This window comes from Prionailurus viverrinus, chromosome A3 (assembly GCF_022837055.1).
Source record: "Prionailurus viverrinus isolate Anna chromosome A3, UM_Priviv_1.0, whole genome shotgun sequence".
Lineage (NCBI taxonomy): Eukaryota > Metazoa > Chordata > Mammalia > Carnivora > Felidae > Prionailurus > Prionailurus viverrinus.
The window spans coordinates 1,605,807-1,668,758 of record NC_062563.1 but is presented as its reverse complement, the minus strand read 5'-3'; the positions used below and the strand labels follow the sequence as shown (position 1 = coordinate 1,668,758).

Genomic DNA, 62,952 nt, shown 5'->3' with positions numbered 1-62,952 from the left:
AAACCTACCACTGTAACCATTTGTAAGCGTGCAGCTCGATGGTATTAAATACTCTAGTAACGCATTAGCATCACCACCATCCAACTCCAGAACTCACTTTGCAAAACTGAAACTCTCCCTATTCAACGCCAGCTCCGGTTCCCTCTCCCACACAATGGTAACTACCATCGTATTCTCTGATTTCCACGACTCTACGTACCTCGTGTGTCATTGTGTAGCATTTGTCTTTGTGTGATTGGCTAATTTCTCTCAGCATAATGTCCTCAAGGTTTAACTATACCCGTTATGTCAGAACGTCCTTCCTTTTTAAGGCCGAATAACATTCCCTTGTACGTGTAGACCATTTTGTTCACCCGTTCATCCACCGACGGACATACGGGTCGCTTCTGCCGTTTGGCTGTTGTAGATAATACGGCTGCAGATGGGTGTGCGAGTATCTGTTGGAGACACTGTTTTCAATTCTTTTGTGTGTACACTCAGGAGTGGAGTTATTGGATACGGGAATTCTATCTTTAATTGAGGAACCACTATACTCTCTCCCACGATGGCTGCACGGTTCAGATTTCTACCAACAATGAGCAAAAGCTCCAATTTCCCACAACCATGCCAACAGTTGCCTCTTTTTAAAGTTTTCTCTTCTTCCTCCTCTTTTCTACTTCTTTCTCTCCCTCTTCTCCTCATTTTTAGTTGATACATTCATCTTGAGAGAAAGAGAGGCACAGAGAGAGAAACTGAGAAGAGAGAGAATCCCAAGCAGGCTCTGTGCTGTCAGCACGGACATCATGACCTGAGCCCAAATCAAGAGTCGGACGCTCAACCAACTGAGCCACCCAGGCGCCCCTGATTTGCATTTCCTTAAGGACTAGCGCTGTTGAGCATCTTTTAAATGTACTTACCGACCATTTATACGTCTTTGGAGAAATGTCTACTGGGGTCCTTTGCCTACTTTTTTTTTTTTTTTTTAATTTTTTTTTCAACGTTTATTTCTTTTTGGGACAGAGCATGAGCGGGGGAGGGGCAGAGAGAGAGGGAGACACAGAATCGGAAACAGGCTCCAGGCTCTGAGCCATCAGCCCAGAGCCCGACGCGGGGCTCGAACTCCCGGACCGCGAGATCGCGACCTGGCTGAAGTCGGACGCTTAACCGACTGCGCCACCCAGGCGCCCCCTCCTTTGCCTACTTTTAAAACAGGTTTTGTTTAGTTTTAGTTCTCTCTATATCCTGATATTGATCCCTCACCAGGTGTATGATTTGCAACATATTCTCCCATTCTGTAGGTTGCTTTTTTACCCTGCTGATGGTGTCTTTTGATGCACAAATCCTAAACATTTTCATGAGGCGCGATTTGTCGTTTTTGTCCATGCCTTTGGTCTCATTTCAAAATCATGGCGGGTCCAGTGTCGTAAAGCCTGTGCCCTAGGTTTTCTTCTAAGAATTTTGTTTTAGGGGCGCCTGGGTGGCTCAGTCGGTTGGGCGGCTCAGTCGGTTGGGCGGCCGACTTCGGCTCAGGTCATGATCTCGCGGTCCGTGAGTTCGAGCCCCGCGTTGGGCTCTGTGCTGACAGCTCAGAGCCTGAGCCTGTTTCGGATTCCGTGTCTCCCTCTCTCTGACCCTCCCCCATTCATGCTCTGTCTCTCTCTATCTCAAAAATAAATAAACGTTAAAAAAAAATTAGAGAAAAAAAAAAAAAGAATTTTGTTTTAGGTCCTTGATCCACATCGTTTTTACATAAGGTGTCGAGGTAAGGGTTCAGCTTCCTTCTTTTGTATGCGGATGTCCCATTTTCCCAGCACCGTTTGTGGAAAAGACAGTCCTTTCCCCCCCCACAGTGGTCTTGGCAGCCTTGTAGAACATCATTTGACCACATATGTGGTTTATTTCCGGGGTCCCTATTCCGCTGAACACTCGAGGAAGACCCCTCTGCAGACCTCTCTCTGCTACTCTCTCCTTCCTGGCACTCTGGTAGTCTAGCTGCCTCTCCCACCTTCCAGCTACAGAATCTTTTGATCACCGGGACTAGCTGGGTTGACCCACACGCAGACACAGGCAGGTCTCAGCGGGTCCTGCCCCGGGAGCTTGGCAGCGTCCCCTCCCTCCCCCGACCTCGATTTCCCGACAGCGGTGTCCCCGCGCCCTAGAAAGGACCCCAAGTCCGCCCGCCGCCTCCCAGCCTGCTCGAGGCTTCCTCCCGCTCGGCCACTGTCGCGGACGAAGTCCCAGGAGGGGTCTGCACGGCCCCCGCCCGCCCACGCGGGGCTAACAGCGAAAGCAGAAGCCGCGGAGGCCCGGGCGCCCCCCAGCCCGGCGACGCCTGCCTGGGCCCGCCACCGGCTCCCGCGAGTCCGCCGGGCGCCGCCACCCGCAGGTCCCGCCCCGTCCGCCGGAAGCGGAAGTGCGTCAGGGCAACCGGCGGCGCCCCGCGTCGCGTCGGGACCCGGAAGCACTCGCCGAGGCCCCGCCCCGTCCTCCAATACCGCCGCCGGCGGAGGAAGTGCTTCCTTTCTGCGCTCGCGCTCGTGGTGGTGGTGGCAGCAGGTGGGTCGCGCGGCCGGGCGGGGGCTCCGGGCGGGGGCTCCGGGCGGGAGCCGACACCCGAGGGCCGGGGCGGCTTGGGGAGACGGCGCGGGGGCCGGCGCGGCTGCAGCGGAGACGCGGCCCGGCCTCACGGCGCCTCGGGGTCTCGCAGGCTTGCCGTCGACATGCAGAACGACGCCGGAGAGTTCGTGGACCTGTACGTGCCGCGGAAATGGTGAGCGAGCCCTTCCACCCGCCCCCGCTCCCCCCTCCACTCCCCTCCCCCGCTCACTGCGCTTACCCCCCCCCCCCCCCCCCCCGGCAGCTCCGCCAGCAACCGCATCATCGGCGCCAAGGACCACGCGTCCATCCAGATGAACGTGGCCGAGGTGAGCCGGGCGGAGGCAACGGGCCCGTCCCGCCCGGGGGAAAGCCTTCCCCAGGGCGGCCGAAGCCAGGTCGGGGTGGCCTAGCGGGCTGAGCACTCCCGGACCCCAGATCTTTATGACTCGTGTTGACGATTTGCAGGTTGACAAGGTGACGGGTAGGTTTAACGGCCAGTTTAAAACCTATGCGATCTGCGGGGCTATCCGGAGGATGGTGAGTTTCCCTGGCTTTGCGCACCGGGTGTGCGGTTGAGTGGGGAAGGGGGTTTTCCTTTTTGGAGGCTCGAGTAGATTTGTGGGCAGAGTGGGTGAACTTGTGGGGCTGTGCTAGCCGCCTGCCCCTTCCTGCTGCGGAATAGGGGTGCTAAGGGGCCCAAGATAGGAACCCCCGAGAAAGCACTCAGGTCCCCCCGCCCCCCCATAATCAGGTATGAGGCCCTGTGCCAGGCCTCTCCACTGGACCTCCTGCCAGCTGGGTTTAGCAGGGGTGATAGTCCAGCACTTTTTTCCAGGGTGAGTCTGATGACTCCATTCTACGACTGGCCAAGGCTGATGGCATCGTTTCAAAGTAAGTAAGATGGCTTGTGTTTGGGCACAGAGGCCCGGGACCTTTCCTGAAATGAGGTTTTAACGTCGTCCTTACTTTTGTCCTAGGAACTTCTGACCAGAGAGGATTACAGATGTGAGATGTTTGTCGTAAATAAATAACAAAAATAGCAAAACCCACCTGTGTTGGTTCATTCTGGGAGTGTGGATGCGTTCCTCTGGGCATCAGTGTGAGGGCTGCTGTAAAGCTGGACGCGGCTGGTCAGCTGAAAGGAGGCAACCTGTGGCATACTTTGCAAAATCACACTTTACTTTGAACCACAAATACGTTACCGTTTGCAAACAAATGACATGTGACTTGACATTGAGGTCAGATAGTCGCTTAGCGCACTTTTAAATGTACAGCTGCTTTCGGAGCCGCCTCTTAGATGTCTGGGCTTGATATAGAGAGTGAGGGGCTCAGACACGTTTGGCTTCAATACTGGCTTTGCTGCAGTGATCACTGACCGCCACACGAGCAGCTTTTGGCGTCGAGGACAGGACACACCAAAGGGAGAGTTACAGGTCTGTGAAGGACTAAATCTTACTATGGGAACACAGAAACCTAAACTGCTATCAGCTGTTTGAACACCTGTGTGGAAATTGTCGAGGACCAGGACGCATGCCCTCTTGAGGTGAAGTCTGGGAACCCGTCCCTTCCAGTGCTTGGAACACTAGAGTGTCCTTGAGATACGAGGGCTGCACACGTTGCTGTCCAGGAGAAAAGCACCTGTATCTCAGCTCCCTCCCACCCTCGTCCGTCTGGAACACGTGTGCATTAGGGGCCGTCGAGGGGGACAGGGAGTCTATCCCACAATAAATAGGGTTGGAATACAGGCTTGGGCTTCGTCCCCTGCGGGAAGAGGAACAGCTGGCCTGCACGCAGACACGGGTGCTGGGGTCCAGGCTGAGCCGCTGGTGCCTGAGCGTTGTGATGAGCAGAACCGGTGTCTCCTTTTGGCAAAAGCATCAGTTCACACACGATACAGGGTGGGGCTGTTGCACAGACTGACAGGTTTGTAGGACGGCAGGGAAGCAGCTTAATGGCCCAGCCAACGTGGTCATTTTTAACGCCAGCTGACCCAGGGAGGGAAATCGTCCTTGGTTCTTCAGTGTTTCACGGGACAGTGAGCTGGAGAACCGGGTCACAGAGCGTGCAGGAAGGACACACAGACCTGGGAACACGGGCCCTGTTGAGAGAAGGGGCACAGGCCTGCACACAGGTGACAACCACCACTCCCTGGGCTTGCTTCGTGTGACAGCCAAGACTGCGTCCTGCCTACGAAGAAAGGCGTGTGTACCCACCCCCCAGGGAGATGGGACCGTCGGTGGGGGCTGTGGAGTAGCCCGCCCCCCTCCTGCCTGCCTGAGAGTCAAGTGTGGTGTTCCAAGTCACGGCCTCAACTGCTCTCGACCAGATCTTGTTCCCTTAAGACCCATCAAACCAAATCCCAAGTAACAATAAATACACCGGTTTTCTCCATCACGATATTGCTTAGAAAGATCAAGAGCCAGGAGCAAGCAGTCCAACAAACATCCTGAAGGTCCAGAGTGTCGCAGGCAAGCAGGGTTTCCCGGTGAAAGGTGAAGGGTGGGTCCCCCCTGGGGTGGGCTAGTGTCTGCGCGGAGGCCTGCTGGCGTGTGTGACGCTCGGGCATCAGGATTTCACAGTGACACGATGCTTGGAGTAAAAAGTGAGAGAAACCGGAGTCTGCCCTAGTTGCATTGATGCCAGAGCTCCGCCTGTGGAAGGATGCCGGGGGAGGCCAGTGGGCATCCCCGAGGGGCTCAGCTGGGCCGGGAGGGAGCTGTGTCCACCAACGAAAGCCGGAAAGAGCCAAGACTAATGTTTCGATACGCCAACTTCTGCAATTCCAGAGCGTTCAGCAGGCTCCGGAAACCCAGATCTCTGCGATGCGAGCGCAGTGGCTGTGGTGGTTTGCAGAAGACCAGGCGGTGCAAAGGAAAGATGCCGAAATGACCACTTGAAGATCGGGTCGGTCTCAGGCACATGAAAAAAATAAAACCTCACGTTTTGCTCGCGTAAAAATGCGAGAAGATTCTCAGGAATGTACCATGGCGGGTGGTGTGCTTTGGAATGAAAGCGGTGTCCCTCCAAGGGAGCAGATGTGCAGGGATAGCGGCATCAGTTGAGGGGCAGGCGTGTCCCTGCCGGGCGGCCGCTCACGCTGACACATCCCTGGGGCCCTGAGCGCCGGGGCGTCTGGGCGGTGTGGGAGGGGTGGCCGCCCTCCGGGCAGAGGCCAGGCTGGGCTAGAACTGCTGCGTGAGGCGTCTGTAGTGAGGTAACACCTGGCCCTCGGGAAGGTATAGCGCGAGTTCCAAGGCCACCAGCACCGTGAACTCAAACCCGATCAGATCCCTTCTGTTGAACCGAAACCTTTCCTCCAGCTTCTGCACGGGAGGTGGGAGGAGGGAGGAGGGAGGTTATGTGGAGCCCCAGCTCTGCACCAGCCGCTCCGCCCCAGCCAGGTTCTGCACAAGCCACCCTCCACCCTGGTCCAGAGCAGGTCGGGGGCGGAGCCGGGGCGGGGCCAGGGCGGGGGCGGGGCTGGGCGCACTCACGTCGATGAGCTGCTTCACCTCGCTCCTGCGGAGGTCGCTGCTGATCTTGGCGGCGAGCAGCACGCACGCCCCGGCGCATAGCTTGCGGTTCTGCTTGTTGAGTTTGCCCTGCAGGACGAGCTTCTCGAAGTACACGTAGGCCATGGACACCGTCACAGGCTCCAGGCTGCACTCCTCAGAGAGGTTCCGCATCTCCCGTTTTAAACTGCGGGTTTACACGGAAGCCGGGTGCTGACGGGCAGTGGAAGTGGCCGCCCCTCTCCCTGCTCCAGAGTGGCCCTCCGGGCCGTTGAGAAGGCACCATTTCCTCCAGGTGGGCACGGCCGGCGCTAGGGATGTTGGCTTCCCCTTGCCCCTCGGGCCGGGCCGTGCCCCGCCCCGAAAGTGTACTGGGTAGCCCATGCTGCCCTCCAGGGGCCACCACAGAGGACAGAGTCCCTGCTCCCCTGTGGCTGCGAGAGGGACGATGTGGGGAGAAATAGCACCGCGGAAAGGCCCTGAAGCAGTGTCTGGACCTTCAGCGAAGCCCGTTGGTGCTGGTGAGGGGGGACAGTGAGACAGTGGGGCGAGGAGGGCCCAGGGAAGGGTGATCCCCAGGAGTCCCAACTAGGCCAGGCTGCCTGGGCTCCGGGCGGTCCACCACTTAACTCGCTGAGGTCTTGGGCAAGCCTCCTCGGCCCTCGATCCCGTCTGTCAGATCGGGTCACCACAGTGCCCACCTCCTGTGTGGTTACGGGCATCAGGGAGCAGGGCTAACAGGTGTGGGTGCAAGCAGCACTGAGGCGGCCTGACCCATGGAGGTGGCGGGTGGGGGGGTGGGGAACTGCTGATATTGGCCTGGTCAGATAGCAGGAGGGGACTTGGGCGGGGCACATCTGGATTTATCAAGCTCAAGAACCTACTAGAAACAGGAGAGGAGAGGAACGGCCTCATCACGGTGGCGGGGCCCAGAGATCTCTCCTCAGTCCCCTTACCTCCTGATTTTGCTCAGTGTCAGTTTGATGTGTGGGAACTTCTCCCGGAAGGTCTCATTCATGTCCTTCTTGAGGTCAGAGGGCTTCACGTACTCTATTACCGTGGTCTGTGTGCGAGAAGGCCGCAGGGTAGGGGTCGGCCCCGCACAGCCCTGGGGGCCACCCACCCGAGACCCTGGGGGCTGATTTCACGCTGGCCTGGGTCTGCAAATGGCTTCAGGCAGCAGATCAGAGGAGGACACGTCTCAGGACAGAGGGTCCCAGAGCCTGGGATGCAGAGTGGCGACCCAGGCTGCCAGGGCGGTGTGGTCAGCGCAGCCTCTGGCCTGCTGCACACCCCCTGCTGCCCCGAGGTGCTGGTGCCCTGGGGTGGGGGGCCCAGTAGCCCTGCCCTGGCGGCTCGCCCTCAGCCTGCCCCCGAACACCCAGAGGCGTGTGGACTGGGCCTGCGCCGGTGCCCCCCGTACCATGTAAGATGCGAAGATGAGGACCCGCTTGTGCTTGCCACAGGGCCATTGTGGGTCGTCCAGGAGGTTGGGGTTATACTCCAGCGTGTCCCCTGCGTCAGTCCCTGTGTGCAGAGGACAGCCCTCACCGACCATGAGCCCAGGGTTCTGGCTAACCCAAGCCTCAGCTGGAACCCTGGACTAGCCCCTGGGGAACAATGCTTCTGGGGTCTGAGAGGGACTCTGGGCCACGGTTCCCTGTCCCTGAGGGCTGGGTGGAAGGATGTCCTGACCGAGAGACCCCTGCCCCTGCCCCAGAGCTGTGTGTGGACACGGGATCTCTCCAGTTCCTGGGTGGATGAAGCACAGGCCGTCTGCTCCCTTCTCCCAAGCCTGGCTCCCCGTCTGGACCGGGGGCTATGGGCTTCAGTGTGATTCTGGTCTGCCTGCCACAGTGTGTCCCTTGCCCAGCTGGTGTGGCTGCCTGCCCGGCACCCGGTTAGGGCACGTGGGGTACCTAGATCCGTGCCGGCTGGTGCTGACTTGGCTGGGGTAGGTTTGTATCTTGACCCTGGCAGAGCCCGGGGGATGCTGGGCCGGGGCTGGGGTGGCAGGCCGTGGATGTCTGTCTTGTGAGTGACCAGGGCGTTGGTAGGGTACAAGAACTTGGCATAAGACACCACCTGGAGGGGAACGGGTGTCAGGGCTCAGTCCCAGTCATCCCCGGGTCCACAGCCCCTCGTAAGACCAGAAGTCCAAGCAAGCTGTGCCTTACTCCTTCTGCTGCAGGCAGCCCCCACACGAATGCCACCCTCATGGGGACAAGGAAGGACCCACTGAGAGCTAAAGCTCCCGGGCACCCCTCCCTGTCACACCAACACTTGACACTAGTGTTATCAGTAACAAGAACGTTCCAGAATGCCACCTGCACCATCCCCCACGTGGGATGTGCAGCACAGGAACCTTCTTGCTGCCTCTGAAGCCCTTGACCTCTGACTTCCAGCACGGAGGCAGCACCTGGGCCCCCGCCCAACTCACGCCGTTTCCCATCAGCTCGCTGCTGAGCGAGGTGAGGGGCCTATCTTCACAGGGCTGTGTGGCTTCCTCCCGACACCTTGCACTTTAGGAGTCAAGAAAAACCCAGCTCCGTGTTGATCGCCTGGGCGAGCACAAGCTCCCAGCCTACCCACCAGCCCGGACTGAGCACGGCCTCCACTCTTGCCTTCCCATCTGCTCCCAGCTCGACGCCCTCCAGCTCAAAGACCATCTCGGAAGACACGGAGACGCCGCCTGACGGATGCCTCTGCTTCTGGCCGTCCACCCGCAGGTCACTGCAATGCACAGGGGGAGGCGGCTGCCGGGCCTTCCTCTGTCCCCAGAAGCGGCAGGGGAGCAGGGGCCCCCGCTCTGCGCCCACCAGGCCCAGAGCTGGGGGACGGGAACTGTACCAGCACTGTCTCGGGCACAGGGGAAGGACCCCGGGCCCCGCGCTGCCCAGTCCTGCCCCTTCCCAGCCCCACCTACTTCCTGTGAGAACACCTGCAGGCTGGCAGTAATGGGGCGGCACCAGCCTCTCCCTAGGCCTCCCCCCGGGCCAGCTTCACCCAGGCCCCTCGCCTGGCAGGTTTCTCTACTGCTGTTTCACGGCAGGTCCTGTGGTGCTATCTCCGCCCTGACGGTCACCTTCCTGGAGCTATGCCGAGATGCACTCGCCAGGGTCGGCCACAGGACGCATCCCCATGAGGAGGACCGTCCCAAGGCAACTGCGTGTAAGTAACGTGCGGACACACCCCTCCCAGAGAACCAGGACCCAAATGGCCTTCAGCGCTCCCGAGGTGCTCTGGCAGAAGCGGGTCTGCTGGCCTCGGCGTGAGGCCACTGCATGCCGGGGAGGGGGGTGGGGTGGGGGGGCCTAGCCCATGGCCCCCTGGTCACTCACCTGACCCGCAGGCCTTCTCCATAGGGCAGGACCGAGAAGGCTGCACATAGGGACCGCTTGGCACAGATCAGCACGATCCTGGGGGGAAGGGTTGGTCAGAGCAGGTGGCAGGTGTTTCCAGGAGAAAGTTCCTTCCCGCCTAGACTTGGGTCACGCAAGCTGCCTGGGGTGTCCAGGGGACAGGAGAGCCAGTCGGTCTGGCTGTCCCAGCTCTCGCCTGTTCCCTGCAGGTGCTTAGCGAGGGTGCTCGGTCCCGCTGGCAGGTGCGTCCCCTCCACAGGATGTGCAGCACAGGAAGGTCTGGCCTGGCCCGTGCAGGCAGCGGGAGGCCAGTGGTCGGGGCTGCTCACCCAGGAGAGGCCGGGCTTTGGAGGACACGAGAGCAGAGGTGTGCACCCAGAGGACTGTCCGGCTCAGGGGGCCTGTCCTCAGCCTACCTGGAGGGGCTGATAGAGCCAAGAAGCGCCTACTTCTATGTCCTGAGCCAAGCTGGCCAGGAGGCACCCCGCGTGGGGCGTGTGGCAGGAAGGCCAGCCCTTCCCCCCACTCTGGGCTGGGATCTACCCTGCCCGGCCCGGCTCCAGCAGCAGGAGACTCCCCTTTTCTAGCTGTGACTGCTGGCCCCCCGGGAGCCAGCCCAGCGCTTGGGCCTGTTCCTCAGCACCAGCACGGGCCTGTCACACTGGGGTTCACGCTGGGGGGTCCAGGCCACTGCTAGAACACAGAGCTCCCCGACAAGGCCACTGGGTGGATGCCCGGCAGCACGGCCTCCAGCAGGAAGGGCATCGAGCTCAGATGCCCCAGGGTTGGCAGGACAGGGCGTGAGGGACGGGCGACGGGAACGCCTTCAGGGCACCCACACAGCACCCACAGACCCAGGAGTTCCTCCCAGCTGCCCGTCTACACCCTGGTCTGGGGCAGCCAGATCTCGGCTTTTAGTGTAACCTCCCGGCCGCTGCCCTCCTCTCCCGGCCACGTTCCGTCACCACACCTGCTCTGTTTCCGATGTCCCTTCACCTCAGCGCTCCTACTCAAGCTGGTGTCCACTAGGTGGCCCTTCACCCGGGACACCGGAGAGGAAGGGGGCGGTGGACCCGAGCTTGAACACTGGGGGAAGCAGGAGCCGCTCGCCGACACGGGGTTCGAGGGTGGACGTGCCGGCCAGCGCCGCGGCTGCACGCGTGGGCCCGGGATCGGACTCCAGCTCTGCCTCTGGGCGGCCACACGCTTGCTCCCGTGGCACATGCGTACCTGCTGTTCCTCGTGTCGTACTGTCGCATGTTCTTGATGAAGTGGGTCTTCTTTAGGCCTTTAGGTCTTGGGGAGCCGGATATGTGCTTGGTTCTGCAATGTAAACCCCAGCTCACTCTCCCCTCCCTCTAGAGCCCCTCTGGCCCCAGAGCCTGGTGGCTGGGGTGCGCGGGGTCTCAGAGCCAGCGGGACCCTCACCTCTGAACGGAGGCACATCCCACAGGATCTTCCAGGAACTCGAGAGAGCAGCGCTGGGAGGCAACTCGCCGTCTGTAAAAAGACAGGGCAGGGCCTCAGCAACAGACCGGGGAGACGGCTGCTGTCGGGCCTGGAGACGCGCTCGCGGCCTTCTCCCCGCTGGACAGCAGCGCACAGCCATGGTGTCGGGAGCCCGTCTGTGGCCACATCTGAGTCTCGGGCAAGACTCAGGACCAGACTGTGCCAGAACATCGCAAGGGGGACCAGCGCCCTGGTCCACCGCTGCCCACTGCCTCCCGGAGCTCAGGCCGGCAGGTCCCGAGCGCCCTCTCTGGCCCAGGACGGGCACGGCAGCTCCGCTCAGCCACAGCAGGCTGAAGGCAGGGAGGGGCTTCTGGAAGTCTTCCAGGATTGGAGGAATCGCTCCTGGAGGGCTCCCAACCTCCCCCCTCCCCCATGTCAGGGGGCTTCTCGAGCGGGAAGGTTCAGACCCTGTGTGGGCTGCACCTCCAGGTCAAGATCATGCACCCGGGTTACTGGCACCAAGACCACCACCTGGTCACTCGTCGACTTCCTAGTCCTCGTGGGGGTCACAAGCACATCTCACAGGTGAGCCCCGAGCCCCCACACCTCCCCAAAAGAGGGAGGCTCCGGGGGGCTGAGGCCGTGTGTTCTGTGAAATGAAGCTACACGGGTCCTGAGCTCAGCCTGGGCCGGCACGTGCCGGATGGGTGCCCCGGTGTCCGTGGCACTATTTCACTCCAAACGTGAGCTGAGGGCGGGCTCCTGGGGAGGAGACCGGTGTGGGGGGCGGCACAGGGCAGAGGACGCCACTCCTGGGAGCTGCAGCCTGCCTGGGAGCAACACTGTCCCCCAGCAGGACCCCTGGCTTACGATCCAGACCCGGTGTGGTCAGGCCACCTCACCAGGTGGAGCCAGCCTGGAATCCAGGTCGCTATGAGCCCGTGAGTCCCCGGGGAGCCGTCGTGCCCTAGGGGCTCAGCCACCCCCGCCTGCCACGGATCGAGCGCCGGATCGAGCGCCTGCGGCAACTCGGCACCTGCCCGAGGTCACACAAGCAGGGCAGTCTGGGGGGCCCCAAGGCTGTCACCACGAAGCCACAGCCCACACTCCACTTACTTCTTTACAATGACAAAGACAGCAGAAGCTTATCGAAAAGAAATGAGAATTGGGCACAGTGGAAACTCCGGTGGAACGCTGTGTCCCAGAGCGGCCCCACCTCCAGAGACGGGGCTGGTGGCGGTGGAGGACACCCGCCTGCCGGAGGAGAGTGCCCGGGGCGGGGGACGTCAGTGCGAGGGGAGTCTGGTGTGGGGGGGGGGCGCTGAGGGCTGGCCAGGGTGGCGGGGGGATGTGCGGCAGGGGCCTCCGCAGGCAGGTGCGCTGACTGCTCACGAGGCAGCAGGAGAGGCGTGTCGGGCATAACCCAGCGTCCCGAGAAGCCTGGGGTGGGTGCAGGTGAGCACCGTCCCCGCGCCAGGTGAGCAGGTGGATGTGCGGGACCTACCGGCTTAGGCACAGCCCGACCGTCCCCGGGGGTGTCTGTGTGCTGCTTTGCAGGGCTGGCTCAGAGGCCCCACGGAGCAGCCCCGTGTGGCTTCCTCAGACTCATTTCCTCGGCTAATTTCCCAGGCGATGCTCCAGTGGCTCCTGCACGCCTGGGAGCTCGCGTGCCCGGAGCCAACAGCCACCTCCGTGGACACCGGCCCCACACGCGGCCTCTGGCCCGGCGCCCGTTGGAGCGGCAGGCGCGTCACGGCGCTCTGCTGCCTGGCTCACTCCTCCCGTGGGTTCCGGGTTGAGGCAGTCAGCTCACCAAGCTGTTAAGATCTGTTCCCAGTTGCTTTTGCAGACATCTGTGGTTTTCTTCCACTTGTCTCTCCTCGTGAGCATTTTACATATAAGCTCAGTCCTCGCAACAACGGCACGTGATGGGCCGTGCCCTCACTCTCAGTTCTCAGGTGGGGAAACGGAGGCACAGAGCCGGCGAGCAACTTGCCCGAGATCACGCAGCTTGTAAGGCGGTACTGGGCCCTGCACCCCCGCAGGCGGTCTGTGCGACCACTACCGCTGCAGTGCTGGCAGGGGTGGCTGGAATCGAGGCTGCCCCCCAGACATTTCCTCAGGTGCTCCCTTGCTGAACTTGGCCTCCATTCCAGAGATGCCATTAGCGCATGGATGAACACCTGTGGCCCCCGATCAGGGCACCCCGAGCCGTGGGTCTGGGTGGGCACCTGGGACACGGGAGGCCCGGGTGTGCAGCTTCCGGCTTCCCCGGCGTTACTGGGCGCATCTGTCCGCAGAGGGCGGAGTGGGCTGCAGAACGTTCCGCAAATGAGTCTGTGGGCAGGAGAGGAGCAGCCTGCAGGCTCCCAGGGATCTCAACATCCTTGGGTGTGGAGGTGACCGCGTCGTGGGCGGCAAAGGCAGCAGGACAGCCGGCGGTCAAGCCACAGGCGAGGCCAGAGCCCTGGTGGTGGACACGCAGGACCTTCCCAGGGCCTCCCCTGGTGGTCAGGAGGGGCTCACCCTTCCCAGGACACGGAGCAGCGCCAGCCGTCCCTTACGCAGCGCCCCCTTTCAAAGAACCTGCTGGCTGGTCTTTTGGTGGCTTCCTCTGGAGGAATGTGGAGCCCTCCGGGGACTCCCAAGGTGAGACCACCAGGGCCTCACACACAGCTCCGGCAGGATGGGCCACCCAGTATGGGCGGGCTCCGGCCGAGGGTGCCCCAGCTCAGCCTCTCTGGACACAGCCACCCAGAAAGGCGTCCGTCCGGCCAGCAGGCAGGACAGAAGCCCTGTGGCAGCTCGAGCGGAAGCACACTCCCCGCTGGGGGCAGCGGGCACGGTCAGCAGGAGGCCGGGCACGCCGTGCTCGCCGCGTGCGGTCGCCTCCCTGTGCCCGCACATCACATGCTGCCGTGATGGCAGTGACAAAGTGGGGGTCTTGGTGAGCGAGGGGTACTGGCCGCGGAGAGCTTCTGGGCGGGGGGGGGGGGGGGCGTGTGCTGCCCCCAGAGCTGGGCCTGCATTTTACACCCCATTGAAAAACACCACCCATGAACAAGCTACAGAGAACACAGCTCGGTCTTTCTGCCCCCTGCATTGCCTCACCCCCCAGCCCTGGATGTCTGGGCAAACACGGTCTCCCCTGCCCGGAAGCCTCTCCGTGGCGCCCAGGTCAGTGTATGCGGGATGGTGTCTACTTGCCATCTGACTCTCTGGGGAAGAAGGGGCCAGAGGTCAGGGGTGTGGGAGAGGCTGTCGAGGGCACAGGTGCCCACCGCACTGACCACGGCTTGCTGGCTCTCCGGCTCACTCTCAGAATTACCCCCCACCTGCCCCCGAAACACGAAACGTGCAACACAAATAGGAAGAGAAATTGCTATTGGTTAGTTTCTAGCACCTGATGGACGTCCTTTACTTTGTAACTACAGAAACGCCCAACGGAGCAGGGGTGCCCACCTGAGGTCTGTTTGAGGGCCGAGGACCACCCAAACCGAGGGAGGGGCCCAGGGAAGGGGTCAGGCCAGCTGAGAGCAGGCTGCTGACAGGTACCAGTGCCAATGACCTGAGACGCTCTCCTGCTCCGTGCCCATCCGAGCGCAGCGGCCGACCTCGCAGACCCTTGGTGCACACCTGTCCAGGGAGTGGTGGTCCTGGGTGCCCCATCTCGCCAAGTCCCTGCCAGGCAAAGCACAAACCCCAAATTCCAGCCAACCGCTCAGGGAGGCTTGAAGACCCCTTGGCCATGGGACCCAGGGTGTGGTCTCTGGGGTTCAGGTCTCAGGCCTCTGAGCCACCCTGGGGCAGCGCCTCTAGGCTCTAACCTTGGCTGCCACCTCTGGCTGTCCTCCAGCAAGAAGCCCCCGAATCAGACTTGTAAGCACACTGCCAGATGCACTACTGAAATTGGCTCAATTTGGACAGGAGCTTGGCAGCTTCCGGAACATGAGGTGGCTCCTGGCCAACATGGCGGCTAAAATGCTCAGCCCCTTCTCAGGACCGTTCTGGCGTGAACCCTCCAGGATGGCGAGAGTCTGAGTTCCCAGCTGACACAGCAATGTCCTTGGGCTCCCCCGTGCCCCGGCTCACCTTCCCAGTCACGAGTGCCTTGGACACTAACGTGGACTGTGGTGGGCTCAGCTGGGCTCCCCAAAAGTTACATTGAAGTCCTAACCCCTGATATCTGTGACCGTGACCATATTTGGAAGTAGGATCTTTGCAGATGTGACCAAGTTAAGATGTGGCCATTAGGGTGGGCAATGACTGGTGTCCCTCTAAGGAGGGGAAAACGCCAGGTGCAGACAGAGACACCCAGGAGAAGACACGTGCAGATGGAGGCCGACACTGGGGGGCTGAGGCCACACACGAGCCAAGGGACGCCTGGGGCCACCAGGAGCTGGGGGAGGCAGGAAGGCCCCTTCCCTGGAGCCTCCAGACGGGACCTCAGGCCTATGAGCTCTGAGACGGTGCGAGGAAGCCCTGTGTTGTTCAAAGCCGCCCAGCTCACGGTGCTTTGTTTTGGCAGCGAGAGAGGAGGGCACGGGGCCCGGCGGGGGCCACCTGTTTCTGCCGGCTGGAGGAGCCCAGCATCCTGCCTGCTCGTGGTAAGCGACTGAAGTGTTGAAATGAAAATAAATGCCAAGTTGGGGGCTCGAGAGGAACAGGGATTCCAATGACTTGCTCACCGGCTTAGCAGGAAAAACCACGCCAGACTGAACCCTGAGTGTGAAACACAGCTTTCCTGCTGTGGACTGCGTGTGAGCACTCGCTGGTAACCTGGTTGTGACAAGCGTCTGCTCGCCTGGCCCTGGCCACTGCCTCCCCTCGCCGAGCCCGTGACCTCCCCTGGCCTCACACAGCCCCTCGGCTTCGTAGTATGTACGGCAGAAGCACTTCACAGAGGAGTAAACTGAGGCTCAGTGGGGCCATGCTTCCTGCCAGTGGTCACAGAGCCCCTGACGAGCACAGGTCTGTTCTGCAGGCCTGGGTCGAAGCACCACACTGGTACAGACTTCTGGAAGAGGCCCTCCCCCCGCCTGCTCCTGGAAAACAACAGATTCTCGACTGAGCCTGCAGCTAGGAGCCCCCTTTGCTAGGCCGGCCGCCCCTCACGCACTCCGCAGCGACTCCCTCTGTGGGCCCGTCTCTGGGCCTGGGGAACTCAGAGTGACATGGACAGTCCCCACACGGGGGGCCCGCTATCTGTCCGCCGGGAGGGACAGTGGGTTCACGGCCCGGGCTCACGCCAGGGGTGGAGGGACACGGGGACGGGGGTGGACGCAGCAGGAAGACCGAAGGGCACCCGGACCCACACCATATCCCATCCCGAGCCAGCCTCCTCCTGAGCTCAGGCCCCTGCACACCCCCACCCCCCGCCCCAGGAATGGGCTGCGCGGTGACACCACAGGCCACGCGGCCTCACAGGGCTCCTGGTTATGGTGTCGCATCCAGCATCCACGGCCCCCAAGCCCCTCCCTGGCAGGCTGCTGGCCAGGCTGGTTCGCAGGGCCTGGCCCACAGCAGGGCGGCCTGCTTGCTGAGCAGACACGTGGTCCGCACATGCACACGCACACGCACACGCACACGGAAGGGGCAGGCGTCACACGGCGGGGAGCACACGCATCGCTCTCCAGCTGGGGCCCGTCTCCAGGCGAGCCGCCTTCCCCCCGAAGCCCCACGACTCCTCCCACGACAGACCGGCTTTGCCATCCGCCCGGCGCAAGGGGGGACCGTCCTCGACCACTTCGAGGCCGAGGGCACGTGTGCTTCGGGGCTCTGTTTTTAAAACGGACGGACTCCTGCTAGGAAACTAGCTGGTTCTCGGTGTCAGCTCCTCTCGCACAAGCACCCCCATGTCACCCCCCAGGGGACCGGACGCGGGCTGCCGAGCTGCCGCGTGTTGGGGATTCTGATCCCCTGGCCCCAGTCAGCCCCCCAAGCGCCTCTAGAGCGCAGCCAGGCTTGTTTGTGGAAGGGGTCCAGGGTGTCCTTCCGGCCTGCCCAGGAGGCAGCAGCTCCTCTGTATGGTTAGAAATACTTCCGTCTGTGGTGGGACAGTGACCTCGGCAAGCGCTTCTCCATGGGCCACACACAAGAGCCCTGACCCTAAAGTGAGAGCCAAGCGTTGTATTCTGGACTGAACCTTCCCAACCAAAACAGCCCTAGAAAAGACCCCGATGCCGTGACCCCTGTCTGAGGGCCGGGGGTGGGAGGCACCATGGCGTGTGCAGCCGTGACGACCCCCAGCTGAGAAGAGCCGCCTCTGGACCCCAGGAGTGGCCCGCCTCTGCAGGGCCCTGGGCTGCGGGGCTCCGGACTGGGGCCCTTCCGCACACCCTGCAGCTCTGTCCTGCACACAGTGGCCTTCCAGAGGGACTGTGACCGCAGCCCATCCTCAGTGCCAGGCCCCAAATGGGTCCTCAAGGTGCAGGTGGGCAGTGGGAGGGCATGGGATAGCCCCGGAACCTGGAGGAAGGGGCGAGGAGGCAGGGTAGTGGCAGCAGTACTGAAGGGGCACCCAAAGCTGCAGCTATGCAGGAGGCTGGGCAAGGGTCTCCGGGGCAGGAGGCAGGGTGTCTGGCAGCCAGGCCTTTCTGGGCACAGGCACACTGGAGGGGCAGGGCTCAAGGGTGGGGGCTGATCTGGCTTCCTCGAAATGGGCTGAGGGCTTCCTAGAAATGGAATCCGAGCAGGTGGAGTGAGTGCAAGCTGGGGTGTGACAGGGCCAGGGACACTGAACCCAGAGGGGACCGGGGTGGGGGGGAGGGCTGGGAGTGTGCACAGAGGTAGGGGGTGTACCAGGGAGCGGGAGCTGTGGGATGGCAGGCTGGGAGGTTGGCCCTGGTACAGAAGACTCAGAAACTGGATGTCACGGTGCAGGAAGAACCCTGGCCCACATGGAGGGGTCGCCCAGCTAGGGAATGCAAGGGGCCACACAAGAGTGCTCCAGAATCCAGAGTCCAGGATAAAGGCGGGCTGGGGAGGGGCGTGTCCAGAGCTGGCACGGCTGTGTGTCTGGGGGCTGATGAGGGCTGAGGAGCTGGAAGAATTAAGGGGACCGTGGCCCCGGTGTCTGGGGACAAGCCCCGAGGACGCTGACCCCCACATCTTAGACTGACCGGGCCCAAGCAAGACTCTCTTTCTCAGGCTGGCAAAACCAGGGCACCCCAACCCTGTGTCTGCGGCTCACAGGAGATCAGGGTCACCTTCTGATCCCCAAGTCCTGTGCCGACAGGGCCCCAGGTGACCCCGATCCCCAAGTCCTGTGCAGAGGGGGCCTGGCCCACTGTGCCCCCATGCCTTGGACCGACGCTCCCCGCCCAGGTCACCCTGACCCAGTGTCCTGGGCCGTCAGGTCGCCGGCCCACCTCCACTCCTGGGTCGACGTCCCCAGGTCACCCCAGCCCCGCGCTGCTGCAGCTCAGGGCCCGCACTCACCTCTGGCGTTGCCCGTCCAGCCCGAGCCCCAGGCCGAGGCCGAGGCCGGCGGGCGCGGGGGCGGGCGCGGGGCTGAGCAGGCCCTGGGGCGCCGACGCCCTGCCCGCGATCCCGGGCAGCCCGGGCAGGCTGGCGGGGGGCGCGGGCGGCGGCGGCGGCGGCGGCGGGGCCCCGCGGGAGGAGGGCTCGGGTCCCGGGGGTCCCGGCGGCGGCGCGGGCGGCTCGTGGGCCTCGGCGGGCGGCGGCGGCGGCGGGGGCGGCGGCGGCGGGGCTTTCTCTCCGCCCGGGCCCAGGCTCGGGGGCCGGCCGTCCAGGGAGATGTTGTTGAGGAAGAAGAGCGCGGCCTGGCGGCGCCGCGAGTCCCCGCGCCTCCGGGGCGCCTGCGGCGGGACCCTGGCGGTGGGGCCGGGGCCGGCGGGCGGCGGGGCCCTGGCGGGGCCGGGGGCCGGGCCCGGGGCTCCACCCGCCGCGGCCGCGGCCATCCTCGGACTGAGCCCGCCGGCCGCCCGCCGCTGCCGCCCCACCTGCGCGCACGCGCCCGCGAACGCCGCCCATTGGCCGAGGCGCCCCGCATGCAAATGAACCGCTGTCGTGCCTTTTCATTGGCCCGCACGGCGCGGTGGGCGGACCGCGGAGTCCGCTGGCTGGGGGGGGGGGGGGGGGGAGGGGGAGGGGGAGGAGGACGGTGGGCGGCTCCCCTGGGTCCTAGAGGCAATTCTGCTGTGGCGGGCAAGGCAGCCGTTGTCACCCAAGGTTCGAATCCCCGCTTCGGAAGCAGGAGCTTCGGGGCGCTGGCGCCCTGTTCTTCTTGCTGGATTGCGGATTTCGTGGTCAGCCTCCGTTGAGCCTGAGTCTTTAGGCTCCAGTGCTTGTCTCCTCTGGGGTGTGTGTCGGTGCTGGGAGCTGGGGTGTGGGGGCCAAAGCTGTGCCGCCTGCCCTCTGCAGGAGAGGGGGCTTCAGCTTGCAAAGGGTCATCTCCTCGAGGAGCCCCAAGGCTCCTTGGAATGGCAGGTGGTGCCACCTGGCTTCCCTGACTGAGGAAGACACTGAGGGTCTGAAGGGAGAAGGCACTTGCCTGGGATCACACGCAGATGGGGGCAGTGCTGGGCCTTCAGTCTCAGGCAGGGTCTTGCAGTTCCCTCAGCAGCAACGTGACCTGAGCCTTCGTGGTGCCTCGGCCTCACTTTCCCATTCTGTACCCAGGTGCCCCTGACCTCAGAGCAGGTGGCTTCATGCTCGGGTATTGCCCTCTGGAGCCCCCAGGAGCCCATCTGTGTCTTTGGGGGGGGGCAGGGTCCCGCCACCACCTCGTCTGCTCTGTCCAACTTTCTGCCTGGGACAACGACTTCAGGGTACTTGTCAGGATTACTCAGGCTCAGTGACGGACATCCCAGCACGGGGTCAGCAGTGCTGCTGCAGATCCGGGCACCTGCTGGTGGGTTGGCCCAGTAGTGCCTCTGCGTGTAGCTGCTGGGCACACACCTTGATCCAGGGAATCTTCTGAGCCCCTGCTGGGGAGGGCAAGGGGCGGGGCGGGGCAGACGCAACCCGGCTATGCGCTTCTGTGTGAGGCCAGGATGAGTGAGGGAGTCTCCTGTCCCAGCTGGGGCCTGCTGCACGGCCACTTCCCCTTCAGTCCCCATACCCACCTCCCACCGTGGCCGTGTCCCCTCCCACTGATTTTCATTTGCCATCACGGGTAGGCTCGCCCAGCGTCCGGCCTGTCCTCTTTCCTCTTCCCGATGCCCTAGCAAGTTGGCCTTCAAGGCCTCTCCTGTGCTTGGGAGGGAGCGGACAGTTTCCCGTCAGGCAGAAAGTGGGGCTTGACCAAATGTGTGATGAGGACCGAACGCGGGCCGCCAGGCACTCACGGGCAGCAGAAGTGCCCTGTGAAGGTCCCTCTTGGGGAGTCCCTGTGCCCATGGGTGGTGCCCACTGCCGCTGCTGCCTGCCGGTGCGCAGGGAGTGGGCAGCATGGCGACTGGGGCAGCCAAGCGCCTGAGCTCCGGAGTCGGCCTCCTCTGCCACCTGCCAGCTGGGCCACCTTGGGTCAGCTGCTTACCCTTCCCGACCTTCAGCCCCTCTGTCTGTAAAGTGGGGGCGCTGTGGGTGACTGGCGGGGCTCCTGGAAGGAGTGAGACCAGAGCTGTGAAGTGGTGTGCCTAGACACAGAGTGGACCCTCAGTCCTGCCCAGGTGGTACTAGAGGGGGGGCCCTGGCAGGTGGGCAGCTGACAAACGGGTAGCTAACAGTTGAGCTGATGTCAGACGAGGAAGATGAGAAGGGGGTGATGGGGGGACGGAGCGATGGAGGACTGTTATCTTTTGCTCCCCAGCCCCATCCATGCTTGTCTGCACACAGCTTTTATTTGATGTCAGACAGATCAGAGCAACTTGTAACAATAGTTTTCACACACACACACACACACACACACACACACACACACACACAGACGTTCACCTCCTGCCCCAGCTTCCCTCTTGGGCATTTAGTCCCTCTGGTCTCTGGGGCCAGCAGGCGGGAAGGCCAGTGAGTGAGGGGGAGTGGTGCCCCCGTTGTCAGACCTGCACCCTCAATTTGTCGCAGGCCTTACCCGGCCCAGCCATTGCTCTGTATCCTGCCTTTGCCCAGAAGGAGCAGTTCTCAAACTTCTCAGACTTCGCGTGCAGGCCTGCTCCCAAGACCCCAGTTCAGTGGGTCTGGGATGGGGCCTGGGAGCCTGTTTAAGCTCCTCCCCCAGAGGGTACTGAGACACACCCTCCGAAAGTGACCTGAGGGCTAAGGGTGCAATCCTGGCCCAGCCGCCCTGGGGTCCTGCAGGTGTGGTCTGGGGACACAGGAGTAGTCTGTCAGTGAGGAGGGTACTCTGTGTGGGGGCTGGGGCACATTTTCCGTTCTGTTCCCTGCAGCCCTCCCCAGAGTTTGCCCTGGTCCCTGTACCCTCTGCAAACGGGGCTGGTTTTGTTCCCAGGCCTGGATGCATTCAAGAGCCCAGGCAGTTGGAGACCCAGCTGACCCCCTGACTCTGCCGGCGGCACATGCCATCCCTTACACCTTCGTTCTTGGTTACCCTCTCCAGTGGGGCGCCCACTGCCGCCCGCTGGCCTCCGGACACCCTGACTGCCGGCACGTTTGCAGGCTTCCACAAGGGGGCGCCCGAGACCACCACTCGCACTCCGCCCAGTCAGGGAGGGGGTGGCCGGGCGCAGGGCCCTGGGGCTCAGGGATGCCAGTGGAGTCTGAGGCCGTCAGAAGTGGGGGCACTGCCCAGGAAGGGTTGCCTACGTGCAGCAGGGGTGGGGACTGCGCTGGGCCGGAGTCTGAGTCACCCCTGCCTCCCCAGCCTCTGAGAACCCTACTGCCCCCCAAAGGAGCAGATGCTGGGGTGAGGGTGGAGCGCCAGGACTAGCTGGTCACTTCTGAGATGGGTGGAGACGGAGGGGTCCAAGTGGCCAGCCAAAGACCCCCTCTTGGCCTTTCCAGCCCCTGTGGAGATGGTCCAGGTCCCGGTCCCCTCCTGCCCTGTGCTGGGCTGTCAGTTGGGTGTGGTGCCCCCGGGAGCAGCTAAGTCTCCTCCCAGCTGCCGTTGCTTGGTGGGGGGCTGCCGTCCTCAGGGTCCCTTGGGCTCCCGGACCCCTCGTGTGCTGTCAGGGGCTCCCCCGGATTCCTTCTCCCTGGGGGTGGCTTCTTGGAGGCTGTGGAGAGTAGACCGAAGTTAGTGGCAGGCAGCAGTCTGTGTCCCCCTCGCAGTGATGCTGGGTTCTTGCCCAGGGCCCTGTGGGCAGCGTTTGGGCAAGGGGAGCTGATGCGTTCCTGGAGGCACCAGACCCCGGCGCGGGGCTGGTCTGATTGGAGGGTGGGCTCTCCCCCCAGGCGTGTGACTCAAGGCCCAGGACCTTCTAGATAAATCCCGCTTCTCGGGAAATGCTCTCAGAATCCCCGAGACACTGGTGGGGTGCCTCCATGGGCCTAGGGCGCAGTTGGTCTGTCCTCGGGACCCTCGCAGGTAGGTCCTGCCAAGATGCTGGGCCCTAACAGAACGAGGGCTCTGGGTTGGATAGGCCACATTGGAATCCTGGCCCCACGTACCAGCCCTGTGGCCTTGGGCAGATTAACTCTTGGGGGTCTTGGTTTTCCCACCTGTGCAACAGTGATGCCCCGTCACTGGGCAGGGTGTTGAGGCCCACAGGCAGTCGATTCCATCTGCCACCTTGAACCTCCGCGTGGGCACGGGACCCAAGGGCGCTGCCCCTGGAGCCAAGCGGTGCCCGCCACAAGCTGGGCGACGCCGCCGTTCTCGCTGACGGGCAGTGTGTGCGTTGCAGGGTTTGGGTGGGTGTCGGCTTGGGAGCCCCTGGGTTCGCCCGGGGAGGAGACCGGGGATGGGACTTGGCTCAGAGCAGAGGGCGCGGTGGATACCCAAGAACCCCTGTGGACTGTGGCCACCAGGACAGTCTCCGAATATGCCGAGCAGGAAGTGCCTTGAAATATGACAGGTGTGCTGGCCTCCTCCATGGCTCGCCCGAGCAAACACAGGCCACTGTCACTTTCCAGGCAACAATGGCACATTGTGGCGGCCACAGCCCAGCCTGCCTACTGCCGGTCTGCTTGCACAAACACCAGGGCGGCCTGTGTTATTAGCTCAGGCTTTCACAGGCTCTCAGCCCAGCTGCCTTTGTGGCCCGACCAGGAAGTGAAAGGTCATTCTGATACCCTCCGGCCGGCTCCGGCGCTCTCCTGGGAGGGGCCCACAGCACCGCCCCCGGCAAACATTCCAGCAGCCCCCACCGCCTCAGTGGGAACAGACACACTCCGCACCCAGAGGCCTGCACCCTCTGTGATGCCCCTCTCTGAAGGTGGACAGGAGGGTCCGGGAGACCCCCGCCATGAGGGGCCAGGAGAGGAGCAGGACTTCCGGGCCACCGGGCTTGGGGGCTGCTGTGGCCCAGGAAGCCCCTTCGCCCTGATGCCAAAGACGGTGATAACAACTGTCCTCAGCCTTATGCCACGGAAATCTCACACTCACTCTGCTACTGCCACCCCCCCCAACTGCCGGTTCTGGGGGGAAACTGAGGTTCGGGGTGACGGGACTGGCTCAGGCGGGACAGTGAGGCCGAGAAGAGCCAGGATCCACACTGTCCTGACCTGGGTCCCTGCTCAAAGGGGCCTGTGCCAGGGGGAGGTGCCAGGGCTGGCTTCTGTTCTGAGCGGCCACAAAGGTGGGGTGGGGGCGCTGTGCTTCGGCTGCCCCCCACCCCGTCCCGACGCCCGGTCCCCGCGGTACCTCTGCACCAGGGGCCCGCGGCTCGCTTCCTCTTCTGCTGCAGGCTCTGCCCGCGCTCCTTGGTGCAGAAACACCTGGGCCCCTCCCGCGGTGTGCTCGGCTTGGCCCCCACCTCGCAGCTCCGGCCCACCTAGGGGTGTGGGGGTGTGGTCAGGATGAGGGCCCTCCCCCGAGCCTGGGCGCACCTGAGGACCTGGGGGTGTGGTCAGGACGAGGGCCCTCCCCCAAGCCTGGGGCAGCCCAGGCGGCTCAGCGGCCCCGCCCCACGGAGCGTGCGGCTGGGGATCCACCTCACCTCATCGTCCGAGGTGTCTGACTCGTCCAGGTCGTCCGACTCCAGCCACTGCACTTGGGCCTTGCTGAGCTCTGCAGGACGCAGGGTGTGGGTCAGGCCGGGGTGGGGGGCCCTGGAGTCTAGCGGATGCACAGGCCTCTCTAGCAGGCCAGACTAAGAGTGGCAACTGCAGACGAGGACACTGAGGCACCGAGGGGCCGAGTAACCTTCCCAGTGTCTCCGGGACCCTCTGCCGCGGCCCCACCTGCTGGGCTATCCCCAGGCTTGGTAGCTGTGTGACGGGGAGCTTGGTACCTGCCCTGCAGCCCTAATTGCTAGGATGGTCTTCCCTTCACTGCCTATGATCAGAGGTGTGCCTGCCCTGGGCCCCCCCAACTCTTTTCTGGGACTGCAGCTGGGGTGCCAAGCCCTAGACCCAGGGTTTGGCAGAGCAGGTCCAGGGGGCTGAGCTGGGCCCTAGGACGGGCTTCCTCGGCGGCCACTGACCACGGCCCCTCCCGTCCCACTACCGCGCCCAGGTGCTCCTGACCCCGGGCACTCATCCTACCTGGGTGGCCATCAGCATCGGGCCCGTGTGGGTGGGGGGGAGGTTTTGGTCTCCCCCTAGCTTCATCTCCCGTCCCGCTTGGAGAGGGCACGTTGGGGTGGGGCCCTGGAAGAGCTTGGGAGGGATCCTGGGGGGGAAGCGAGGAAGCAGCTGAATTCATCTGAGCCCTGCCCCCAGCCCAGCCTTGGGCACAGCCTAGCAGGCTCTGGCTGACGGCAGCTGGAGGGTAGCATCGCCTCTAGCGTGAATCAGGCAGCCAGGCTGTGCCACTGGGGACCGACCTGACGGAAAGAGGGGGGAGCACGGCCTGGGCCTGGCTGGATGCCGGGCCTGGGTTGGAGGCGCGTGGAGGCCGAGAACAGGGGTGGGCCCCTTACCGCAGGACTTGGGGGTCCTTCTGCCTCTGGAGCTCTGGCTCCCTTGGTGCCATTGCTGAGTCCCAAGGGTACAGGCTGGGCAGGCGGCTCCGCTCCGTGGGGCGGCTCTGGGCTGGGAGTGTGGGCAGCTGGGGGGCTGAGTGACCCCGGCTGGTCAGGAGGCTTGGGGGCATCCCGGCCCCGGCCGCGCTCCGAGAGGTCCAGGGGCTTGTCTGGGACATAGTCCTGTGTGGCTGTGGCTTCCTTTCCCCTGGGGCTACCTGGGCCGGTGGGCTGTGCGTGTCCCCCTCCGCACAGGGCTGCCTCGCCCTGGGGGCCTTCTGAGTCAGAGCTGACTGGTGGGGAGGGTGGGGTGCCCCCCGGCGGGGCCGGGCCCCTCAGCCTGGCACTGCCCATCCGCCCCTGTGCCCGCAGCTGCTGTCCCTCCAGCCGAGGGTGTCGCATGTCCACTGGGCCCCCCGGGAGGCCCAGCGGGCCCGTGGGCTCCTCCCAGGCCTCTGCCTCTCCAGCCTTCAGGCCCTGGGGCCGGGGGCCGCTGGGGGCTGAGGCGGGGACTTGGGGGCCGCCGTGGGGGCTCTGAAGGTGCAGGGCCAGGTGGCGGTTCAGGAGGCAGAGGCGGTCAGCCCGGAGGGAGCGCTTCAGGGACTCGTAGGTCATGACCGGGTGCCGGGCTGCCCGCAGAAAGCTGCAGGGAGAGGAGAGGCCCTGGGTTAGCCCCCATTTCACAGCCCAGCTGCCCCAGCTCGCAAGGCGGGCCCGCGCGCACGGTCGTGGAGGGGCCAGAAGTGACCTGGGGCCCGGGGCTCTGCGGAAGGAGCTGCACACGGAGATCTTTCTCTCTTCCCGGCCTTAGCTGCCTGCTCCGGCCCCACGATCCCTGTGTCCCGACCACACGATGCTCTCAGACACTGAGGATGGTCGGTCTTAGACCACTTCCGAGAGGGTTCCCGGGGCTCAGTCCCCATCTGCTACCCCCACACCCCCCCTCCCCTTGTCCTGGCCGCCTCCTGAAAAGTGGGACCAGATTTGGAGACCGGGCGCTCTGCTGGGGTGGCGGTGGCAGGCAGGGCCTCACCTGTCCAGGGGGAGGCTGTGCTCATTGGGTGGGCTGGGGGGGCTGCTCCCGGTGAGCGGCAGTGCGGGTGTCCCGTTGGTGGAGCCCCGGTCAGCAGAGCACGCCTGGGACCCAGGCCGCACCACGGCAATGGTCCCGTGCAGCTGGTTGGCGATCCGCTGGGGGCTCTGCGCCGGGTGGACGCGTCAGCCTGGGCGGGGGCGGCTGCCGGCCTCTGCCCTTGTTCTCTGTGACTTTGGGCAAGTTAGCCGCCCGCTCTGAGCCTCGCCTCCACCCAGCAGTCCCTGGCTGGCCCACCTGCCGCGTGGGGCTGGGCGCCGTGCCGGGCACAGAGCCTGGGGCTGCCTGGAAGAGGGAAGCAGGCTTGGGGGCCTTCGTGCTCACCGTGTCTGGGGCCCGCATCTCGGGCAGGCTGGCGCTTGGGGAGATTTTGGCTACTGGAGGTGTCCTGTACCCCGTGGACTTTTCTTTGGGAAGAGAAGCAGTGGGCAGGGCCGGTTAGGAGGCACTCAGAGGCGTGGGCAGCTCTGTCCTCCAGCCAGAGGGCTCCTCAGTGGTGCCCAACTTTCCGGCCTCTTGTCCCTCACAGCACCTCCCCTCTGGGGACTCCCACCTGGATGGTCGTCCTCGGCCTCCTCATGGCCTCCCGATGTCTTCTCGATGGCGGCCTTCCGAGCGCCCGGGGAGGGGAGTGGTAGGGGTGAGGGGGGGTCTGAGGCATCCTCCCTGTATTGGGGCTTGAGCCTGACTCCGGAGGGGAGGCAAATACAGGGAGGGTGAGCAAGGGCGGTGCCAGGACCAGGAAGGCCAGGGCGCACCCTCCTGGGGGACAAGCCACCCCTGCGGGGACACTCAGGCGGCCAGGAAGGCACTCGCTCTTGACATTGCCTGACACTCCGCCGTCCATGGCTCCGCAGGGCTAAGACCTTGATGGCTGCCACGGGTGTTGGGGACCCAGCTCAGTTTCTAGGGTGTCCCCCAGGCCCCCACTTGTTGGACTATGAGAGGTTAGAAGTCTGTGCCGTGGGGATGGCCTGTGGGGACCCCCCGGGGTCCTGTGCCCTCCTCTCTGCGCCAGTGGTGGGGGCCTCCCGGGGGGGTTGGGGAGTGTGGGTGCTCGCCTCCCCCACTCACCGTGGGCCCCGAAGCCGCTTTATCTCCTCCTTCAACGTCTTGTTTTCCCCCTGCAGCCGGTTCAACTCGTTGGCTGCAAAATGCGCCGATCAGTGAAGAAGTGGGGGAGGAGAGGCAGGGCAGGGGCAGGGTCCCCACAACACCAGGGACGTCCCCCTCCTTGGCCTGTCTCCCGGCTGTGACTCCAGCACTCGGCCCGGGGTCTAGCAGCCCACAGGCGCCCCGTAAGTGCTCGCTGTGTGAGTGCGTGGTTGGACGCTACTGAGTAAACAGCACCAGGCTGTGGAGGCCGTCAAAAGTGGTGGGGACCCCCCTCCCGCCCCCCGCAATGAAGCTTGTCCCTGGGGCGCGCCCTGGGGGACAGGCGGCTTGTCCTCCTCATTGGCAGGTGGGGGCTCCGGACTCTGTGGGACTGTCCTCATCACAGGAAGGACGGGTTGCGTCCCGGGGTCGGGGGCACCCCCAGCCCAGGTGACTGGCCAGTGAGGGACATGCCGGGGCCCGCTGGGGCTTTTTTGTATCACTGTCTGTTTCCCCGAGACCCCCATGTCAGGCCGAGCAGGTCCTGGGGGGGTCCCTGGGCCCCCTGGGGGGGGCGACAGAGAGGTGCAGGGTAACGGGCCAGGGCTCCCTGAGGAGGACGGGGTGGGGCAGAGCAAGGTGCAGGGTGACAGGGGCGGGCTCACTCAGGAGGACGGCGTGCTGCAGGTTCTGGAGGAGCGAGTTCTCGAACTCCTGCTGCTTCTTCCTGGCCAGCTCCTGGGTGACCATGCAGCGGTCGCACAGGCCAGCTCGCAGCCTGCGGTGTGGGGCGGGGGCAAGAGGCCGCTCTCAGGACGGAGACCGGGGCCCCCAGAGGGGGCTGGGGCCCTCGCTGCCCTGCTCCGGGGACGCGGCCCTGCCTTCCCCTGACTGCGGAAGCCCCGGCACGTGGGCTAAGCCTTCCCTGTTCTGCCGAGCGTGAGAAGGAGCCGCGGAAGCGCCTCTTACTCAGGGCTCGGGCGGCACCGCCTGGCTCGGTCCCCCAGAGCGCGAGGCCTCCCGGCGGTCCGCTTGCCCTCCCGCCCCACCCCTGTCCACTCACCTGTTCTCCAGCACCCGCACGTTCTCCTTCAGCGCCTTCTGCTGCTCCCTGAGCTGATGGTTCTTGGTGCAGAGCTCTTCCACCCTCTGGGCGTCCCTGTGGGGGGTGAGCCGAGGCGCGGGTTCTGCTCTGCCCGGGAGGCCCCTCCTGCCGGGGTGAGTCCCGGGCCGGGTCCTGCGGGGTGCACCTGCTGGGAACGCTAGTAGGGCCCGGCCTTACGAGGGCGGTGCTGGCCCAGCGGCCCAAACGCGAGCGTTCGTGGCCACCTTGGTGACCGGCCGCGTCCACGCGCTGCTGGCGGTGGCACAGAAGTGCGGCCGTCTGTGAAGTGGCGATGTGAAAACCTGCCCCGCGGGCCCTGGGGGCCTCACTGTTGGTGCCCTGGGTGCCCCGAGCGGATACGGCTTGCCCCCCCACCGGAGGGCCCCTGTTCGCTCGGCGGGGCTTGGAGGTTCCAGTCCTGGCTCCGGCAGCTACTCGAGGCGCGGCTTCGGACCGGTGACTCAGCCCCGCCCCCAGCCCCGAGCCTCAGTTTCCCCTTCTGCATCGCTGGATGGGGGCAGCGTTAGCGCCCTGGACTGTGGTCATTGTGTTTCCCACTGGTTTCCCACCGGGCCAGGGTCTGTCCTGACTCACCGGCATCTCTCGGAGTTCAGCTCCAGGAGTTTATTCTGCAGACCTAGGGGAGCCAGGAAAGGGGTGGGGGTCACCTCCTGTCCCTGGCTGTCAGGCAGGGCCCTCTGCGGAACCCTGCCGCCTGCCTGGACCCCCTCACTGATTCCCCAAGGCCATCCCACCGGGCCGAGTCCTTGAGGGGTGTTTTCTGGGGGCACAGCCAGTGTGGAAATAAAACACGCTCTCTGGGGAAGCCCTTGCCACTGGGCTGGAGTCTGACTTGGGCCCACGCAGTCCCCACCTCTCCAGGTCACCGGGGAAGAGATCCGGGCCCCTCGGGCCCTCGGGGTGGCGTGTGAGGGCTGTGGGCCGGCCGAGAGTGAGGGGAGTACGCTGGCCCCAGCCCCGTGATGGGGGGTGGAGTGGACAGGCCTGTGGGCTGGGGCAGATCTTGGCCTCGGGGGTCCTGTCGGGGAGCAGGATTTCAGCTCTAAACCCTGGAATGCTCTGGATGGGCCTCCATCCATCCCTGGAGGTGGGCAACCACACGGCTGTGGGCCGCCAGCACCCCTGCCCCGCCCTGGGTGAGGGGCTCATCTCAACCCAAGCGTCTGGCTTTCTGTTGGAGGCCTGGCTTTTTATTTCTGCTCTGCTGTCGGCTGATCCTTTGGGAGAACACCTTCCAGGGCCACACTCAGGGATGCTGATCTGAGGCTGGGCGCCTGCCTCCTCTGGGCTCTGGGTCAGGACTCCCCGTCTGGGCCTGGAAGGCAGGGCCCCCAGGTCTGGCAAGATTTGGAGGTTCGTGGAGGAGCACCCCGACCTGGCCCAGGTGAGGGCTGTGGACACCCGCCCCCCGTGGCACTCACCCCGGACCTCGTTCTCATGGACGTCCTTCAGCCTGTTCAGTGACTCCATGAAGCTCTCCATGGCTCCCGAGGGCTCTGGCCCAGGCCCCTCTGTGCTCAGGGTACAGGGAATGGCCCCCTGGCCTCTACCGCCCCTCTGTCCCCAGCCTGTAGAGGAAGGCGTGGGGAGAGGTCACTCTGGCTGGGGAAGGGTCTGCGTATGCAGGCGCAGATCCGCAGAAACACACACACCAGCCTCGTCTGCCCAGGGAAGCGGGCCCCGTACTGAGAGGCCAGGGGGTCCTGGGGAGGGGGCAGGAATCCCACTGACTGCCGGCCCCACCCCCTCCTCCCCACAGGTCCTCAGAGGTACTTGGTTGGGCCGTGCACACCTTGAGGGTCCACTGCCTGAGATCAGAATTGAGGGGCCCCGGGGGCTGGGGCCTGGATGCCCTTGCCCTCCCTCCCTTCCAGGCCTTTCTGGGCCCCGGGCAGCCTGGAGAGGTCTCTGGCGGGCGGGCAGCTGGGAGGAGTGGGCTCACAGGGCCGTGGGTCCCCATGCCACCCCCCACCTCCCCTCGCCTGCCACTGCCCCTGTGGCCACAGGTCGGTCCCAGGCCCGGGAGGCTGGGCCACGGGTCAGGAGGCCGGGCCAGGCCTGGTGTGCAGTGGTTCCCGGCACCCATTACATGCTCTGTTAACCCGTGAGCTGGTTGCAACATGCAGAGCCCTTCTGGGAAGGTCTCTCTTCCAGGTGCTTCTCTGAGGGGAGGGGGCACTGCCAGTTGCTGGAGCGAGAGCGGGCCTCCGACCCAGACCTCTGCTCTGGGCTGCCACACGTTCGTTCAGGCTGCACTCCGTCCTGGGCCAGGCGGGGCGCCGTGCACGCCCTGTGTGTGCGTGTGGTGTGCGCACTGCATGTGTGGTGTGTGTGTACGTGTATGTGCGTGTACTGTGCACGAGTACTGTACGTGTGGTGTGTGCCTGTATGTGTGTGTGCCATGCTGTGTGTGCATGTATTGAGGGGTGCTGAGGCCCCAGCGCCCCTTCTCCCTGAGTTGGCCCCGAGTAATTGTGGATGGTCGTCTGGACTCTGGCCTGTGTTTACCCAGGCTGCTGCCAGCCCCGCGGGACGGACGAGGCCCCGCCGGACGGACTCTTCCAAAGGAACGGACTCTTCCCAGGTGCACCTGGGGCCGGACCCCACCCTCTTCCTCTGGATCTCACCTCCAGGCCAGGGGAGGTGGCCTCTTCTGGGCTTCAGCCCAAGGAGCCCTGGGGTCCGTTGGACCCCGCAAGCAGGTGGCTGAGCTCCTGGTGCTCCTGGCCCGTCTCCTGCTGGCATCCCACAGCCGCCTGTCGGCCTCCTACATCCACCCGGACCCCACCTTCCCTCTCCTGCTACGCCCACGGGGGCCCAAGTCACCCCCCTTCCCATGAGGACACACTCTCTGCACAGCACTGGGCCCTTCGAGGCCCTCGAAGCCTCCGCTCAAAGCTGTCCGTGGCCCCATCACACCAGGCTGTGCCCGAGCCCTTGCCCTGGCGGCCCAAGGGAGCGCCGTCTCATCCCGTTTGAGCTGACGATATGCACACGAGTGTTTGCAGCAACACCCACCGAACAGCCCCCCGCTGGGAACCCCCACGTGCCACTGCCAGTGTCCCTGCTGGGAGGGGTGGCGGCTGCCCCCAGGGGCCGTCATGCTGTGCCACCGCATGATGGGAGCCGGACCGGAAGGCCGGCCCGACTGGCGATTCTTGCTCACAGAGCACAGAAGAGGCACGATGCTCTGAGCTCTTGGAGTTGGGGGTGGAACCCAGGAGTGTCCTTGACTGTGACCCCAAGAGAACCCAGGGGTCGGGGCCAGCCGCAGGCTTCTGAAGCTGCCTGAGGGAGACTGGACCATGGAGTGTGGCTCTCAGCAGCCTCTTTGGACCTGAGATCAAGCATCAAAGCACCAGGAAGCCTCGGCCGGAGGACGCGGTGACATCCGCTGGCCCGCACTGGCTGTGGGAACCCACTGAACAGGGCTGGACGCAGGTGCCGGGATGCCGGGGCCCCTTAGCTTGTTCCGAGGGCCCGCCTGGGCTCTGGGCCACCCCCAAGTGATGGCCAGGGGCACGGGGGTGGCTGCTTGGTGGCTGCGTGTTGAGTGGAGATGACAAGAGTTTAGGAGGGGCCCCACCTCGAGGCTGGGGGCTGGAGCTCACCTGGTGAGGTTAGGAGACAAGACCTGAGATTCTAGGGGCCGGGGGAGGCCAGTGCTCGAGCGAGGCATTAATGCCAGTCCCGGCCTGCTGTCCAAAGGGGGAAACCGGGGCCCAAAGAGATCACGTCATGCTCCCCAGCCACCCGGAGGAAGTGGAGCTGGGGTTTGAACCGGCTCCGGGGTCCGTGGATGCTGTGCCCTGCCCCGCACGCACCGCTGGCTCATTCCCCTGTGGCCCCGCAGTGCTGGCTGGGGGGTTTTAATCGTGCAGCAGGGCCCCCGGAGCCACACAGTGAGCGGGGGGGCCTCTGCAGACTCAGGCCTCGTCTCGAGGCTGGGCGAGGAGCGCCAGGCAGGGGCTGAGTCGCGGTGCTTGAAATTCCACCCAGACCTGCCAGACAGGCCCGCGCCTGGTCCACAGGGAGCTGCCCGAGGGAGCCTCTGGTGCCCATAGGCCTGGGAGCAGCCCTGCACCCTGAGCCTGAGCGGGAGGTGGCCCAGGGTCCCCGAGACGACACCAGGGTGACGACGCAGGGCCGGTGGACACCGTTCCCCCCACCTCAGGTCCCCTCAGGCCCCACCTGACGGGAGGAGATGGTCTCTTGCACGCGGGGCAGGGCATAGCAGCGACCCAGGGCAGGTTGTCCTGGTAGCTGGAAATAGAGCTGGAAGGGATGCATCATGCGGCAGCCTCCCCTCCTCTCCCCTCCCCTCCCCTCCCCTCCCCTCCCCTCCCCTCTCATCTCCTCCCCTCTCCCGGAGAGGCCCAGAGCCATCCAGCTCATGGGTGACAGTGTTGCAGGGATTGTGTGACCTCCCCGGGGGGGCAGGTGACAGCACATCTGGCTTAGGCAGAGTGGACAGACTCGGTCTTCTGGGGTAGACCCTGTCCTGGCCTCCACTCTTCTGGAGGGGGGAGGGTCTAAGGAAGGGGCGGGAGGTGGAGGCAGGTGGTCCCCACCTGCCTGGAGCCAGCTCTCCCCAGCAGCTGCTCTGCGTTTTGCCGGGAGTGCCCGCAGGTGGGGGGCTGGGCCCCGGTCTCTGGGCCCGGGCGGCCTGTGCACAGGAGGCGGTGGCCTGAGTTGCTGGCCGGGGTGCGGTGGGGACAGAGGCCTGAGCTCTGCTCCTCGGGGCCCGTGGACACTCTGGACGCCTGTACTGGAAGGTCTCTGCTGGGGCTGAGCCCCCGGAAGGAGCAGGCTCCTTTCTATCTAGGGACAGCTGTCCAGGTGACACCTTCCAGAGGACGCGCGTCCAGGCAACGCGCGTCCAGCCGAGGACCTGGCAGTGGAGTGCTCAGCTGAGTGCAGATGGAGACCCTGTGTCCACTGCCCGCTGTCCCTCCACCAGCACCTCCCTCACGTGGCCCCCAGGTGGCCGATAGTGCCACGTACGGGGGCGCCTCCTCTCTCAGACAAGCACGCATCCCACTGCCACAAAGACCCTTCGCGAGAGGGCAGGATCCCCCGGCCCCAAGTTCAGGGGAGAGGCCTCAGACTCTGCCAGGTGCACACCTGCATCCTTGGACAGCTGTCCAGTGTGTGGACGCTTCGGGTCCCCTGGGTCTTGGTGGCCGTGTCCAGGGGAGGTGCCATCCGGCCCCCTCGCACAGAAGAGATTGCCCAGGCCCCGGGAGAGGGCCGGCTACACACACACGGGAGCCCCATGACCTTCCGAGAAGGTGCTGGGCGTCCGGGTCTGCAGACTCAGGGCTGAGCCTCGGAGCGCATAAGAGGCTGCAGTGTCTCCATCCACCCTCTCTGGGGGGCCTCGGTGGTGACGGGCAAAGCCTCTTCCGCGGCAACTTTGGCCAAGTCGCCCGCCTGGCTGTGCCTCCCTGTCCCTGTCCCTGACACAGACGGTGGGCATGTATCTTGACCTGGGCTCCCGGAGGCACCAGAGGCCGTGCCACCTCGGGCTGTCGGGTCCCCTCGGGTGTGGTGGGCGCTCCGGGGACCGGACGGCTGGCTGGCGGTCAGGGGCCAGCCTGGGCGCCGGGCACCTGTCGGGAGCTTCCCGTGCAAGGGCTCATTGGGTCTCACGCTCACCCACGGAGTAGCTGTGGCAACCCCATTTTATAGTGGAGGAAGCTGAGGCTCAGAGTGAGGTCCCCAGCTTGCAAAGGACAAAGCCAGGGCACAAACCCATGGCCTGGGTCTCCTGATAGCTTCTGGGCCAGTTTATGTCCAGAGGGGCGTCACTGCCCGGTGGTTTCTAACATCACCTGTGCCACACGTGTGTGACGCCCGCACGCACACAGGGAGGCGACAGCATCCCGACAATATCCTAACACGCCTTCCTGCGCTCCCTGACACACAAACCCCACGCACGCGGTGCCGCCCTCAGTCACCCGCCCGGCCGCACACGCAGCCCTGCACAGGCCCGGGGAGAGCCGCACGCGCCGACGCACGCACACAGGTCCGTGTAGCCGCGTACCCCACGTGTGCACACACGCACGCGTGCACGCTCAGGGGAACAAGGCAGGTGTGCGCTTGCTTGGCGGGCTGAGGTTTTGCTTTGCGGCTCAGGTAACAGCGGGCCCTGCAACCTGACTCCTGGAGGATGGGCTGGCCCTCTGTGGCTGCGCCTTCCCGGGCTTCCTCCCCGAGGCCTGGTCAAGGGAGACTGCGCGGGACGCGCGTCCCTGTTTGTGGCTGCTTTTCGGGCGCCGCCGAGTGTCCCAGGGTGCCCAGCACTGCACCGGGGGGGAAGGTGGCGCTGCGTACGACCCCCACCCTCATGGCTGCACCCCTCTGCCCTGTGGGGGTCTAGGCGGTGGGGCAGGTCCAGGATGCGGTGCCGGCCAGCGGCCCATTCCTGGTGCCCCTGGATCCCCACCAGACGACGACTTCCCAGAGTTCTCTGCACCCCGTCCCTCTGCCCAGGAAGCCCACTGGGCCTCCTCCCCCGGCCCCCTCGGCCAGGGGCCCCAGGACAGGTGGCTGTGCCTCTAATGCCCGTCCGGCAGACCCCCCCGCTCCTGCTCAGGGAGCAGGGGCTGGGCACCCCAGGGACCCCAGCCCCCTCTTTTCCCTCCCCCGTTGTTGGAGCTGCGAACCCTGGGGTCCCCAGGTACTCACATGGTCCTTCACTGCAGCGACCTCCAGCGACCTCGGGCCGAGCCCCAGCGCTCCCCACCTGAGGGAGACAGAAGTGAGCAGTGTGTGAACTTGCACGGGCAACAAGGCACAATTTTGGCCAAACCCGCCGGACAGGTTCTGGGTTCTCTGAGCAGCAAGGAGGCAGAGACTGCCCCAAAGCTGCCAAACGGGCTCTGCCTTCGAACAGAAAGTGGCAAAACGGGTCGGGGCTGAACCACACAGACCCGGGATTGTTTCCCATAATTACCGAGGGGCCAGTTAACAGGGAGAATCCGGGGGCCTGGGCCGTGAGGGGAGGGGAGCGGAGGGGGCTGAGGTGGGTGGGGGCCAGAGGCCCGTGGTGTCTCTTTTTTGCCTCGCATCCTGGCTCCCCACGGGCTGACCTTTCCGGCCTCGGTTTCCCGTCTGTACGGCGGGGATAATGGGCGCAGGCGTGTTCCTCCCAGAGGTCAGGAGACGGAGATCCAGACCTGTGGTCGGAAGTGTCCCTGCTGCGTCTGGGGAGCCCCTGCGTGGTGGGCGCTCCCAGAGGGCCGGGTGTCCCAGGTCAGGGGCATCTCTGGGCCTCAGGGCAGGTGGAGGTTCTCGGTGAGGCTGGGCCCGGGAAGGGGGCTGCTGCGGTGGGGAGCTCTCCTGCGTTTATTCTCTGTGCTGGGATGTCGTGGCCACGCTCGTGCAGAAACAGGCCGGCCTCTGCTTGCCCCATGACGCGCCCCCTGCACCCCTTGTCCTGCACCCCCTCGCTCCCCCTCCACACGTCCCCTCCATGCTCCCTTGCCCCCACCCCCCACCCCCGTCTTGCCCCCGCCCCCCACGCCCCCCTCCCCACACCCCTTCCGGGCGTCCTCAGGGCCCCACAGGAGCACCAGCCTCCCCCAGGGGCACTGAGTGCGCTCCAGGGAGACCTCAGGGCGAGAGGAGGAGGCCCGGGCTCCAGGCCAGGAGACCTGGTGAGGTCCCGGGAGGCACTTCCTGCTCCCTGGTGAGGCCCCGTTGGCGGCGGTGGCCGGGCCCCGGGATCTCAGAAGGGGCTGGAGGTCAGCCAGGGCGATCCCAGGCTCTGGCTGGACCCTGGAGCTCTGTGGACGCCTCTGCACAAGGCCTCCCACCGGCCCTCCTGTCGGGGCCTATGCGTCCGCGTGCTGCCAGGCACGGATCTGTGTGTGTGTGTGTGCGTGAGGGAGGGGGCGTGGGGACCGTGAGCCGATGTGCTTGGCCGTGGCTCCGTGAGTTGACCCACACCTTGTGCGTGTTCACCTGCGCGTGTGCACACGTGTGGTGCGTTCTCTCGTGTGGGCGTGTGGCCGTCCAGGGTCAGCTTGGCCGTGCCCTGCTCCCCGTCCCCCACCTCGGCCAGGTTTGAGTCCTGACTGCGCCCCCCTCCCCTGCCTTCCCCCCGGAGAGCTGAGCCATCTTGGGCCAGTCACCCAGCCTCTCTGAGCCGGGGCCTCCTCCGCCGGGCGGAATTTGTGACGATGGCTGGGCCAGGGTCTGCCCCAGGAGGCGCACCCCGTGCCGGCCAGCGGGTGGGCGGGGGCCCTGGCCGGACCACGTTAGTAATCAAACAATAGCTGTAAGTTTCCAGAAGGTAAACACATCCGCCCCACAACCTTGTGACCCTGTGACGCTCACACCGCCAAGTTCACGATCGCCCAACCGTGCATCGCTGGGCATGTGGATAACCCGTCAGCAGGCTGCGCTCGCCAGTGGCCAGGAGGGACAGTCTCCTAACACCCAGGGATGTGGACGAAAGTCAGCATCTTGTGGGCGAGGGCTGCTGCGGCACAGAGGGACGGCGTTATGCAAAGTATACCTCAATAAAGTTGTTTTGTTTTAATAGACTTCCTGTTTTTTAATTTTTTGTTTATTTATTTTTGAGAGAGAGAGAGAGAGAGAGAGAGAGAGAGAATGTGAGTGCGGAGGGGCAGATACAGAGGGAGACACAGAATCCGAAGTGGGCATCGGGCTCCGAGCTCTTGGCACAGAGCCCGACTGGGGGGCTCGAACGAACTCACCAACTGTGAGATCACGACCTGAGCTGAAATTGGATGCTTAACTGACTGAGCCTCCCAGGCGCCCCTAAATTAATAGACTTTCTTTGTTAGAGGAGTTTTAGGGTTCCCAGCAAAACTGAGAGGGAGGCACAGAGATTGCCCACAGACCCCTCCCCCTGCAGACTGGACACTTGCTTGGATGCACCATGGCCCTCAGAGTCCACAGTACATTAGGGTCGCCCTTGGTGTTGCATGTGCTGCGGATTCGGACACACGTCGTTAGTGTCACACAGAGTGTTTCCACGGCCCTAAAATCCCCTGTGTGCCTCCTACTCATCCCTCTCCCGGCAGACACTGACCTCTTTACTGCCTCCAGAAGCTTGTGCCTTTTCCAGAAGCTCATCCAGGTGGAGTCAGCGTGGAGACTTTCGGATTGGCTTCCTGCACGTAGTGATGTACCTTTAGGGTTCTGCCCTGTGTTTTCACGGCTTGGTAGCTCATTTCTCTCTCTCTCTCTCTTTTAAGTTTATTTATTTATTTTGCGAGAGAGCTAGCCCAAGGGGAGGAGGGGCAGAGAGAGAGAGAAGGAGGGAAGAACGTCGAGCAGCCTCCTGGCCATCGGCGCAGAGCCCAGTGTGGGGTTCCACCTTGCAAACCGAGATCACAACCTGAGCCGAAACGAAGCCTCGGGCACAATAGACCGAGCCACCAGGCGCCCCATCTTCTTGGCGCTGCCTAAATCCCGCTGCGTGGACGGACCACGGGGCGCTTACGCGTCACGCACCGAAGGGCATCTCGGACGCTCCCGGGTGTTGGCCATCACGAAGACGGCCGCTGTGAGCCCCCCGCGTGCGGGTTTTCCGTGGACAGAAGTCCCCCGTCCTTCAGGTAACATGGGACCATTGCTGGACTGAGCGGCGAGGCGGGGTTTCGTTTTGTAAGAACAAAGTCGATCTGTAGGAAACTAAACCGCTCTTGACGCGAGGACGTGTGACTATCCCGCCGCCCACGTGGTCGCCCAGCGGCGTCGGCCCCTGGCCCCTTCCCTGGCTGCTGGGTGGACACGGCCCCAGCCCGGCCTCGGGGCAGAACACCCGTGCTGGGCACCGGCCTCGTTGTCCCTGTTCGCCCCGCCCGAGGCCCGATTTCTTTCGGGCGTCGTCCGGGTTCGGGTGTGGCCCCTGGGCTGCGGGGAGGACACAGCCCCCGCCCCCGCCTCTGGGAGGTAGGTAGCTGGACCTGACATCACCGAGGGAACCCTGTCACCCCCCTCTGCACAGTGTGTTGGCACGGTGGTGGCTGGGTACTGGGGGACAAGTAAGTGTCCCCCGTTTTGCACTCAGGGCCCCCTGTTTCTACCGTTTCACCGGAGTGGTGACAACCTCTGTCCCCGAATGCTGTGACCAGAGTCCCTTCGTGCCCCCTCCCCATCTCACGGGGAGGCCGAGGCCAGGGAGCGGGGTGTACCAGCTCGTGAGGGATCCGAGCCCGCTCTGTCTGAGAGCAGCACCTGTGCCCCCAACACGATGTGGCCTCTCCGCACGGATGGAGAGTCAGGTCCGGGGGCGGGTCCTCCCCTGGGCGGGGTCCTGCTCTGCCACCTTTCTCTAACTCTTCCTCCCCGCTGTGCGTGCCCAAGTCTGTCCCTGGACGTTCCCCGCGTGGGGTCCGTGAGCGGCCACGGAGGCCTGAGGGAGGAGAGTGGGGGGTTCACAAAGGGCGGGGCCGGTGACACAGGACTGGGACACACCGGTGAAGGTGCAGGGCCAGAGGGCGCATGTGCGTGGGGAGGCCTGGAGGGCCCATGAGGTCAAAATGGGCTGGGAGGTTAGTGGGGAGAGGGTGACGTGGCCCCTTCCCGAGACCTGGCGGCCACGGGAAGCCGTGTCTTCCCGCCTCCCTTCTCCATTGGGCTGGGTGTTGGGAGCCCTGGATCCTGAGGCCGGCTGTCTCTGATCCACCGGGAGACTCTGGCTCACGCCTCAGTTTCCCCAGCCATCTGCCCGGGAAGGGTGGATCCGTTTGGCCGACGTGAAAGTCCCAAAGGCCCGCAGACACAGGAGACCCCCGTGGAATGGCCCGGCTGGGCTGGGCGGCCCCCGGGGACGTCTGGGGACCTTCCTTGCCGGTGCACCGAGCCGGAGACACCGGCGGGCCAGCCGGCAGCGTCGAGGAGCAGCCGGCAAAGGTTCTCCGGGGGCGGAGGAGAGAGGACAGGGAACAGGCCAGCCGGAGGCCACTCTCCCGCCCACTCCTCCTGCTGGGGGGGGGGGGGGGGGCTGGGCCTCAGTTTGCTCATCTGCAACCAAAGACAAAGGTGTGCAGATTGAATGAGATCACACCCTGGCACTCGTCCCTTTGTTTCACTCATTCATTCGTTCCATGCTTTCTGAAACCCTAGGTGCTGGGGGCCTGGGGCCGGGGGTGTGACGAACTATCTGGGCGGCACCCCCCCTCGGGCGGCACGACGCCCAGGCCCCCAGCAAACGTGACTGACACCGGAGACCCTTCCTTTGCCACCCGGCAAACCGACCAGCTGGAAACCGAGGCCCGGTGACCCGTGCAGGGGCGGCAGGGGGTCAGGAGCAGCTCCCAGAGCCCAGCGCAGGGCTCTTCGGGGCCAGGGAGCCCTCCCCCACAGCCGAGGGGCGGGGGCTGCAGAGCCGGGACCCCGGACCCCCCAGCCCTGCTTCCTGAGCCTGCTGGGGGCACAGTGCCTGCCCAGGGGTGAGGGGCGGCGCCCCCAGGCTCTGTCCCTGGCTCTGGAGGGCTGGGAGATAAGGCTTCAAAGGCCTCTGCAAATGCAGCTTGAAAAGCCCAGCCGTCCTGCTGTTTGTGCTGCTGGATTGATACATGGGGGTGTGGGCATTGGCCCCACATAAATGGCTCACCTATGAATGTGGCCCTGCAGAGGGGGGCTCCGGGGGCAAGGCTGCCTGCGGTCATATCTGGGGCCTCTGCCCCCACCCTCGCTGCAGACAGGCTTCTGACGACCCGGCGGCGGGGTGCTGTGCGCCCAGCTTGGGCCAGGCTGCGGCTCGCGACGGGGGCAAGCGCGGACCTGGTCTGGGCAGCTGGGAGCGGGGGCACCCCTCCACCCTCCTTCCACGTGGCCTCCGCGCTGGGCACCCGATTTTACACTTCTTTCTTGGTAGCCACAAGACGGCCCCCTGCAGATAAGGCCCAAGTCCCCTTTGCTGTCACCCCTCCGCTCCCCAGGGCGGCCTCGGCTTGCCCCGCCGGTGTTTCCTGCCAGGTCTTTCTCTGTGCAGCCAGCTGTCTGTGCACTTGAACATCTTGAAGGTGCACAGTTCCGTGGCCACTTTGTGCCACCCTCACTGCCGTTCGATTCCAGAACATTTTCGTCGCCCCCCCCCCCCCCCCCCCCAGAAGGGACCCCGTGCTGGTCGGCTGTGGCTCGCCGTGTCCCCTGGCAACAGCTAAGCCGCTTTCGGTCTCCGTGGCTCGCCTGGTCCGGACACTTCCCAGAAGCGGAATCTCACGGGACGTGACCTTCCGTGTCTGGCTTTGTTCGCTGAGCACAAAGCTTTCGAGCGTCAGTGCGTCCCTCCTTCGGGGCTGGGCACGGCCTGTTTATCCAGCCACCTGCTGATGGACGTTTGGGCCGTTTCCACCTCGGGGCGATCGTGAATGGTGCTGCCGCGAACACGCATCCAAGGTTTCGGTCGAACGCCTGTTTCCAGCTCTCCCGGACGTAGACCTCACGGCGGGAGCGACGGGAGCAGCCTTGTGCTGCCCGCCAAAGGCCTCAGGACTTTCAGAGACTCTGCAGGCTCGTGTTGTGCAGCTGATTGTCCCTGACAATCTTCAGCACGACATACCCTGCACCCTGATGGGTTCTTGCTAAAAACAACCGTTTGTGTAACTACTACAGCGTTTGAGAGACAGGGCAAGGAATGATAGATGGCATATAGGGGATAGATAGGTAGACAGGTGGGCAGGTGGAGGGCTGGGCAGGTAGATTGATCTATGGGGGACGGATGCATATGCATGGGTAGGTAGATAGGTAGGTCGATAGATAGACCCATAGACAGACAGACAGACATCGATTGATAGACACATACACAGAGAGACAATTGATAGATAGACAGATGATGGACATCAATGGCTGACAGACAGACACACGGATGGGTAGATGCCGGATTCCCAGGCCCTGCCCTGGAGACTGGGGGTCGGCAAGTCAGAGGTGAAGTCTGGTCAGTTCTGGAAGCACGACGCCCCTCGATCTTCCTTAACGGCTCAATGGCACCCCTCAAGATGGGCATCTTCACTGGATTTAGTTGTTCGCCCCCCACAGACATTCCAGTTGCTTCCGGTTGTGGGGTTTGGCTCGGTTTTTGCCCATGACCATGGCTGATCCCTGCGGAAACATGAGAAGTGGGAATGGCGGGGGGCTCCCCGCCAGCGTGCTCCCGGGGCCAGCGGGCTGCACGCCGGCCCTGAGCTGGGCTGTGGAGGGAGGACGCGAGGTGCCGGGTTGGAGGATGGCACGGGGCAGGGGCAGGGGCAGGGTCCACCAGCTCAACAATCAAGAGAAACAACGCACATTGTTGGGTGTTGCTTTAATTACAATTTTTACTGAGGGGCGCCTGGGGGGCTCAGTCGCTCAAGCTTCCAACTCTTGATCTCAACTCAGGTCATGATCTCACGGTTCGTGAGTTCGAGCCCCACGTCGGGCTCTGTGCTGACGGCATGTAGCCAGCTTGGGATTCTCTCTCCCTCTCTCTCTGCCCCTTCCCTGCTCTCACGCACACGCTCTCTCTCTCAAAATAAATAAACTTAAAAAAAAACATAAATACAATGTTTATTGAGATAACTGTGGGGTCACCCGCAGCTGTAAGGACTGTGCGTCCTTTCCACAAAAGGTGTTGCCCCCGACCCAGTAGTTACCCTGCGTGGGCTCGTGCGTGCGTGCGTGCGTGTGTTAAATTCTACAGTATTATCTTCTCCCTAGGTGTCTGCACCCACCACCCACGTCAACAGGGAACGTTCCCGACACTCTTTGGTGACTTTCCTCTTGTCCCTTTATAACCACCTCTGCCCAGCCTGCCTCCCTAACCCCGGACAGCCACGAATCTGTTCTGCGTTTCTGAAATTTGTCATTCCAACACTATCGTATAATAGTGTATAACACTATTCGTATAACACCACCGAACACGCAGACACAGGCGCCGCGTAGACGTGGGTCTCTGTCCCCGTGGAACGCAGCCGTTGCCGCATCGCGTGGTAGCTGTGTGTGAAGTTTGTCAAGAAAAGTGCTAATAATATTTCAATGCAGTACTTTAATTTCTTTTTAAAATTATTATTTGAGAGAGAGAGAGAGAGAGAGAGTGCATGCGAGCTGGGGAGGGGCTGAGGGAGAGACAGAATCCCAAGCAGACTCCATGCTCAGTGCCGAGCCTAAAGCAGGGCTCGAACCCACCACCCTGGGATCGTGACCTGAGTCTGACGCTCAACCGACTGAGCCGGCCAGTGCCCCTCAATGCAATATTTTACAAGATCAAAATTAATAGAAAAAATGCACAACGAACGGGCATCCGGTCGTAAACAGACAGGCCTGGGGTGAGGGGAGCGGGGTGCTCGCTCTCAGGGCTGTGTAAGGGCCGTCCGATCTGCTGCAGGCCCCTGGTTGGAGCGCCGAGCACAGACCTGAGCAGCGAGGCCTCTGTTTTCTAATCTGTGGAAGGGGCTGACGGCGTGTCCACCTCTTCAGATTGCTGGGAAGACGGGGTGTCAGACACATGGCCCGGGCCGAGCCAGGGTGGGTGGTCCTCGTTCTCCACCTGCCATCCCGGAGATACTCCCGCTTTCCCGGCCGGGCGGCTAGTGGCCTCCACACAGCCTTGGGTCCGATCTCTCCGGGCCGGGCCCGCCCTCTGAGCAGCCCTCCCCTTCATCGAGCTAAGTCCCGGGCATCGGCGAGGTCTCGCCCCGAGCACCACCTCCACGGAGCCGCCCTCCTTGACTGCGGAATGGGTCAGACCCTTTCTCAGGTTCGTGGGGTGCAGGGCTCAGTGACCACTGCCTGTTGATTAGCAGGGTGACTTCAGGATGCCGTCCCCCAGTCCTGACACCTGGCCCAGGGTGGGAGCTGCCCAGGAGATTCCACCCGGGCCGATTTTGTGCGTTATTATTTTTTTTAACATTTATTTATATTTGGGAGGGACAGAAAGAGACAGAACACGAGCCGGGGAGGGGCGGAGAGAGAGGGAGACACAGAATCCGAAGTGGGCTCCGGGCTCCGAGTTGTCCTCACAGAGCCCGACTTGGGGCTTGAACCCACGAACCGCAGGATCATGACCTGAGCTGAAGTCAAGGGTCGGACGCTTAACTGCCTGTTTGGGTCTCGGGCCCATGTTTGTGTTTGTGTTTTTGTTGCTACGTTTTAAGAGTTCTTTAGGTATTTTGGATGACAGTCCTTTATCAGATGTTTCTCTGGCAAATACTGTCTCCCAGCCTGTGGCTTGTCTTCTAATTCTCCTGACAGTCTTTCCGAGAGCAGACGTCTTTAATTCTACCGCAGTCCAGCTTGCCAGCTTTCCTTCTCGGATCCTGTCTGGGTGTTGTGTCTGAAAGCTCATCGCCATCCCCAGGGTCACCGAGACTTTCTCCCGGGTTGTCATCGAGGAGATCAGGGTTCGCATTCTACTTTAAGTCTGTGACCCACTTTGAGTGAATTTTCGTGAAGGGGGTAAGGTCCGTGTCTGGATGCGTTTTTCTGCAGGCGGACGGCCGGCGGGTTCGGCCCCGGTTGTTGAAGAGACGGTCTCTGCTCCGTCATGTCGCCTCCGCTCCCTTGTCAGACGTCCGTCGACTGGGTTTCTGGGGCCCGTTTCTGGGCTCCGTTCTGTCCCACGGTCTGTGCCTTCTTCCACCGGGACACGGCGGCGTGATTGCTGTGGCTTCGCGGGGGGCTTGACGTCGGGCAGTCCCCCTCCAGCTCTTGCGATGGCTCCTCTGGGTCCGTGGCCTCCCGTCCGTTGTCAATATCCATAAAGTGACTTCCTGAGATTTGAGTGGGATTGCAGTGAATCTCCCACAGCGACTCCAGACAGACTTCCTAGGATGGGGTGAGGGCCCTGGGGAGGGACAGAGGGCCCTGGGGAGGGACAGAGGGGCCTGGGGAGGGACAGAGGGCCCTGGGGAGGGCCCTGGGGAGGGACAGAGGGGCCTGGGGAGGGACAGAGGGCTCTGGGGAGGGACAGAGGGCTCTGGGGAGGGACAGAGGGGCCTGGAGAGGGACAGAGGGGTCTGGGGAGGGACAGAGGGACCTGGGGAGGGACAGAGGGGCCTGGGGAGGGACAGAGGGGTCTGGGGAGGGACAGAGGGGCCTGGAGAGGGACAGAAGGCCCTGGGGAGGGACAGAGGGCCCTGGGGAGGGACAGAGGGCCCTGGGGAGGGACAGAGGGGCCTGGGGTCATCTGCTCCCTCCGTAGCCTCAACCCCCAAGGGACAATGGGGGCTCCCATCCCACCACGTGCCACTCCTGAAAATGTTTTATTTGTTCCCATTTTGTGGTTGGAACGGGCCCAGGCCCCTCAACCTGTCGGCCAGGTGGGACATGGGCTTAGGGAGAGGGCCTGTCAGCAAAGGCCATCTTGCCCCTGAGCCAGTGTCCTGACCGGCCCGGTTCTGGGCCTCCTCACCTGACTCCGGGAAGCTGAAAACTTGTTTTTCTGCCTACTCGCCCCGGATGTGACCGGCCCGGGCCAATGGCAGCACTCCAGGGCCCCGCGTGTCTGCGCAGAACGGCCTCCGGCCTCCCGGAGTTGTGGGGATTTATACAAGCACGTAATGGGGACTGTAAATCACGGCAGGTCAGGATAAGTCGGTCCCTGGCTTTAGGAGGGGGGAGGGGGCGAGGAGGTGTCTGTGACAGGAGTGAGCCCAGCCTTGAGCTGGGCTGTCTGTTGGCACATCACAGATAATAAAACTGCATCTTCCTGCGACGCACGGGGCAGACTTGTGTCAAACCAAGATGTTGTAACTGATGCCTCGACCAGGAGCGTCCCGTCAGAAGGCCACGGTCCATGCACCACGCATCCCGCACACATCATAAAGATACAGTAATGGTACATGTGCCTTTAGAGAAATACTAATATTGTTGTTTTACGAGAGACGAGAGTTGAAAATATTAAAAGTCAGAATTTTATGGCCTAAAAAGAAAGTTAAATAATGGGGACGTGGGAAGGGAGATCAAAATATCTGTCACTGTTGGTCCCAGTGTCCTGGAGACAGGGCGGGGAGGCTGACTTTGACGGGCAGGCCGGCCTCCGCAGCCCCTCTGTGAACCTGTGGGCGGGCGGGCGTCTCCTCCCCCAGAAGGGCTTGAAGATTCGTCCAGAGAGTCGCAGGCCTGGAGAGAGAGAGGCTGGGCACGTCCCGGGGAGGGCCGAGCCCAGGGTCCCTCTGGCTCTGGGCCTGGACGGGGATGTCCCGGCGGCGGCCAGCTTTACCCCAGATCTTTCCAGAAGGACATTCTCCTGGCTCCCACGTGCGCCCTGTTGGACGGTCGCACGCCACGGTGCAAGGCTTACAGCTTCATGTTGGGAATCAGCTTGAACGACTCCCTGCAAAGGAGCAAATTAAGGGTCCAGGGAAGGTACTGTGATGGTCAGGGGGCCAGGTGGGTTCCTGCCAGTCCCTGGACCCCAGGGGCTGTCCCCGGTGGACGCCGATGAGCACCAAAGACCGGCGATAGGTTTGTCGGCTGTGGTTGAGCCCCCACCCCGGGACTTTGCTCCACCCCGGGGTTCTGCCAGTGACAGTCGTGAGCTCTGTTCACAGCTCTCTGGGCCCCAGTGGGAAGGCCCCCCACGTGTGCCCCGGGGTGTGCCCCTGACCCAGGGTCAGGCTCCTCTAAAACTTTGCTCAGGTTTTTTTTTTTTTAAGGTGACATTCCCATGGTTTAAAGTTAACCGTTTCATTTCTTTTTATTTCACATTCATTTATTTATTTGGAGGAGGGAGGGACAGAGAAAGAGGGAGACAGAGAAAGAATCCCAAAGAGGCTCCACCCCAGGGCAGAGGCTGTTGCCGGGTCTCGATCCCACGAACCGTGAGATCGTGACCTGGGCCGAAATCAAGAGCTGGACGCTTAACTGACCGAGCTGCCCAGGCGCCCCTAAATTAACGATTTTAAAGTGAACAACTCAGTGATAGTCTGTCCACAGCGGTGTGTAACCACCCCCGTGTGTCCACCCCCACGCTTCCGTCCCACCGAGAGGAGACCCCGTTCGCATCGGCCTCTCTTCCTCCCCTGCCCTGGAGGCCACCACTCTGCTTCCGTGTCTGGATTGGCGGGTTCTGGATGCCTCCTGTCAGCGGGATCCTACGCTTGGACTTCGTGTCTGGCTTTTCTGACTCAGCGTCACATGGTTGAGGCTCATCAGTGGGGTCGCGGGTGTCCGCGCCTCGTCCCTTCTCGTGGCCGAGTTGTACCCAGTGCGTGCGTGGACCCCAGCTGTCACCTGCCACCCGCCGACCGACTGCTCCCACCGGGCGCAGCTGTGAGGCTCGGACGTGTGCAGCCGAGGTCCCGTTTTCAACTCTTCGGGTACTTTTGTCCAGATGGAGACACAGTTTCTCCCCCGGTGTTGATGCCCCTGCTGACTAGTGGCAGCTGTGGCCCAGCACTGACCCGGCAGCTGGCCTTTTGCTGGGCGATTCCCTTAATCTGAAGGGTTTGGTTTGAAGGGCTTTGGCCAACTCATCCAGCCGCGGGACCCCCGATCACGTGGAGAACCGCCTCTCCCGGTGGGCTCCCTCCGGCCCCTTTCTGGGGAGCTGCATGCCTCCCGCCCCGAGATGCAGCCGACACCCCGCATTCCGTCACGCGAGGTGAACGCGGTCTCCCGCAGAATCCGTGCGATCCGTGTGCAGCCTCTCTGGCCAGAGCCACGTGCCCGAGATCCGTCCACACCGCTGCTCCCCCGGCGGTCATACTTATCACCCCACAGAGCCCCCTCACGCGGCCACTCACCCGGCTGTGCCCTCCGCTTCCTTTGGGAGCAGCATGTCGTGGCCCCCACGCCCCACTTGGCATTCGTGCAGCGAGTGACACATTTGAATGACAGCGAGTAGCTGTTCACACCTCCGTGTCCTACTGGAGAGGATGGCCCGGGGAGGGCAGAAACCACGGGGGGGCAGGAGGGGGCTGGGGCGCGGGAGCGAGCCCAGGGGCCTTTCTGGTGCTGTCCGCCAGGCTCGCTGCCCCCCGGCTTTGAGTCCACCCTCCCGAGGGACACCCCACCCGGCCTCAGCACCGTTCAGAGCACCAGGGAGGAAGCTAGGTGCCTACGTCCAAAGAAAGGCCTGTCCAGTGGGATTATAAGCGCGCTCTTCGAACTCCGAGGGGACGCAGGACAGCGCACCTGCCCAAGACGGGGGCTGAGGCCCGTCTGCTGGGCGACACGGGGAGACAGCCCCTGGAGCTTCAGGACCGCCCCCACCCAGCACTGGCGGGTCGCTCTGTGGCCCGGGGAGCAGCCCCCTGACCGCGAGAGGCGGGGAGAGCCCCCTGAGCAGGGCCGGGCCGGAAGGCTGGGCGGACCGTGGGACGCCCGCTTGCCCGGGGAGGTGTGGCCCTGGGGCCGAGGCCCGAGGCCTGTGTGGTCCGATCCGTCCCATGTGGCTTCCCCAACACGCACGGTTACATAAACGATGATAGCACTTCATAAACATTTTTCTAACATGCGGAATGTCTGACATGAATCTCAGCTATTTTAGAACTAATAAACAGTTGTCAATGTCATGGCCGACGCGGAGCAGAAGCCACAGCGATTTGTGGAAGATCAAAGGCATGAGCAAGGGTCTGGTCTTTAAAGAAACAGAGGGTGAGGGAGGCCGGCCCCGGGCCTGGAGGCAGGGGCTCTACCAAGCGCGGGCTGCTCGGTGGGGGTCCCGGGGCCTGGTGGCTAGGGGTCCTCGGAGCCCCGAGGCGCAGGCCCCTCGTGACGACTCACAGCGCTGACGTCCGTGCCCGTGCCGGCCAGGGCCTTCGGGGGCCGGGTCTGTGCCGGCCGGTGTGCACCCCGCCGGGCGCCTCGCCAGCCGCCTGGCCTCGGAGCCCGAGGCTGGCGCCACAGCTCCGGCCTGCAGAGGCCAAGCCGAGGCCCCGGCGTGCCGTGCCACGTGCCTCGGGGATGTGCTCCGTCTGTGTGCGGCTCAGGGCGGCCCTGGACGTCAGGACACCTGAGCGCGTGTCCGATCGGCCACCGGCCCCACGGGCCTCCGAGCTGCCTGCTCTGGTTTTCCTAGGTGTCCCCTTGTGCCGGGGCTGGGGGCTGGTCAGGGGGTGTCGGGGACGCCCAGCGTGGGGCCCCTGCACTGGCCGCTGTATCCCTGCAGCTCAGAGCCCGGGAATCTGAGGAGACCGTGTGGACGCTGAGGGAGCAGGTGCATGGGGGTTGCCGGGAAACACTGAGACCCCACACTTACGGGGGCAACACAACAGAGACAGGTGCATAACCTGTTCTATGTGAGCCCAGCGGGGATGCGGACAGAGCCCTCGCCCTCTGTGCCCTCTTCCAGCCTCCTTGCCCCCCCCTTCCCTGAGAGCTCCTGTCTCAGGGCCTTTGCACCTGCTGTCTGCTTTTCTCCTTTCCTTCTTCACACATTTTCTGTCCTGCCGCCACTCAAATATCTGTTTCAGGATGGGAGGGGCTGGCCGTCTTCACAGCTGCCTTTGCGGACCTCAGTGGAACCGCCATCTGTTGTGGGGTGAGCTGTGTCCCCCAAAAGATATACTGAAGTCCTAACCGCAGCAGATGTGAAGGCGGGCTCATTTGGAATAGGGTCTTTGCAGATGTGGTCAAGTTAAGATGAGGTCACCAGGCTGGGCCTTGATCCAACGGCTGGTGTCCTCATAGGGACACGTCCCCATGCAGACAAACACAGGGGAGGCGCCACGGGGAGATGGGCAGAGACGGCAGGGTGAAACCGCAGCCCCAGGGACACCTGGGACCACCAGGAGCTGGGGGGGGGGGTGGTGGCCAGGAAGGACCCTCCCCCTGGAGGCTCCCCCTGAAGCTACCCTGATTTCAGGTGAAATCCAGAGACTGAAAGGGGGCAGACTAAGCACATAATAGACAAGTAATATGTATTTCTGAGCGAACGGAGAACTGAGGAAATGCAGAATTCCTTCACTGTGTTGTTAGCCCCCGCCAGGGACTTAGCCTCGAGGCTGGGGCTTCCCAAGTGGTGTGTCCCCTGGGACCTGTCTGGGTCTCAGCACCCCCACTCCCGGCCCACTCTGACCTGGGACAGCCAGGCCTGCCTGAGCCACACAGCTTAGCACCTCGACCCTCTTTCCCTTGAGAGGAGGGCCTCTGAGTCTTCCCTTGGACTGGGTCAAGTGGACCCAGGGGCAGGTGGGGTGAAGGCGGAGGGGAGGAGCCAGCCCCGCCCATTTCCAGGGTCCCAGGGCTCACACGGGGTGCTGATCATCCAGGGGAGTGACCAACCCCAGCCTGGCCCGGGATTCAGAGAGAATGTTCTGTCACTGTGAGGCAGAGCCCTCCTGTTCCCTGCGGGCCCCGCTTGCCAGGCCTGCTGGACGTCTGGTGGCCGCACGAACCGGAGAGCGCGGCTGGAGGGGGCCTAGAAGGGGGGCTTGGGGCTGCCGGCAGGGGCCAGGCCTCCCCAGGGAATCTCCCCCAGATTCTGCCTGGGATGCTCCCCCCCCGCCCCGAGGACAATGACACAGGAGACCCTGCTCACACACACGCCGGCTGTGCTCACAAGCCTTGCCGGGAGCCGAGTGGAGAGGGCGGTAGGGGCACACGGGTGGGGGGGGCCTCGGGTGCGTCACCGCGAGCCCCGGGCCTCCGTGCCCTCGTGTGTGGAGCAGGGCTGCTGGGAAGGCCGATGGGCTACACGGCCCTGGCCACCGCCCTCCACTCCGTCCCTCTGGGCATCGTCCGGGCGGTGGCCCCAGAATGAAGAGCCCAGGGACAGCGGTCAGATGAGGGCCTCGTGTGCATGGAGCGGACCATCCTGGGGGTTTCCACCTGTGGCGGGCCCACGGCCCAGCTCGTCGTCCAGCCCCTCCGCCCTCAGCCTCGGGGGCTGCCGGTCCCTGCTGTAATGAGCAGGGCCGTGATAGTCGAGGCACAGAGATAGGACACGCAGAGCTGGGGAGGGGGGGGCCTGGGTCCTGGCCCCTACCCAGCCTGCACCTGTCCCTCGCTGACGACGTTACGTCCGCTGAGGCTCACCCCTGCTTGTGTGGAGGACCACGGCCCTTGTGTGCTCCCCACTGTCTGGCTGCTGGTCCCGAGGCTAAGGGTGTGCTGGGCCCCGGCCTGCAGGGGCCGTTGACCAGCCGTGGGGACGGGGCAGCTGCGTCCAGCCGGGCGCTGAGCGTCTGCACTCGTCCACCCTCCACGTGCCCTCCCAGCGTTGCCCAGTGTGGGTGGTGGGAGCAGCACAAGGGACCCACAGACTACCTCCCGGTGCCTGGAGCTGGGCTCCGCCCTGGGGAGGCCACCGCCCTTCCAGAGGGAGACCTGGGAGCCCCGGCAGACACGCCCTGGCACGTGCTCGTCACCCCCTGGGCCCACGTGAGCCCCGCTGACCGGCCCCAGCAGCCCCAGGGCGATGGCCCGGCCCTCGAGGTGGAGCCCAGCAGTCCCCCACGGCGTTCTCATCGGAGAAGGAAGGTCCCCCCTCCTCCTGGCCGTGGCTCCCCACCAGGCCCCTTCCTTGTCTGGGGCATCAGCAGACACCTCTGCCTGGCAGTGGAGCCTGGCACGACCCCTACCCTGCCTGGGTGGCCGGACTGCCCTGGGGTGTCGGTCAGGAGGCTGCGTGGAAAACCCACCCTATCTGTCACTGACAGGGGCTGCTCTGTGGCCCCGGGGGCTCAGTCTGCAAAGGCCTCATCTCCACATTCTGGCTCAGCCTTCCTCTTTGGGGTTCCGGAGTCCAGCTGGCCTGGGTGTCATGGAGAGGGCTGAGGGGGGCCCAGGCTCTCCCCACCTCCCCTCCCCTCCCCTCCCCTCCGCTCCCGTATCTCGGGGAAGCAGGCTGGAGGGGAGCAGGCTGGCTCCCTCCCCCTGCACCTGGTCTCCTGCCTGTAGGGCTCGGTCCACCTGCACCTCGGGGCCGGGGACACCCACACCCACACGCCCCCAAGCCCTGCCCTGCCTCCTGCCCCCCCCCCCCCCCACAGTGGTGCAGACTACAGCTTGGAGGCCAGCTTGGGCCACTCTTTCATTTAGTAGCAAATACACTTGGGTGTCAGTACCTTGCCCTTGCCTCGGTTTGGGGATGAACACTGGGGATGAATCCCCACGAAGCTGTCTCTGCCTGTGCCCAGTGGCCCGGGGCCCCCGAGTCACACGTGGCTGCTGAGGGCTGTCTGGCCCCGGCTGAGCTGCCCGGTGGGTGTGCAACACGGGGGTTCGCAGAGGCCCAGCTCAAACACGCCATCCCGGGGGGTCCCATCAGCACCTTCTGTGTTGCTGACATGCTGAAGTGACAGCATTTTGGACACGCGTGGTTAGAATATATTATTTTTAAGAAAAAACATTTTTAATGTTTATTTATTTATTTATTTTTTCAACGTTTATTTATTTTTGGGACAGAGAGAGACAGAGCATGAACAGGGGAGGGGCAGAGAGAGAGGGAGACACAGAATCGGAAACAGGCTCCAGGCTCTGAGCCATCAGCCCAGAGCCCGACGCGGGGCTCGAACTCACGGACCGCGAGATCGTGACCTGGCTGAAGTCGGACGCTTAACCGACTGCGCCACCCAGGCGCCCCTGTTTATTTATTTTTGAGAGAGAGAGAAGAATATATTGTTAAATGCATTGTGCCTGTTTCCTTTCCCTTTCCTGTTATGGCCACTTGCACTCTGGGCTCACGCGCGCGGCCCGAGGTATAGTTGTCCCGGACCGCATGGGGCGGCCCAGGAGGCAGACGCACAACAAATGGACAGGCGCGTGACGAGCACATTTCAGGTCACCGTGACGGCCCGACGGAAGTGAACGGGGCGGCTCCCCGAGAGGTGGGTCAGGTTCAGCTCCCCTCAGAGGCCGGGTACCCTGCTCTGCCTGCGCAGGTCCCCTCGACCGGAGTGAACAGAGTCCTGGGGCAGTTGCTGACCTGCCTTGGCCCAGGTGTGGAACACCTGCCTTCCAGTCTCTTTTGTGCCTTCCAGTCACTTTGGGGGACGGGGTTGAGGATGTGGTCTGGCCGCCTCACCAGCATGCCGGATACTCAGGGGAGCCGTGATTGTGAGGTCCATGCACTTTGCTTTAAAAGGATCTGGGCCCGTGCGGTCGTACGGGCTGTGGCTTCTGTGGCTGCCAGCAGGGTGAGGTGGTCTCTCCGGGGTGGAGGAGAGAAGGGCGGGTGAAGAGGCCCGATGTCCTGGGGCCGCTGAGACAAAGTACCACAGACCAGGCTTAAACAGCAGAGATGCATTTTCTTGCAGTTCTGGAGCCTGGAAGTCCGAGATCAAGGCGTCCTCACGGCCAGTTCCTTCCGGGGGAGGGCCCTAGCTCCTCGGCCGCTCCTGGTGGGCACCAGGGCCAGCAGCACCTGAGCTTCTCGGCTTGTACAAGCAGCACCGAACCTCTGCCTTCATTGTCACATGGGTTTCTCCCTGTGCGTGTGCCTGTGTCCCAATGTCCCCCTCCTACAAGGACCCCAGCCACATCGGATTAGGGCCCCTCTTAGTGAGCAACACCTTAACTGAGCAAATCTGCCACAATCCTATTTCCAAATACGGTCACGTTCTGAGACACGGGGGGTTAGGATTTCAGCGTGAGTTTGGTGGGGACACAATTCGGTCCATTTACTTGGTGTGGAGGGAGGAGTCAGCAGCCCCCAGTCCTGGACTTTGTGTGCAGTAGGCTCCAAACCTGACTTGTGCTTGAAACTGGTACAGAGGGGGGCCCGGAGCCCCCCAGTCAGGATGGAGCGGTGCTGGGGACCCACCGGGAGGGCTCCCTGAAAGCAGTGCCCGTTCAAGTGGCCCACGGGGAGGGGTGCTCAGGAGGAGGGTGGGCAGGGAAGAGCTAAGCACATTGGACCCCCCAGGACAGAGATGGTCCAGGAGCTGCCCAGCCCTGTTCCCGACCTTCCCAGGGGCCCAGCTCTCAGTGGCTCCAGGGGGACCCTGCTTTTTTCGTTTGTCTTTGTTTTTGGTCTATAGCTGAATTTAACTGTAAAGGGCAATAAATTATGGATCAGGAAAAACATTCCTTGTCCCCACAAAGGACGTGGCTGTCCCCGGATGACTAGTGACTCTGAATTACTGTTATTTAGTATTTATAACTCCCGCCGGACAGAGCTCACAGATGTCCCTGGGAAATCCTGCCCCTGGTGTATTTTTAGAGCCTATTGTCTGTCCCGATCGGGTTCTCCTAGACTTGCCTCGGCCGAGGTGGGAGTGTGAGAGTCGTGTGGGTCTCAAGGGAGGCCCAGCGGCGCCCAGACCTCTCCCCGCAGGACAGGAGTGGGCGCTGGGCCCCTGGGGAGGGGGTGCCTGTGTCCGTCTGAAGTCCAGCAACCGCTCCTCCATGGCTGGTCTTCTGAAACACCCACTGTGTGCCCACCGCTGAGCTGGGAGCTGGGGACCGGCAGCGGGGAAGAGCCTGTCGGGGTCGCGAGCACGCTTGTGGGGGCCCTGGGAAGGCTGGTGGGGTAGCCGAGTCTCAGGAGCGGCTGAGCAGGGGCCCCTCACAGTCGTGGTGGGGTGGGAGCGGGGTGGAGAGGAATGGAGGGGGGCCGTGGAGAGCGCCGGGTGTCCCGAGGCCCTGTCAGCAGTCCCCCTCCTCCCGGGTCTCCAGGGGCTGTGCCTCTTTGGGGGTGGTCACAGAGAGGACCCAGCGAGGGGCTCCTCGTCTTCTCCAGGGCCGGCCAGGACCGAGCTGTGCCAGCCTGGTGACTGACGAGACCCTCGGCGGGCTGCCTTGCGTTTCTGCTGTTGTTCGTGGCCCACACTCCCCCCAGAGCTGAGCACTTACCCTCCACCTGCAGCCCCCCACCCCGTAATGTCCCGGACCTGCCCGTTCTCCCTCCGGGGGCCCTGGGTGTGGGTTTGGGGACCCCCTGGTGGCCGTCCCTCTGGTCTGGCTGTGTGTTCTCCCAGGTCCCCCACGCAGGGCTGGTGCTCTAAGTATCTCTTGGCCTCGGGTGCGTAGATGCACTTTACTTGAGTATTTAATGTCCTCTCTCATTCATAAAATAAACAAGGGAGGTTTATCTGCAAGTGGCTGTGAACTCCCGCGGTCGCCCCGCGCAGCCGAGGCCAGGAAGCCCTCAGAACTTGACCGAGGGGAGGCGCGGGCCGGAAGCGGACAGATCTATTCTTTTACTTTGAAAGGCTAACGGGGCTGGGCTGGAGGGTCTTAAATCTTCCCCCAGAAAACCCCGGCGGAGCTTTGGGGGGGGAGTCGTCCATCAGCTCAGCGGACGGCACACGCCGCTCAGAGAGCTCTCGATTTAAGGAGGCCGTGGGTCTGGGGGTTTCTGTGTTTCGTTTACGGGCTTTGGAAAAAGTCATTGCACTCTTCCTGAACACCGGGCTCCGGGCTGAGCGCTGAGGTCCTCAGAGGGGCTCTGTTCCCTACCCCCATCCTCCTGGAACCCGCTTGAGAGTCACGGAGGGAAGGGGCCCCCAAAGCCATCCATCTCGGTTAATCGGTTAATCCCGTTCCTTATGTCGGGGACGGACTTCCCGGCTCCACTGAAGAAATCCCATCCCTGATTATGGCCAGCGCAAAGGGTCAGGCTGCTGCCCAGACCTCCTTGTTCCCTTCCCCTGCCCTCACCCCCAAGAGTGGGAGGCAGGCCCGCGGCTGCCACGGTCGAGCTGAGGACCGCTGCCCGTTCTCCTGGGGACACTGTGTCCAAACCATCCGAACCTAGGCCCCAAGTTTTCTCGGGTGGCTCAAGTCCCAAGGACAGGCTTTGTCAGCCTCAAGCTGGCCGGTGCCCTTGGATGACCTGGGAGTTCTCCCTGCAGGGTGAGGGTCAGGGCTCCCTTCTGGCTGGCCCCAGGGGTGTGGGGTCCCTCCCGACTCTCTGGGCATTCCCCACCCCCACCTCCCAGTTTGGAATTGCTGGAAAGAGATTCCCATAGAAGGGATCTGGCTGGGTCCTGGCCCAGGATCAGCTGTCATGACCCACTGGGCTTGAAGGGCTCCTGGTAATTCTTTCAAGATCTTCAGAGAAACTCCTCACTTGCTCTCCCTGTGGTCTGGTGGCCTCTGCTCTGGAAGCTGCGATCCTTTGTCCTTTCCTGCCACCTGCCTGTCTTGTCTTCTGTGGGGAGGCCCTGAGTGTGGGCTGGAGGGGCTGGGGCACTCCTGAGTCCCCCCTGCCCTCACCGATGTCACCCCCAGGGCCTGCCTGGGGGTCTGGTCCGGCAGGCCTCACACGGTGGGAAGGGACACAAGCCCCAGGACAGACCACTGGGAAAGGGGGCACTGTGGCTATCAGACCAAAGGGCGCGAAGGGTCGGGGGTCGAAGTTGTGCTCTGTGCTGTCCCTGTGTCTGTGTCCCCATTCCCTGCCGCCCCCTCTCAGTCCCTCCTACTCTGCACAGACAGTGGCTTCCTCCTCCTCGTCCAGGCACACGGCCTGCTCTGGGTCTGACTAGACCTGCCCCATTCCTGGCCACCAGAAACTGGCAGAGGTCAGGTCAAGGGCACTGCCCACCGTGCTCTGCTGTCTTCTGCGCATTAAAAAACAAAGAATCGTCAGAACAGGGTTTGAAAATTGTGTAATCTCTAAAATGTTTATGTTGCACAACTTGGCACATCTCACACGAAGGAGACACGACTTAGAAAAGATGAATTTGGAGGTCAGACGGGAAGCCCTCGTGCGCCACCCCCCCGGGAACCAGAATCGCTCCGACTCGCCCCGCCAGCCCCCAAGCCTTCCTGGGGAGAGGCCTGCCCCACCTTGTGGTCGACCAGAACGTGCCTGGCTCTGAAGGCCCCTGGCCTGGCCCTCCATTCCCACCCCTGGTGGTCCGGGCGTGGGAATCAGCCCCACCCAACACCCCCCCCACCCCCCGACCCTGGCCAGGCCCTGGGGCCCAGCTGTCAGAACTGGCCCTGGCTTTTCAGGGCGGGACAGCAGTGCGTGCTCTATCTGGGGTTCCTAACTGGGGTTCCTGGAGCCCTTTCCCTGTGTGCACAGGGCTGTGCTGGTGGAGGGCGGGGGTTGCTGTCCACACGGGTTGGGCTGGGGCTGGCTGGGTGCTGCTCTCCCCGCCCCCTTCCAGGTACATGGGAGCAGGGCCTGCATGGATCACCCCCACGCAAGTCCCCCTCTGGGAGTGTGCTTCTGGGGATCCCGCCTCACCCAGGACCCCTCACCTCGCATCTGCCTTTCCGGGGACCCCACCTTACCCCTCTTGTCCCCGTCTTCGACTGTCCTCAGAAGGACTGAGAGCTGTGGGGTGACTGAGGACAGACGGAGGCCGACCATCCCCATGGTGGGTGGAAGGACGGGCTTCCGGGGGCAGGCGGTCCCGGGAGGGCCTGGCCGGCCTGCCCCCCAGACGCCAGCAGGGGCACAGGGTCCACTCATGCACTGATATTCCACCACCGCTGAGTGTTGGCCAGGCCCTGGGCTCAGTACTTTGTTGTCCCCTCCCGCTCATAAAAGCCTCGGACAAGGCTCAGGGGAACACGTTTAGAACGAGCTGTAGTTGTTAAATATTCTCAGGAGCTCTGATCTTTAAGGCTGTCTCTACACAATCCCTCTGTCGTGTAACCCACCCCTCTTCTCGGGCATACAGCGTGTCTCCCTCCTGCTCCCGGCGGTGGGACGGCTGTGCTCGGAGAGACCTCCTCGCACTGCCCGAGAAAGGCTTCGTGGAGGAGGCGCCATCAGAGGGTCTTGGCCCCCGTTCGGTGCACAGAGGGAAAAGCATGTGCAAAGGCCCAGAGGCGTGGCGAGCCTGGATGCTGGCAAGTGTCCCCCACACCCAAGAGAGGATGCAGGTGTGGGAAGGGGGAGCCCTCAGGTCACGGGGTGGTCAGGGTTCTGGCCAACTGCGCGGTTGCTGGGGTGTTACCTGGGCCAGGGTGTTTGGAAACAAAGAAGAAACCGGCCCAGATTAGCATCACGGGAAATCTGAGCTCTGGGCCGCGAGGAGGGGTGGAGGAGGGTGGGCAGCTGGATGGGAGGGGCCGATGGTGAGGAGGACCCCGGCCGGGGATTCTGCAGACACCACGGGGAGCAGTGGCTGGCAGCAGAGGGGCGCAGGTTGTGCGGGGTGCGGCTCCCACGCAGGGAGGCCCGGGTCCCTCCTGTGGGAGCGGAGCTCCTCCTAGGCCGGCCGCCTCGATGGTGGTGGTGGAGGAAGGCCGTCGGCCAGCGAAGGGGAAGCCCGGATGCCTCAGGGTGTCCCGCCCCAGAGTCCAGTGTGGAGGCCCTGCTCTGGCCTCCTGTCCTCCCACCCACCCGCCTCCCTCCCCCAGGCCCCAGCCTGGCCAGACGCCGTCCACCGGCGGTGCCGAGAGCCCTTTATCAGATAATAAATAAGGCGGCTGGAGCCGTCCGTGTCAACATCTTGGCGGGCGTCACAGGGCATTGGGGGTGGGGGGGCTGCCTGCCACGGCCTCCGAGTGGTCGTCTAGGGCCGGCCGCCCCCAGCCCGGCTCCGGCAGGGCTGTGGGGCTCAGCCAGCCCCCTCCCCTTTGGGGCCCGTTCAGCGGCTGCCGCAGCGCCTGTGGGAGGAAGGACGGGGACCCCCCCCCCCCGCCGGCGCCCGCAGCCTCGCGGCCTCAGGGGGCACCTGGCCTCTCTGGCCTCCGTCGGCCGAATGGGGGTCCCCCTGGGGGCTGGGGCCCCGGCCTCGTCGTCCTCTTCCTGAGTGCCTGTCCACGCGGCCTGGAGAAGGGCAGCCCCTGGCTGTCTAGCCCCTGCCACTAGCTGTCCACGGTTCGCGGTGAAGGAAAGCAGTGAGAAGTGACAAAGGCGTGGTCCCTTTCCCAGAGACAGCGGCCGGCTGTGTTTGGTGGCAGAATGGCCTGTTTCTGATGATGGTGACAGCAGTAACTGTTCTTTTCTAAGAAATGGCCTTATTTGGTCAAATAAAAAGCTGGTACCCTGCATGGCTCGCCCCAAAGAACCCTTTTCCCTTCTTAAGGAGCTCTTTCCAGTTTCCCCGCAGGTCCGCAGGGCTGTCGGGGGGAGACCCGGGCTGCAGGGGGTCAGCTGGGGCGGGCGCGGAGGCACCGAGTGGGGCCGCAGCACAAGGGCCCGAGGGGACGCACGTGCACCCTGGCGTGGGCTCGGGACACACTCTCCGCTAAACGCAGCGGCGTTCGGAGAAGCGGGGAAGCAGCTGCCCCCGGGTGTCGCCCACCCTGGGTCCGTCCGAGAGGACGTGCGGGCGGGGTCCCCTCTGAGGAGTCCCGCGACCCCGTCCTTGGCACGCCCTGGAGTGAAGCATTGGGCTCTAAGCGCGCGTGTGTGTGGGGGGGGACCCCAGCTGAGAGGACTCCGGGTGTCACCCCTTCCTCTGTGTCCTCAGCTCTGCCCGCATCAAGGCACCCGGACGGACCCCAGCGGGGGCTCAATGGACGGGACAGCCACAGGGTCGGGTCCCCTCCTGCCGGCTCTGGGGCGGCTCTAGCTGGGAAGGTGACGGGAATCGAGTGCACAGTCAGGCAGCACGGACGGAGCGGGCTTTCCTTCTGTCCGGCGGCTCCGATGAGCGGCCGGCTGCCCACGCCCGCCAGCCTCCCCGGCCCATCCGGTGGTTTCCGGCCAGCCAGGCGGAGCCGAGGGTGGGCTGGCAGGAGGAAGCACCACAGGAAGGGGGTATTGGCGGCCATATGGAGGCTCCGGGTCCCGAAGCTTCCGGCCCCGAAGGGGCACTGGGGGGAGAGGCTTAAATTAGCACCAACGCTCATGCCCAGAGGTAGGGCGCTCAGCCTCCCTCGTCCTGGGCACGACACATCCAACAATGACAAAAACGGAAGAGATGGCTTCTTCCTTCCCTCGTCGTCAACCCCCCCTTCCTGTCAGGATCCCTGTTCATGGGCAGGGAGCCGGGGGGCCGGGACATCCAGTCCCCCCTCCTCTTCGTGAGGACCCTACCTGTCCTACTGTGGACACCTCCAGGAAGCCTCCTTGGGTTGGGGAGTGCAGAACGCCGCCCCCGGATATGGGGACCCCCAGGCACGGACCAGCTGCGCACGTGTGTGCATCACTTGGCCACAGGCACATGGCACCCTCCCCCGGCAGATGGGGAGACCGAGGCTCCGACGAAAGCCACTGGGTTCCCAAGTGGTAGCACGGCTGGGTGAGAGGATGCCGTGCTGTCCCTCCAAGCCCAGGCCCCCACGTGGGCCCCTCAGTGGCCAGGTGCCTTGTGCCACCGCTCGGAGCCCTGGTCTCCCCCATCGGAGAAGAGGGGACCCGCACCAGCCCCCTCGCAGGGAGACAGGGCGGAGCGCAATGCAAGCCCAGAGGAGGTCCTCGAGGGTGCCGGGTGGCCTCCCGCCTCTCCTGCCCTCCGGGGCCTCTGCTCCCTCACCTGGAGCCTGGGCGCCCCCCCCCCACCCCCCAATGGCCCCGGAGGATGGACGTTGCCCCCCGCGCAGCTGCTTGGGCTGGGAAGGCCGAGCAGGGAGTTGCCACTTGGTTCTTCCAAAATAACGGTGAGGGTCTCTCGCTCGGGACCCGACGCCTGGGCGGGGGTGGGGAGGCGGGAAGGGGGCACCGCCCTGCCCAACTGGGCGGCTCCTCACCTGCTCTCCTGTGAGTAGCCTCCCCGGAAGGGCAGCCCGAGGCCTGTGGGCACGGAGACGGGACGGCAGCGGGGTCTCCCCCCTGCGACAGGGGCGTCCTGTCCGGGCTGAGCCCCCTCCGCCAGGCACGTCCGCGCACAGGCACCCCGCCTGCAGGTGCCACACGGTGAGAGGCAGCAGCACCTGGCTTGCCCGCCGCACCCCAGTCAGAAGCGCCAGGCCTACATGCGGACACAGGGGCACATGGGGACCAGTGCCCCGAACCTCAGCGCGTTCCCCGTGCCCTGACTGCGGCCCAGAGCAGCAGCACGTGGCAGGACAGGGCCTCAGACCCGGGTCCTCCTGACCGCGCAGGGATGGCTTCTCCACGTGTGGGCCCCCAGGCCGGCCCAGCGTCCCTCTCCCGTGCCGGTGGGCGACCTCGAAGGCACTCTGTGTTTGAGGGTCTCCTGGTCGACCCGGCGTGGTCAGCAAGGTCCAGCAGACCAACATATGGAGACAAAGTGTCCGCAAGGAGAGGCGGCCTGAGTGAGCACCGGACCCGCTGCTGACCCGGCGGGCAGGGACCGGGCTGCGAAATCCCACAGGCGTCGGCAAAAGAAATGCAAAATCGATTTTACATTTTTACCTTTTTTACATATTTTTACATATTTTACAAGTTTTACATATTTTACATTTTTTACTCATGGCATCGTTTGTCTTTAAAAAAAAAACAAAAGACAACATCTCGTGTAAATTGTGCTGCTCGAACTGGAGGTACAGCCTCAGGACGCGTTCTGGAAGCTACCGCCAGGGACCACGGTGTTTAAATATGAAAGGCGAGCTTCAGCCAGGAGGCTTGGCGGCTGGCAGCTGCTCCTGCTGTCTCGGAGGTTTGCTGGCGAAAGGCGGCAACCGGGCGGAAATGGGGACGAGGCCCCGGGCAAGGCGCGCCCCGCTCCCCTCCAGGCCTGTCTGCCCGACCCTGGTGGCTGCTCGTCATTCGGTTCCTTGGGCACAGCTCCTTCTAGCCGGCTTGACCAACTAAGGGGTCACCCCAGCGTGGGGGGAGGGCTTCCGCAAGTAAAGGGGGGGGTCAGTAAGAATTCCTCTGGGACAAGCCAGCTGGGATGATCCGAGGTAGGCCAGGACATGCGGTCACTCCACCACCAGCACTGACAGTGCCTGTGGGGTCAGCACAGGACCCCAGGTCCTTCACTCTGTCAGAATCAGTCACGATACACAGATTCGGTCAGAATGAGGCCCTTTACTGCCCCCTCTGGGGAAATCATCCAAATAAATACACAAGTAGACGACGACGCTGGTGTGAATGGCTTGCCCTTGGGGTGGCATCCTGGCACAGTGCACAACCTGCACATCTGTCCCTAGCAGTCCTTCACTCACAGGGAGGGAAAGTTCTCTGTGCCGTGTCTTTGTCCGTCAAATGTGAGAAAAGGAACAGATCCCGAGCCTGACGAGGTCCCCTCATTCACATTGCCTGCTTGAGCTTGACCTCAGCCCTTTCATTTGTGATCCTGGTTTTACAACAGGTGGCTTTTTTGTTGTTGTTTGTTTTTTTCCAACTGCCACAATGTGTCAACACGGCGATGGCAGATGTGGACAAGAGAACTGTCGGTAGTGGGCCCTCCAGGTCAGCCCCGGCTGGAGTGGCCCAGTGTCACACAGCCTTTGGGGGAGTCCCCTGCTGTCTGCAGGGGGTGCTCAAGGCCTTCTCATTAGCCTCTCCCCCTCTCCGGGGTCTGACCGCCGTCTGTACAGAAGACCTCCCCACCACCGTGTTGAGGGATGCCCAGCGCCTCAAGGTCCCGCTGGCTCGTCTTCTGGTGGATGGACCGGATGGTCTCCCTCTGCTGTGCTGGAGCCAGGCAGGCAGCCAGGCGGGTCCGATGGACGCCCGAGGCCCTAGGCCAAGGCCAGTGCACACCAGGCCTCCTGGCACAGGGTCCCGCCAAGGCCAGCCTGGGGGCCCAGGGCTGCAGAGGGGAAGGCAAAGTCCTCGGGCTCGAACTTGAACTCCAAGTGGCTGGGAGCCAGGGGGTCGTTCACCTGGCCAGAGGCCTGCAGGGGGAACAGGGAAGCATGAGAATGGAGGAATGGCCAGTAGGCCTCGCTTGGCGTAGGGAGCCCTCAGGACCGGGACGTTTGTCGTAAGAGGCCTCTCAGACCCTGGAAGAGGGCGGGAGGCCCCATGTGACGGACAGGACAACACGTGAGGGCGTTCAGCCTGGAGCATGCCACAGGTCAGCTGCTGGAACCAATGGCCAACTGAGTGCCCAGCCCTGAGCTCCTTCCTGGGAGAGGCCCTTGGGGGCGCTGATGGGGGTCTGACCTGGTGGGCGAGTCAGGGTTCCCTGAGGAGGTGCCCGGGAGCCAGCTCTGGGTCCCCGGTTCCACCCCACCTGACTTACCTGGGAGGTGACGCTGGACCCAGGGCACGAAGGGGATGCCAGGTTGGATTTGGGTTTCAAAGTAGCTGCTGAGCTCTCAGTGTCCGGGACAGCGGGCAGGGAGGCCGTGGGGTTCCCTGTGCTGCATCCTGGAAGGGGGGGGCACATCCAGCTGTACTGGTCACTTAACGGGTCAGAGGGACTGGGTGTGGCACCCTCGACCTGCCCTGCTGCCCCTCAGCTGGGTAGGCTCGCACCGCCCGGCCCCTCCCCAGACCGGACGGGTCCCGGGGCAGAATCAGGGGTACTTGTGCTTTGGGAGGGCAATGCTTGAACTAAACGTGCAAATCTCTAGTGGTGGAAATTTGCGACACTCAAAGCGACTCCAAGGGGAGAACGTGTACCCCGCAGGAGGGCTGGGGACTGGCCTCTTCCTGGCATCCCGATGGGCCCTGGTCCCTCACACCTGAAGAGCCCTTGGTCTTCGCAGTGTTCTTGGGCTTGCGTTTCCGAGTCTGGATGCTTTCCTTCTTCATCGCCAGGGGCCGAGGCACCTGGCAGGGGCAGGCAGGGGAGGGTGACTGGGCCTATCTTTTCTCACCCTTGGGCCTCTTGAATGGCCACATGCCCTGATGTCAGCCCTGCAGAGCTAGTCACTCTGGGAGGTGACCGAGTCATCAGAGCCCTTGGTGAGCTGCTGGCCCTGGGCTTGGGGCCTTCCCCCCGTCAAAGTGGGCAAGAGCCAGTCCAGGCCCAACCCTCCAGAGCTGTAGGGGCCAGGAGGGCTCTAGGGGCGCACAGAGGCCACACCAGGGGGCCTGTCTCAGGTTGAATGGCTGCAGACCTGCCTCAGCGACGCTGAGCCTCAGTAGGCCCATCTGTGAAAAGGGCCTAACGGTAACAGCATAGGC

At 63.7% G+C, this 62,952-nt stretch overlaps 4 protein-coding genes across 6 annotated transcripts in view; 1 reads left to right on the top strand and 3 right to left on the bottom strand.

Annotated features, from left to right (window-relative positions):
• The first annotated feature begins 2,442 nt into the window (after positions 1-2,442).
• On the top strand, positions 2,443-3,622 carry RPS21 (ribosomal protein S21). Its single transcript, XM_047853597.1, has 6 exons — positions 2,443-2,535; positions 2,687-2,749; positions 2,840-2,903; positions 3,043-3,114; positions 3,413-3,468; positions 3,555-3,622. The coding sequence occupies exons 2-6, from the start codon at positions 2,700-2,702 to the stop codon at positions 3,562-3,564; spliced, it is 252 nt and encodes an 83-aa protein (XP_047709553.1). The 5' UTR covers positions 2,443-2,535; positions 2,687-2,699; the 3' UTR covers positions 3,565-3,622.
• A 113-nt stretch (positions 3,623-3,735) lies between these two features.
• On the bottom strand, positions 3,736-18,825 carry CABLES2 (Cdk5 and Abl enzyme substrate 2). Of its 2 annotated transcripts, XM_047853595.1 has the most exons (11): positions 18,344-18,825; positions 14,540-14,584; positions 10,880-10,951; positions 10,682-10,774; positions 9,431-9,508; positions 8,714-8,822; positions 8,009-8,174; positions 7,513-7,616; positions 7,046-7,152; positions 6,072-6,276; positions 3,736-5,900 (listed from the first exon to the last, which is right to left on the bottom strand). In XM_047853595.1, exons 1-11 carry the CDS (start codon positions 18,823-18,825, stop codon positions 5,760-5,762), a joined length of 1,602 nt encoding a protein of 533 aa, XP_047709551.1. In that variant the 3' UTR covers positions 3,736-5,759. The 2 variants fall into 2 exon arrangements, with proteins under 2 accessions (XP_047709551.1, XP_047709552.1); XM_047853596.1 differs by lacking the exon at positions 14,540-14,584.
• Positions 18,826-20,687: 1,862 nt separating this feature from the next.
• Positions 20,688-35,549, bottom strand: RBBP8NL (RBBP8 N-terminal like). The gene is made up of 15 exons (XM_047854527.1): positions 35,297-35,549; positions 34,893-34,950; positions 29,624-29,770; positions 28,776-28,818; positions 28,140-28,235; positions 27,742-27,854; positions 27,056-27,128; positions 26,535-26,665; positions 26,306-26,388; positions 25,922-26,088; positions 24,847-25,531; positions 24,470-24,596; positions 23,923-23,993; positions 23,628-23,757; positions 20,688-22,038 (listed from the first exon to the last, which is right to left on the bottom strand). Exons 3-15 carry the CDS (start codon positions 29,682-29,684, stop codon positions 21,908-21,910), a joined length of 1,911 nt encoding a protein of 636 aa, XP_047710483.1. The 5' UTR covers positions 29,685-29,770; positions 34,893-34,950; positions 35,297-35,549; the 3' UTR covers positions 20,688-21,907.
• A 24,719-nt stretch (positions 35,550-60,268) lies between these two features.
• The window catches only part of GATA5 (GATA binding protein 5), a 10,028-nt gene continuing 7,344 nt past the window's right edge, over positions 60,269-62,952 (bottom strand). Inside the window, exons 4-6 of one of the 2 annotated variants that reach the window (XM_047854522.1) lie at positions 62,508-62,595; positions 62,063-62,190; positions 60,269-61,712 (exon numbers count right to left, since the gene is read on the bottom strand). In XM_047854522.1, the coding sequence (XP_047710478.1) occupies positions 61,557-61,712; positions 62,063-62,190; positions 62,508-62,595 (372 nt within the window). In that variant the 3' untranslated portion in view covers positions 60,269-61,556. Of the gene's footprint in view, positions 61,713-62,062; positions 62,191-62,445; positions 62,596-62,952 lie in introns of both variants that reach the window. The other variant, XR_007151229.1, reaches the window with a different exon arrangement.

What these genes read in the sequence shown, in the direction of transcription:
- RPS21 (XM_047853597.1), top strand. Translation starts at nt 2,700, where the DNA reads ATGCAGAACGACGCCGGAGAGTTCGTGGACCTGTACGTGCCGCGGAAA. An exon ending in CTGTACGTGCCGCGGAAATG is followed by an intron (nt 2,750 to 2,839) that starts GTGAGCGAGCCC and finishes CCCCCCCGGCAG; the next exon opens with CTCCGCCAGCAACCGCATCA. An exon ending in GCGGGGCTATCCGGAGGATG is followed by an intron (nt 3,115 to 3,412) that starts GTGAGTTTCCCT and finishes ACTTTTTTCCAG; the next exon opens with GGTGAGTCTGATGACTCCAT.
- CABLES2 (XM_047853595.1), bottom strand. Translation starts at nt 18,825, where the DNA reads ATGGCCGCGGCCGCGGCGGGTGGAGCCCCGGGCCCGGCCCCCGGCCCC. An exon ending in TACGACACGAGGAACAGCAG is followed by an intron (nt 9,509 to 10,681) that starts GTACGCATGTGC and finishes CCTTCCCCCCAG; the next exon opens with GATCGTGCTGATCTGTGCCA. An exon ending in TCATCTTCGCATCTTACATG is followed by an intron (nt 7,153 to 7,512) that starts GTACGGGGGGCA and finishes TCTCGCACACAG; the next exon opens with ACCACGGTAATAGAGTACGT.
- RBBP8NL (XM_047854527.1), bottom strand. Translation starts at nt 29,684, where the DNA reads ATGGAGAGCTTCATGGAGTCACTGAACAGGCTGAAGGACGTCCATGAG. An exon ending in GCAGCACGCCGTCCTCCTGA is followed by an intron (nt 27,129 to 27,741) that starts GTGAGCCCGCCC and finishes CGCATTTTGCAG; the next exon opens with CCAACGAGTTGAACCGGCTG. An exon ending in GGCCGAGGACGACCATCCAG is followed by an intron (nt 26,389 to 26,534) that starts GTGGGAGTCCCC and finishes CTCTTCCCAAAG; the next exon opens with AAAAGTCCACGGGGTACAGG.